Consider the following 72,089-nt stretch of genomic DNA (forward strand, 5'->3'; position numbering starts at 1 on the left):
TATAGCATCAACCTTGACTCAATGCTACAGAAGGCTGACAAGGCCATTGAGGAGAGAGAGGCTGGTCTGGGCTTCCCCTCCCCTGCCCTGCCCCTAGAGAGCCCTGCCGATAACATCAACAAGATGGTGTTTGGGCTTCTTGGGGACTGTCGTGAACGGGAAGAAGAAGGGTGCTGGACCTCCAGGTTTGAGCTCACAGCCGGCTGCAGGTCACAGCCGCCTGCATTGGACCCAGGGCGTCTCCAGAGACCCGCACAAAGGACCTGACTACAGAAATTGATGTGATGATGAAGAGCATGCTGGACTCCCGCGTGGCCACTGGCAAATCAGGCACTGGCGCCCCTCCAAAGTCCACAGGAAGATGCTCACTCCAGAGACCCTCCTGGGGATTGAGACCCCAGCTGCATGGGCAAAGACATGCTGGTGAATAAACCTGAGATCTATGAGCAGATGACCACAGGAGGTTGGTGGCACCTTCATTTTGGAGGATGGGCTCGTGTTGCCTGGAGTGTTAATAAGTGGAATGGTATCAAATACCATTCCATTGGCTCCGTTCCAGATGTTATTATGAGCCATCCTCCCCTCAGCAACCTCCACTGCTTTATGTACATCATTGTCCACCCAGTGAGAAGACCTCACCACTGAGGATTTTAGGCCAGGGATAGTGCTTTTTACATCAGGGTTCGTGCTATCCAGAATCCTTGGGACATCCCTACCCGACCCTAAACTTAACCATAACCTAACCTTAGTAACCCTAACCTTAAACAATTTTCAACTTCTATAGGGTGACATCAGTTGGACATCCAAAGAAATCTAAAGCGCAACGACCGATACAGCAGGGATTTTGTGGACAGGGTAGCAGCACCCTCATGTGGCTATCAAAGAACATGACTACAGAAAACATGACCCCAGTCGCGTCATACACTTATACAACATGATTGGTCGGTGGTGCAGGGGTAAACCCATATTTGATCATGTGACGTCGGTCGTATAAATACTTAAAACCTCGCCACATTAACTCAACCCTAGTTTTTTTTTGAGGGAAAATGTATCGTCTTCGCCAACAGTCTTTCTCCAGGATCGCTTTTAATTCCTTTTTCTCTACCGTGCCACGGGAAGATTGTCAATTTATGAGACAGTTTAATAAAAACTGGTCGTGTATCGGCTGATTTTTGCTCATATTTTCATACTTATCTGCACGAAAATGCCAAGGTCCAAGAAGAGGAGTTCCAGGGGTGAGTAAGTCGCTACAGACCGGGTTGTTTTGGCCTACTCTGGTGGTTTGAGTTTTATGCGTTGTAGGAGTTGTAGTTCTGTGCATTCTTACAGCGTGTTGAGCTCAACGACGGGTAATGTCTAACAGAACTACAAAACAGTGTGGCATCATTGCCCATGTTTGTCGTTGAAATCAGAGCTTCCAGACAAAGAACTCTCGCTTTCTCTTAAAACAATTTTAATTAACTTCAACATCATATATTGTTTGCGGACATTATTATATGAGTAGTGTGATTATATAAACGACCCCCGATACCGCGATTACAATATTAGAATTTTTTAGACTGACTTTTGAAACGAATTTGTTACCTAGCAACTAAGGTCAGTTGACCAGTGTTGCTCATATTTGTTAATTTTTAGCGAGTTCTCTTTGGCTCCCTTCCTGTAAAATGATAGGTTGTTTGAGGACACGAAGTTTAGTTGGAAGGACGCCACAACATTTGAGTGAGATTGACAGTCGATCAGGTCAAATAATGGGATGATTCGATTATGCTGAGCCGCAGGGCGGCAGGTAGCATAGTGAGCGTTGGACAAGTAACCGAAAGGTTGCAAGATCGAATCCCCGAGCTGACAAGGTAAGAATATGTCGTTCTGTCCCTGAACAAGGCCGTTATTAACCCACTGTTCCTGGCCGTCATTGAAAATAAGAATTTGTTTTTAACGGACTTGACTGCGGTGACCTCAACGGGCAAAAACGATGATGGGCGCTTCCCATCTCATGCTTTGAACAAGGCAGCATGGTGCATCGTCCGGAAACGTACATGTTTTTCCATAAAATACGTTTATATTGAACAAGTTTTCCCTGGGAAGGCAGATATTACGTTATCAAAAGCAATCACTTTTGAATGTGGGAACACCGAATCCTACTCAATTACTGCACGTGCTTAACGTTAATTACTGAACTTCGCCCTGGACTTTGAACGGGGCACCTGGCTCACCCACGGGAGGCAGCCCGGTTCCGAAATGAACGCTATCAACTTTCACCCGGTGTAAAACATGCTTGACCGGGACAGATTAATCGAATCACCCCATGGTTATATAACCGTCCCTGGACTAGCTAGCTAGATAACTAGTTATTCACATTACAGCAAGCTAGCTACGCCAGCTATGCTATAAAGCGGGATCGTGTTAGTCGACTAGCTATTTGGGTGGTGTCTGCCTCTTTCAGAATTGTTTGTTCGGTGCTGTGGTCTGAAAAGGAAGCAATGGATTGCCACGTGAACATGGTCACGTCTACACACTGCCCTCCCTCTCAGATGGGAACAGTCTTATCATAATAAGTTGCACCAGCTGGTGCAACTTATGTCACTGCCTGGCCAACTACCCACCCAAGGAGCTGTGCTGTTTGCACATTCAGCAGAAGACTAGGGGGCCCTTGACTTTGGGGGGAGAGAATAACAAGGGCATATCCCATAAGAGTAGCGATCTGGCTTTTGTTCTGTCAAGATATTGCATATAAAGTTTTGCGTTGTGATTGCATGGAAGTGTACTTAAACCCCCGGAGTAAAATGCACACATTGTACCATGACTTAATGTATGATTTTTTTTGGGGGGGGTGCGTGGGACATGTAATCGTTTCAGGGGGGCAGCATGGAGCTGTGCAGCCTTTCAGCGATGAGGATGCCTCCATCGAGACCCTCAGCCACTGCAGCAGCTTCAGTGATGCCATGAGTGTGGCAGAGGAAGGTATGTGATTGTATGTACACATGCTTGCCCGTGTCCCAGTCATAAAGTAAAAAAGGGCAAGTAAAAAAAAAAAAAAATCCACTTTTGCCATACAGCCCTTTTTATGTTGTGCTTTTAACTTAAATGGTTCAAAGAATACAATCTACAAAGGGAATAGCCTAGTACAAGTCTGTATTTCTCAGGGTGTATTGTATTCATCTTCATATGTGTAGGAGGGGAGGCAGGTGAGGAGACAGCCCAGGAGGATTTACAGTACAAGCTGAAGGTTTTCATTGACAGCATTGTGGATAAGAGGCAAGTCTAAACCACTGTGGGAAACTGATCTACCTGCTATTTCTGTTAGCTGTATCACTTTCAGATGACATGGAACCAGAGGCCTAGAACTGGGTCGACGAAACCTGAGATGCTATATAATGAACACAATGCAACAAGACGTCACCCTTTCCATTCACAGGTTGCTGTTGATAATTGAATGTGTAGCTGTTACATAAGCTACTGCAGACACTAGGCCTAAATCTTTACTGTTCTCCTACCTCGTTGACAGTGCCAAGACCAGACAGGGAGCCCTGGATGGGCTGAAGGCTGCCATGGCAACTAGGATCCTGTACGAGTTCATTTCAGACAGGAGGATGACCATCACTGACAGCATTGAGCGCTGTCTCAAGAAAGGTTAGCTACTACCACTACTACAGGCTTTCACTCTTTCACCAATTCATGCTTCATATTCACCGAATACCGATACAGACCCACATTGTATTGTTGTTTTAAGTGTTTGAGTCTTTAGTTCTGGTCCAGTAGTTACTATAACCCCTCAAAGTTACTGAGGTGGTAGCTGACTATAGGTACTCCTATATGTCATATCTTTAATTTGAGCCTAGAGTAAAGTCTTTGTCCTCAGGTCTGGATGGAAGCTAGTCATTCCGCTACCCAAGAGTGGTAAAGTAGACCTATTGGCTGGCTGCCAGCGCTTAGCAAATGTTTTTAAAAATCAAATACAATGCTACTTCTCTGTAATCAAATTAACAGACATTTAGAGAAGGGAACTCAACATGTACTGCACTGACACAATTGACTTATTGGTTGATAGAAATTCATATTAAGAAGATTGTGGGAACTGTACTGCTAGATTCTCTAATGTCAAACATGTAAAGTGTGGTGAACCGCAGGGCAGCTCTCTAGGCCCGCTACTCTTTTCTCGTTTTACCAATGACCTGGCATTAAACAAAGCACGTGTCCATGTGTGCTGACTCGACTACATCAACAACCACAGCTAATGAAGTCACTGAAACCTTAACAAAGTGTTGCAGTCTGTTTTGGAATACGTGGCCATTAATAATCTGGTCCTGACGATCGCTAAAACTGAGCATTGTATTTGGTACAAATCATTCCCTAAGTTCTAGACCTCAGCGGAATCTGGTTATGAATGGTGTGGCTGTTGAACAAGTTGAGACGACAAAATTACTTGGTGTTACCTTAGATTGTAAACTGTCATGGTCAAAACTTATTTTTTTGACACCACACTCCAAAGCAATTCCTGGAGGCTCTAGTTTTATTGTGGGGTCAAACTGTAGAACCCAAAATTGAATTTTATCAAACAAAACTGCTACATTTTTCTCTTCGGAACCTCAGGATGACAAACCAGAGCAAGAATACTGAATGTATCAAACCAGTTGCCGTGATGCGTGTTTTGTTGTTGCGCACTATCCTCAAACAATAGCATGGTATTATTTTGCTGTAAAGCTACTGTAAATTGGACACAGCAGTTCGATTAACAATTATTTAACCTTTCTGCCCATAAGACATGTCTACGTCCTGGAAAGTTGGCTGTTTACAATGTCATTCTAGTCACATTATCGCATATTGAGCAACAACTGTCCCGGTTTAGGGACACCGCATGCCAGTCTCTCTTGGCTATGAGTTGAGGAAAGACTGACTGCGTCACTTGTTTTTATAAGAAACATTCATGTGTTGGAAATTTCCAATTATTTGCAGAGTCAACTTAAACACACACTTACCCCACCAGATACGCCACCAAGGGTCTTTTCACAGTTCCCAGGTACAGAACAAATTCAAGGAAACGTACAGTATTATCCAGACCCATGGGTGCATGGAACATTCTTCCATCTTATATAGTGCAAGTGAACAGCAAACTTGGTTTCAAAAAGCAAATACAATGCCTGTCCCCGTGTGACCTAATTGTTGTGTATATACTGACATGCATGTTTAACTGATAGATGTTGTTAAAAACATTGTTTTTAAATGCATGTAAAGTCTTGTCTGTAATTTATTTGTCAGACTTCTGTAAGACTAGCTGTTGCTAATGGGGATCCTAATAAATCAAATCCCTCTCTCAGGTAAAGGACAGGAGCAGCGTGCAGCAGCCTCCTTGGCCTGTCTGCTGTGTATTCAGCTGGGCTCAGGCATTGAGAGCGAAGAGGTGTTCAAGACCCTCAAACCCATCTTCAAGAACATTTTGCTGGATGGAGCAGCCAACATCCAAGCCAGACAAGCTGTGAGTATCTGCCTGGACCCTGTCATTTAAAATAGGTTTGGTTTGTTAAACTCAGCGGAAAAAAAGGAAACGTCCTCTCACTGTCAACTGTTTATTTTCAGCAAACGTAACATGTGGAAATATTTGTATGAACATAAGATTCAACAACTGAGACACAAACTGAACAAGTTCCACGGGCATGTGACTCACGGAAATTGAATAATGTGTCCCTGAATGGGGGGGGGGGGTCAAAATCAAAAATAACAGTCAGTATCTGGTGTGGCCTCCGGCTGCATTAAGTACTGCAGTGCATCTCCTCCTCATGGACTGCACCAGATTTGCCAGTTCTTGCTGTGAGATGAATCCGACCATCACACCTGGTGAGACAAAACCACGACTCGTCAGTGAAGAGCACTTTGTGCCGGTCCTGTCTGGTCCAGCGACGGTGGGTTTGTGCCCATAGGCGACATTGTTGCTGGTGATGTCTGGTGAGGACTTGCCTTACAACAGGCCTACAAGCCCTCAGTCCAGCCTCTCTAAGCCTATTGCGGACAGTCTGAGCACAGATGGAGGGATTGTGTGTTCCTGGTCTAACTCAGGCAGTTGTTGCCATCCTGTACCTGTCCCGCAGGTGTGATGTTTGGATGTACCGATCCTGTGTAGGTGTTACATGTGGTCTGCCACTGCAAGGACGATCAGCTGTCCGTCCTGTCTCACAGTATGGACTTTGCAATTTATTGCCCTGGCCACAGCTGTAGTCCTCATGCCTTCTTGCAGCATGCCTAGGGCACATTCAAGCAGATAAGCAGGGACCCTGGGCATCTTTCTTTTGGTGTTTTTCAGAGTCACTAGAAAGGTCTCTTTAGTGTCCTAAGTTTTCATAACTGTGACCTTAATTGCCCACAGTCTGTAAGCTGTTAGTGTCTTAACCACCGTTCCACGGGTGCATGTTCATTGTTTATGGTTCATTGAACAAGCATGGGAAATGGTGTTTAAACCCTTGACAATGAAGATCTGCGAAGTTTTTGGGATGTTTACAAATTCTTTCAAAGACAGTGTCCTGAAGGGACGTTTCTTTTTTTTTGCTGAGTTTATAAGTGGCCTTTATTGTTGTACTGAAAGCCTTTGTTTCTTTTATAGTGCGCAACAAGTTTGGGCCTGTGCACGCTGGTGGCAGAAGATGACATCCTGGTATGTGGCTATGTTTGATGTTCCAATGTGACTCTCTATGCTTGATTGTATGTGGAACTACTTTGCCAAATTCTTCAGCAGCACAAAAGACATATGTCTCATTTATTCTGTTCAGCATTTTAAACAAGGTACAGAAACCAAGACCTCTCAAAATGACTGCGTAGTTCAATCTCACACCCTGGTTAAACAAAAACGATGAACCTCTTTCTCTCTGCGTCTACAGGATGTGTATGCCACCATGGAGAGCTTTGAGAGTTTGTTCATGCGTTCCTATGTGAAGGAGGATGGGAGTCGCCCCTCTCTCAACCCCCAGACCACCCTGCTCCACACCAATGCCCTCCTCTCCTGGGCCCTGCTGCTCACAATCTGCACATGCAGCCAGGTCAAAGCAGTCACACACAAGTATGTACTTAACTCGAACCTCTAAGTCTCTCTGGGACACAACTTTCAGCCTTATAGGTCTTTGGATGCTTCTGATCCAAGCAATGTATTGAATGTGTGTGTCTGATGTCCGTACCTGTCCAGTTGTCTTACCAGTGTAGGTGAAGGATAATATCACGGCGATGGGAAGCCTTACATTGAAAGTGTACTTGTTTTTGACTGAAATGTTTCTTTCAGGCACCTGCCCAAACTCCCCCGGTTGTTGGAGAATGATGACGTCAACATGAGGATAGCAGCGGGAGAGACCATCGCTCTGCTGTTTGAGCTGGCTAGGGACATGGACCCAGTAAGTGCTCGCCTGTTCTTTGGTCTGTGTGGCTCAGTTCCATTTAAATTCAGGAGGTTCTTGATTTCGTTTAGAAAGTTCTGTTCAAATCTGTCATTGGATATTCAATCCCATTGTACTAGGAAATGGGGGGGATTTCACTGTTCGAGTATCATGAGTTTGTTGGATATCCGGACATTCTAAATGTACAGTACCAGTCAAAAGTTTGGACCCACCTGCTCATTTAAGGCTTTTTTATTTTTACTACAGCCAGGTGTGTTGGGTCATTGTCCTGTTGAGGAAAAAAAAAGATTGTCCCACTAAGTGCAAAGCAGATGGGATGGCGTATCGCTGCAGAATGTGGTAGCCATGCTGGTTATGTGTGCCTTGAATTTGAAATAAATCAGACAGTGTCACCAGAAAAGCAACATCACACCTCCATTCTTCTCTTGGGAACCACACAAGTGGAGATTATCCGTTAACCGACTCTGTCTCAAAGACACGGCAGTTGGAACCAAAAATCTCAAATTTGGACTCATCAGACCAAAGGACCGATTTCCACCAGTCTAATGTCCATTGCTCGTGTTTCTTGACCCATGCAAGTGTCCGCTTATTGGTGTCCTTTAGTAGTGGTTTCTTTGCAGAAATTCGACCATGAAGGCCTCATTCATGCAGTCTCCTCTGAACAGTTGATGTGTCTGGTATTTGAACTCTGATGCATTTATTTGGGCTGAAATCTGAGGCTGGTAACTAATGAACTTATCCTTTGCAGCAGAGGTAACTCTGGGTCTTTCTTTCCTGTGGCGGTCCTCATGAGAGCCAGTTTCATAGCGCTTGCTGGTTTATACGACTGCACTTGAAGAAACTTTCAAATGTTCTACATTATTGACCATGTCTGTCGTTTCTCTTTGCTTATTTGAGCTGTTCTTGCCCTAGTATGGACTTGGTCTTTTACCAAATAGGGCTTCTGTATACCAAACCTACCTTGTCACAACACAACTGATTGGCTCAAATGCATTAAGGAAAGAAATTCCACAAATTAACTTTGAACAAGGCACACCTGTTAATTGAAATGCATTCCAGGTGACTACTTCCATGAAGCTGGTTGAGAGAATGCCAAGTGTGCGCAAAGCTGTCATCAAGTCAGGGTGGTTACTTTGAAGAAATATATTTATATTTTTTTGTTTTACTACATGATTCCATATGTCATTTCATAGTTTGTCTTCACTATTATTCTACAATGTAAAAAATAGTACAAATAAAGAAAAGTCCTTGAATGAGTAGGTGTCCAAACTATTGACTGGTGGTCTGTATATAAAATTGTGTGGGTATTTTTGTCCTGAGCACTGCTGTGGCAGTGCTGGTTAGATAGGAGCGAGCAGACGGCGGCAGAGATAGCTAGTCTTGGCTGTAGTGTCCCTAACTTGTAGCAGCCACAATGTTATTTATCCCCATATAGCCTTCCCTCAGCCTGTTTTGGCTGGAGTAGCCTTGAATAGCTAGCTAGGTTAATTGAGACAACATTTTGCGATTTCTCCCCAACACCCATTCAGATGAAATGACCTACCTGTTAGTTGCTCGTTGTAGCCTACTCCTTCTCATTTTGGTCACTTTTATGAATCTAACTTTATTCCATCTTGCATTAGTGAACTCTCTACATATGCTAAACATTGAGCTGCTTTGATTGGCCAACAAGCTACATGTGAAGGCTACATTATTATTTTTTAATGGGGGCACTTCGTAAACTGTATAAATGTGTTGTATAATTTCTTGTCATGGTATCCTTGTATGTAACAATGTCACATGGATATTTTAATGTAGATAACGCCTTTTCAGTTAAAATATACCTACAAGTAGTTTTTGCGCAAATGAATACTCAAGTTTTTGAATACTAATGTCTGTTTTGGATATTTGTATAGCTGTGCACATCCCCATCCTGTACTGAATTAAAATTGAATTTTACTGAAATGCAGTGCCAGCATAGCATGTTAATCTGTAAACACTTGAGTGGTGACTGACCCACGCTCTGTTGTGACGTTCTCAGGAGTTTGAGTATGACGACTGGGAGCCCCTGTGTGACAAGCTCAACTCTCTGGCCACCGACTGCAACAAGCACCGTGCCAAGACTGACAAGAGGAAGCAGAGGTCTGTGTTCAGGGACGTGCTCAAGGCTGTGGAGGTGAGTGGGCAGATTATACAATAGTAGATGAGCACTGTCTGGGGAATAGAATTTGTAAATCATGTGATGACTCACTGCTGAATCATGGTGGGAATTCTGTGTGCCTGTGTCGGCAGCTGGTTGCCATTGCCAACCTAATCTACCCTTCTCGTTATCAATAACGTTTACCCATTTTGTTGTCTTGTGAGAATCCAGGACAGTGTAGCCTTGCCTCATCTGATGTGTGTGTGTTAGGAGAGAGACTTTCAGACTGAGACGATCCGCTTCAGCACCGAGCGTATGACCATCGACAGCTGGGTGAGGAAGAGGACTTACGATGCGTTCAGGGAGTTTGTGGGCTCTGGCATGAACTACCACCTACAGGCCAATGAGTTTATTCGTGACGTGTTTGAACTGGGACCACCCATGCTGGTTGACGCGGCCACACTGAAATCCATGAAAATCTCCCGCTTCGAACGGGTAAGTATCCTTACTAGACTGCGTTCTTTTCTTCCTTTGATGGCGAATTTAACTCTACTAGTGTTTTGAAAAGGTCAAGTGTATTTTCTTTCAATTAACCCGATCAGTCTCGAGACACCAGCACAAATCGTCTTATCTGACTAATGTTCAACCCTTATATTTAGCCTCACACTGAAGTGTTTTACCACTTTATTTTCAGGACAACCAGGTCTACAAGTGCATCACAAAACAAGTTGACATAGTGTTGCGTTCATGAGTTTTTCACAAATGCCAATTTTGTAGATCAAACCATTTGGCCTCTACAGAGGTCTTTTTTGTAAAAAGACCCAGCCCTTTCGGGATCTGCCCATGTCTCAAACACCGCTCTAGCTCACCCCACCCCTCCGTTAATCACACAGACCAACGGATGCAGAAGAAATGGATGCATCCAATGGTACAACCCAGCAGTCAGTAGCTGACACGTACACTGTTTAATTAAAAGGGTCTAGAAGTGCAAATCATGTTGGTTGGTCTAATATGGTTAATTATTTGCCCTTAAAAAAAAAAAATAATTCAAATGGGTATACCAACGCAACAAAAGAACCTGTCTCTTATTGTGTTAACGTTGCGGTTTTCTTTTCCAGCATCTCTACAACGCGGCTGCGTTCAAGGCTCGGACAAAGGCCAGGAACAAGTTCCGAGACAAGAGGGTTGACGTCGGGGAGTTTTGATGGGTCCAACCTGCTCCTTTATTTACCCTTCTTGAATATCACTTACTATCCTTAATTTATCCAGTTGTCAAGTGTTTGGAATTTGTAAATATGAATTATCATGTCTGTCTCAAGTGATGCTCTATTTCCCATAGGCTTGCCGGTGTCTATGTAGGGAATAAAGTGAGATGTAGACTTTGTTGCTCTGTTTTAATGTTTGTGTACCATTTAACATTGAGTTCTAATATTTGAAAATGCACTAATTGGTTAACGTTTGCTATGGACTTCCCCTTGAACCCTGGTTTATTGTCTGGTATTTTGTTATACACAGATTACACCAAACATTAGGATACCTTAGTATTTAGTCACCCTCAGAACAGCCTCAATTCGTCGGGGCATGGACTACAAGTGTTCCACATGGATGCTGGCTCATGTTGACTCCAATGTTTACCACTGTCACTTTGGGTGGTGGACTATTCCTGATACAAATGGGGAAATGGTGTGTAAACCCTGTGGTGTTGACACAAACCGGTGCGCCTGGCCCATACTGCAATACCCTGTTCAAAGGCATTTAAATCTCTTGCCAGTTCATCTTCTGAATAGCACACATACCACAATCCACGTCTCAAGGCTTAAAAATGATTCTTTAACCCACCTCGTCCCCTTCATCTACACTGATGGAAGAGGCTCTAAGAAGTGATATGAATAAGGGCTCATAGCTTTCACCTGGTCAGTCTGTCATGTAAAGAGGGGGGGTGTTAATGTTTTGTACACTCAGTGTAGTTTAGTATGTCTATTGGATGTGAGAAACCCAAAATAAATACTAACTGAACAAGTCTCAACGTGTGTTTCTTGATCTTCAGTACATATCACCCAGTCAATCATTGTTATGATTAGTCCTAAAGCAGACCAGTTAGAGGATAAGACACATGTTAAGCTGAGGTGTGTCATAATGGGTTTATCTGACACAATGAGTAGAAGAGCCGAGACCAATTAGCAGACAACCAAATGGACTTCTGGCTAATTTAATCGATTCTCTCAGCTTTTCCTGGAAGCCGAGTTCACATTTGAGGAACTGCTTTACAGTTAGTTGCCTATGAAACGGTCACGTTGACATAACTACACAGCTGAACATGTTTTCCAGAGAACGTTGCTGTTTGTACATACGGCTGTAAAATGGGTCCTCCAGAGATATGCGCTTTAGTCCTTGTGTAAACTGAGTGGGGAAAAGACTGGGGAAGAAGATATGCAGCACACAGCATGCACACAGCATGATTAAGTAACTAGTAAAATAACCACGAGCTCCTGCTTCTCTGGAGTTTGGACCCCAAACACTGCCAACACCTATCGAATTTATATATATAAAAAATATTACTAGACACCTTAATAATAAAGCTATAAGTGATCACCTGCCTGTTTTGGTACAAAACTGGGGATGGGCCTGGAGAAATGGGCCACGCTTTATTTGGATAGCCCATCGTTTGGGTTAGATAGTTGAACTGTTACTGATCGTCTGTAGAGCATCAAGAGACAAGACTATCCAAATAAAGTGTTACCGGGAATGTAACCACTCTCAAATTCAGACAGCGGTGTGGATGCAGTGACTGACCATCAATGATAGCAAACGTATAGTTTTAACCATGTTTTGAGGCTATACAGTGTTTTACATTGTTTACAAATGGAGTAAAACAAGCTTATATTTTGGGTTCTGATGCAGTATGACATTTGAACTAAGCTCATCGTGTGTTTACGTTTTTTATTTTTCAGGAATCAGTGGCTATAAACTGGATGTAGCAACGAAGGATTCTAGCTTTAATGGGTAGTTCAACCAAATTGCAAAATGACATATTGCACCAATGCAATTGAACGGTACAAATATAAGCATTTTTGTGCTTCATGTCCAAATCAACCTTAAGAATAAAAATCTGTGAGTCAAGTTATTTATAGATGATTTGGAAGTGAAATGTGAACATGCTCTCATAGGTAGGATACAGTTGTTACACTACATGACCAAAATTATGTGGACGCCTGCTCGTAGAACATCTCAATCCAAAATCATGGGATTTTAATATGGAGTTGGTCCCCCTTTGCTGCTATAAAAGCCTCCACTCTTCTGGGAAGGCTTTCCGCTAGATGTTGGAACATTGCTGTGGGGACTTGCTTCCATTCAGCCTCGAGCATTAGTGAGGTCAGGCACTGATGTTGGGCGATTAGGCCTGGCTCGCAGTCGGCGTTCCAATTCATTCCAATGTTCGATGGGGTTGAAGTCAGAGCTTTGTGCAGGCCAATCAAGTTCTTCTACACCGATCTCGACAAACCATTTCTGTATGGACCTTGCTTTGTGTATGGGGGCATTGTCATGCTGAAACAGGAAATGGCCTTCAAACTGTTGCCACAAAGTTGGAAGCGCAGAATCGTCTAGAATGTCATTGTGTGCTGTAGCGTTAAGATTTCCCTTCACTGGAACTAACGGGCCTAGCCTGAACCATGAAGAACAGCCCCAGACTATTAATCCTCCTCCACCAAACTTTACAGTTGGTACTATTTTGCATTTGGGCAGGTAGCGTTCTCCTGGCATCCGCCAAACCCAGATTAATCCGTCGCACTGCCAGATGGTGAAGCATGATTCATCACTCCAGAGAACATTTTTCCACTTCTCCAGAGTCTAATGGCAGTGAGCTTTACATCACTCCAGCCGACGATTGTCATTGCGCATGGTGATCTTATGCTTGTGTGCGGCTGCTCGGCAATGGTAACCCATTTCATGAAGCTCCCGACGAACAGTTCTTGTGCTGACGATGCTTCCAGAGACAGTTTGGAACTCGGTAGTGAGTGATTTTTAAGCGGTAGGCGCTTCAGTACTCGGCAGTCCCGTTCTGTGAGCTTGTGTGGCCTACTACTTCGCGGCTGAGCCGTTGTTGCTCCTAGACTTTTCCACATCACAATAACAGCTCTGTTGACCGGGGCAGCTCTAGCAAGGCAGACATTTGACGACCTGACTTGTTGGAAAGGTGACATCCTATGACGGTGCCGCGTTGAAAGTCACTGAGCTCTTCAGTAAGGCCATTCTACTGCCAGTGTTTGTCTATGCAGATGTGTGGCTGAAATAGCTGAATCCACTAATTTGAAGGGGTGTCCACATACCTTGTATATATAGTGTACCATTGACTGTCATACCTTGTCCATAGACTTGGTAAACTATCCCTTTAGTCTACCAAAGCCTTGAACTTTAGGCTATGAAAACGGTACACCAAGTTAGGAACAAATATTCAGATGCATCTTTCATGCCTAGGGTTTCCACTTACATTGGCAACGGAATGGTCTCCATCTAAAGTTCTGGCGGGTAGTAGGCCTATTCGGAAACTTGATCCTCTGCTCTGTCTCCCGAGACAAATTTAGTCGGGATAAATGGATCCTCATGCAAAGAAGGACACCGACACACACACAATGCTGTGATAATAACACTGTATCCGCCTGGGTTATTGAGGTAACAACCACACAAGTTTATTGTGATCCAGCTTGGAAATCCTGTATCTTTCGGGCTTTGTTTTTCTCCTGCAAACTGGTAAGTACAGTGATAGCTTAGCTAAGTGATTAGCAAAGTATCTTTGTTGTCAAACCAGCTTAGCTAATGATCAACACTTTCTGTTGATTTTGTTTAGACGACAGTACTTGCTAGTGTAGCGTGGTTCGTTCTGCGTTGTGTGATTTAAGTAGGACACTGCCACAACTGGTCTGCTGTTTGGATTTTTTTATTTTCCCTGCACACGAAGAGACAACACACAATATTTTAGCCCTTGGCGCAGTCACAGCTCTCAGGCACCTCGCTAGCCGAAGGTCAGGCAAAAGAGAGCGCCAAAAATAAATAACAGGTGCTTCGTGCACACATTCAGTGCACAACAGCACACCACACAATACAAGTAAAATGACATACAACATAATTCGGACAAAATAAAAGACATACCTGCACACGAAGAGACAACACACAATATTTTTGCCCTTGGCGCAGTCACAGCTCTCAGGCACCTGCGCGAGCACATGGACACTCACTCAAACACCGTCCCAAGTACTCACAAGTTACAATAGATACCCTAGTTAGCGAGCTCGGTGAAACTTGTTAACATAAATCTTTATATTGTCCACATTGTAACAAAACTAATGGTTGCATAACAGCACATTGTGTAACATTACCACGGTTTTATATTGAACAATTGCGGAGCCAAGGACAACATAACTCGCTAGCCGAAGGTCGTGCAAAAGGGAAAAATAAGGGGGTACGGAAATACAGATAACCCGCGATGGACCAAACCAAAATATACAAAACCTTTACAATCATGTGTATGTACAATATAGATATGAAAAAGTGTTTGTACACCAAAAAATAACATTAGCTATGCAGCTGTAATAAAATTTAAAAAACACACTGAAATATTATTATTATCAAATTATTAACATCCCCTCTTGACCTGGCCTATTCGAACTGGTCCTTGTGTGCAACTTGGTGCATAATCTAGAGGAACAGCATCACACTGCTACACTAGCCTGGCCCCAAATCACTACTGTGTGCTCTGGAGAACTCACTCCGCAGTCTATTGTTATCATGATATATAATGTATGTATAACAATGATACTCAGAGGAATTGAATAAATCACATACAGATCTTGGACCAGACTACTGTACGTGTCACTTTATAAGGCACTTGGAACCAGAGACCGATAGACCTACAGTATCAGTGTTAATGGGGGTGAAGGCTGCGTGCTAATGGACATGGACTGACCCTTTAATGTGTGAATTCCGATATGTGAGACCCTTCTGGTATGGCAAATAGCATTCTCTAAAACCCTCCGAGCTGTCATTTATCAGGGACCCAGGGGAAAAGACAAGGGCACAGCTGTCTGTCTGTCTGTCAGTCAGACGAATCGGGAGTGACGGAGGGATATAGGGGATGGCAGTGCCAGACAGTGTCATTCCTCCCTCCATGGCCCTAACACTGTCATTCCTCCCTCCATGGCCCTGACCGGGTGGACCTGCTGAGGGTCATGCCCCACATACAGTGGGGCAAAAAAGTATTTAGTCAGCCACCAATTGTGCAAGTTCTCCCACTTAAAAAGATGAGAGAGGCCTGTAATTTTCATCATAGGTACACTTCAACTATGACAGACAAAATGAGAAAAAAAAATCCAGAAAATCACATTGTAGGATTTTTTATTAATTAATTTGCAAATTATGGTGGAAAATAAGTATTTGGTCACCTACAAACAAGCAAGATTTCTGGCTCTCACAGACCTGTAACTTCTTCTTTAAGAGGCTCCTCTGTCCTCCACTTGTTACCTGTATTAATGGCACCTGTTTGAACTTGTTATCAGTATAAAAGACACCTGTCCACAACCTCAAACAGTCACACTCCAAACTCCACTATGGCCAAGACCAAAGAGCTGTCAAAGGACACCAGAAACAAAATTGTAGACCTGCACCAGGCTGGGAAGACTGAATCTGCAATAGGTAAGCAGCTTATTTTGAAGAAATCAACTGTGGGAGCAATTATTAGGAAATGGAAGACATACAAGACCACTGATAATCTCCCTCGATCTGGGGCTCCACGCAAGATCTCACCCCGTGGGGTCAAAATGATCACAAGAACGGTGAGCAAAAATCCCAGAACCACACGGGGGGACCTAGTGAATGACAGAGAGCTGGGACCAAAGTAACAAAGCCTACCATCAGTAACACACTACGCCGCCAGGGACTCAAATCCTGCAGTGCCAGACGTGTCCCCCTGCTTAAGCCAGTACATGTCCAGGCCCGTCTGAAGTTTGCTAGAGAGCATTTGGATAATCCAGAAGAAGATTGGGAGAATGTCATATGGTCAGATGAAACCAAAATATAACTTTTTGGTAAAAACTCAACTCGTCGTGTTTGGAGGACAAAGAATGCTGAGTTGCATCCAAAGAACACCATACCTACTGTGAAGTATGGGGGTGGAAACATCATGCTTTGGGGCTGTTTTTCTGCAAAGGGACCAGGACGACTGATCCGTGTAAAGGAAAGAATGAATGGGGCCATGTATCGTGAGATTTTGAGTGAAAACCTCCTTCCATCAGCAAGGGCATTGAAGATGAAACGTGGCTGGGTCTTTCAGCATGACAATGATCCCAAACACACTACCCGGGCAACGAAGGAGTGGCTTCGTAAGAAGCATTTCAAGGTCCTGGAGTGGCCTAGCCAGTCTCCAGATCTCAACCCCATAGAAAATCTTTGGAGGGAGTTGAAAGTCCGTGTTGCCCAGCAACAGCCCCGAAACATCACTGCTCTAGAGGAGATCTGCATGGAGGAATGGGCCAAAATACCAGCAACAGTGTGTGAAAACCTTGTGAAGACTTACAGAAAACGTTTGACCTCTGTCATTGCCAACAAAGGGTATATAACAAAGTATTGAGATAAACTTTTGTTATTGACCAAATACTTATTTTCCACCATAATTTGCAAATTAATTAATAAAAAATCCTACAATGTGATTTTCTGGATTTTTTTTTCTCATTTTGTCTGTCATAGTTGAAGTGTACCTATGATGAAAATTACAGGCCTCTCTCATCTTTTTATGTGGGAGAACTTGCACAATTTGTGGCTGACTAAATACTTTTTTGCCCCACTGTACCTCCCCAGGGGGTCCATGCCCTGGCCCCATTTCTCAGGGACCACTGGGACACCCATTACCAAAGCTAGGCTTTTAGACTCACTTCAAAAACAGACTGTTAGCCTCTTAATTTGGACTATTTTTGGATTCAACTCATTTTGAAGTCCATTTGTTTTGAAAGTATCTGGTTTATGGAAGGGGTTCAGGTTTAAGGCATGGAATTGGCGCTCTCTGGTTAAGTTTGTGATAACACTCCATTGAGAGAGACTTTCCTGTCTTCAAGATGGCCCTAACATCAGAGACGATGACAGAGATATGTCTAGACCTGGACTGCTTCGACGAGGAGAGGAAACTGTACTCGGCAGAATCACTGAACGACCTCCACAAGATGAACGTGTGCTCCGACCCCACGGACCTGCTGAAACTCACAGGTTGGTGTCTTGTTTATTAGTGACTTGTCTTATTCATTCCCACATCATATGCATGCAGACTGTAGGTCAGTCAGTCCACAGACACTATTCTCTTGAGGCTGTGTGGAATCTTACAATATATACGCTCTTTATCTATCTGTGGGTTATTCAGTCCGAGATACAAAGAAGAAGGAGTGTTCCTCGGAGGGTACAAATTCCATCAGGCTATTGAATGCATTCTCTGACCTCACCTCACTTTTGTCTAGACTCAATAGCTGTCCTTGTTTCACTGAATGACTTAGCACTTTCTCTTCACTAAACCTCTCTAGGATTACCAATATGTGCTTTCCATGGTGAACGACAATATTGTCTAGACCTTTTGAGAGCTTGAAGGTCTGAACAGCATAGAATAGCTCTTAGTGATGAGTAGTTATGCTCCAGTCTCCGGTCATGTTAGAGTTAGTCCCCCCAGGGTAATAGAGGCATCCAGCCTATCGAAGCCTAAGAACAGGTGTGACCATGTCCGCGCACGCACGCACGCATGCACACTTCCAGATGGATGCTAACCACTTTCATGCTAACCACTTTCATCTCCATAGCATTTATCCCCCCACCCCACACACACACTCACACTGTCCCCCCCACCAGCCCTCCACCCCTGTATACAGTTGGCCCTGGAGCCAGCCAGCTCTGCTGCCTATCACAATAAAAGAATTGTCACAGAACGCCTCACTCCTCATGTTTTCTTCTCAGGGGCTCACTGTTGTGTTTGTTGCTGTGTTGACAAAATGGCAGCTCCCGCTGATGGATGTAAATACACTGGGAGATGCATGCATTGCTTTCACAGTGTCCAGGTGACTCCTAGCATATACAGTATATCTAATCTGAACCTCTCCATGGTGGCGAGTGTTGGGTGCCTATAAATCAGATGCAGCAAACTAGTCTTCAGAGGTACTGTAAGAGCAAGAAAAAAACTGCTGAACTGAGTGCTGGCTGGCTGCAGTGGTGGCACGGCTGTCCATGTCTCTAGGGAGACTGGGAGCCTGGGAGAGCGGCCACCTGTTAGTGTGTCACCTCCGCTGGGGTATAATTAGCCAGCTCTGGCCTCGAGGCTCTCTGCCTTAGTGACAAGGCACAAAGGAAGTGTGGGGCTATGGTTGTGTCAGAGAAACATTCACTGAGAGGTGCAGGTACACGTATAGGCTCACATTGAAGTGTTTTTACGGACCTGGTTTCAAGATGGTGAATGTCAATCTTCTTTTACAGAAGGAAATATGATGGAAGGAGGAAATTATGTATTGAGACTGAGCATGCACAAATATGGTGAAGGAATGAAGGAAGAGTTTATAATTTTCTTTCCTCATCAACAAGAAACCAGACAGACAGATAGATAGATAGATAGATAGATACACAAACACACACACACACACACACACACACACACACACATACATACATACAGTGAGGGAAAAAAGTATTTGATCCCCTGCTGATTTTGTACGTTTGCCCACTGACAAAGAAATTATCAGTCTATAATTTTAATGGTAGGTTTATTTGAACAGTGAGAGACAGAATAACAACAAAAATATCCAGAAAAATGCATGTCAAAAATTTTATAAATTGATTTGCATTTTAATGAGGGAAATAAGTATTTGACCCCTTCTCAATCAAAAAGATTTCTGGCTCCCAGGTGTCTTTCATACAGGTAACGAACGGAGATTAGGAGCACACTCTTAAAGGGAGTGCTCCTAATCTCAGTTTCTTACCTGTATAAAAGATACCTGTCCACAGAAGCAATCAATCAATCAGATTCCAAACTCTCCACCATGGCCAAGACAAAAGAGCTCTCCAAGGATGTCAGGGACAAGATTGTAGACCTACACAAGGCTGGAATGGGCTACAAGACCATCGCCAAGCAGCTTGGTGAGAAGGTGACAACAGTTTCTGTGATTATTCGCAAATGGAAGAAACACAAAAGAACTGTCAATCTCCCTCAGCCTGGGGCTCCATGCAAGATCTCACCTCGTGGAGTTGCAATGATCATGAGAACGGTGAGGAATCAGCCCAGAACTACACAGGAGGATCTTGTCAATGATCTCAAGGCAGCTGGGACCATAGTCATCAAGAAAACAATTGGTAACACACTATGCCGTGAAGGACTGAAATCCTGCAGCGCCCGCAAGGTCCCCCTGCTCAAGAAAGCACATATACATGCCCGTCTGAAGTTTGCCAATGAACATCTGAATGATTCAGAGGACAACTGGGTGAACGTGTTGTGGTCAGATGAGACCAAAATGGAGTTCTTTGGCATCAACCCAACTTGCCGTGTTTGGAGGAGGAGGAATGCTGCCTATGACCCCAAGAAACCATCCCCACCGTCAAACATGGAGGTGGAAACATTATGCTTTGGGGGTGTTTTTCTGCTAAAGGGACAGGACAACTTCACCGCATCAAAGGGACGATGGACGGGGCCATGTACCGTCAAATCTTGGGTGAAAACCTCCTTCCCTCAGCCAGGGTATTGAAAATGGGTCGTCGATGGGTATTCCAGCATGACAATGACCCAAAACACACGGCCAAGGCAACAAAGGAGTGGCTCAAGAAGAAGCACATTAAGGTCCTGGAGTGGCCTAGCCAGTCTCCAGACCTTAATCCCATAGAAAATCTGTGGAGGGAGCTGAAGGTTCGAGTTGCCAAACGTCAGCCTCGAAACCTTAATGACTTGAAGAAGATCTGCAAAGAGGAGTGGGACAAAATCCCTCCTGAGATGTGTGCAAACCTGGTGGCCAACTACAAGAAACGTCTGACCTCTGTGATTGCCAACAAGGGTTTTGCCACCAAGTACTAAGTCATGTTTTGCAGAGGGGTCAAATACTTATTTCCCTCATTAAAATGCAAATCAATTCATAACATTTTTGACATGCGTTTTTCTGGATTTTTTTGTTGATATTCTGTCTCTCACTGTTCAAATAAACCTACCATTAAAATTATAGACTGATCATTTCTTTGTCAGTGGGCAAATGTACAAAATCAGCAGGGGATCAAATACTTTTTTCCCTCACTGTACATACATACATACATACATACATACATACATACATACATACATACATACATACATATTTATTCACATACAGTACCAGTCAAAAGTTTGGACACATCTACTCATTCAAGGGTTTTTCTTTATATTTTCTACATTGTAGAATAATAGTGAAGACATCAAAACTATGAAATAACACATATGGAATCATGTAGTAACCAAAAAAAGTGTTAGAAAAAAATCTAGTAGCCACCTCTTTCCTTGGTCACAGCTCTGCACACTCTTGGCATTCTCTCAACCAGCTTCATGAGGTTGTCACCTGGAATGCATTTCAATTAACAGGGGTGCCTTGTTAAAAATTAATTTGTGGAATTTCTTTCCTTCTTAATGCATTTGAGCCAATCAGTTGTGTTGTGACAAGGTAGGGGTGGTATACAGAAGATAGCCCTATTTGGTAAAAGACCAAGTCCGTATTATGGCAAGAACAGCTCAAATAAGCAAAGAGAAACGTTTAGGAGGTTAGTCAATTCGGAACATTTCTAGAACTTTGAAAGTTTCTTCAAGTGCAGTTGCAAGAACCATCAAGCGCTATGATGAAACTGGCTCTCATGAGGACCGTCACAGAAAAGGAAGACCCAGAGTTACCTCTGCTGCAGAGGATAAGTTCATTAGAGTTACCAGCCTCAGAAATTGCAGCCCAAATAAATGCTTCACAGAGTTCAAGTAACAGACACATCTCAACATCAACTGTTCAGATGAGACTGCATGAATCAGGCCTTCATGGTCGAATTATTGCAAAGAAACCACTACTACAGGACACAAATAAGAAGACGAGACTTGCTTGGGCCAAGAAACATGAGCAATGGATATTAGACCTGTGGATATCTATACTTTTGTCTTATGAGTCCAAATTTGTGATGTTTGGTTCCAACCGCCGTGTCTTTGTGCGATGCAGAGTAGGTGAATGGATGACCTCTGCCTGTGTGGTTCCCACCGTGACGCATGGAGGAGGAGGTGTGATGGTGTGGGGGTGCTTTGCTGGTGACACTGTCTGTGATTTATTTAGAATTCAAGGAACACTTAACCAGCATGGCTACCAAAGCATTCTGCAGCGATATGCCATCCCATTTGGTTTGCGCTTATTGGGACTATCATTTGTTTTTCAACAGGAAAATGACCCAACACACTTCCAGGCTGTGTATGGGCTATTTGACCAAGAAGGAGAGTGATGGAGTGCTGCATCAGATGACCTGGCCTCCATAATCACCTGACCTTAACCCAATTGAGATGGTTTGGGATGAGTTGGACCGCAGAGTGAAGGAAAAGCAGCCAACAAGAGCTCAGGATATGTGGGAACTCCTTGAAGAATGTTGGAAAAGCATTCCACATGAAGCTGGATGAGAGAATGCCAAGTCTGCAAAGCTGTCATCAAGGCAAAGGGTGGCTACTTTGAAGAATTTATCATCTAAAATATATGTTCATGTGTTATTTCATAGTTTTGATGTCTTCACTATTATTCTACAATGTAGAACATAATAAAAATAAAGAACAACCCTTTAATGAGTAGGTGTGTCCAAACTTTTGACTGGTACTGTATGTGCAAAATGTACTGTTGTATGTACTCATATATTCATATTATGTACTCTGATTATTAATATGTGCATATCAATAATCCCCCATGATGAGGGGCATGCATTTATTTTGATCAACGACAGAGATCTGACAGAATCCAGGAAATAAAATGTCACTCACATGGTTTATCTGGAATCAGTTGTACCAGATTGAGTTTTAAATGCTCCTGTCATGATGGCCAGGTATATGAATTGTATCTTCTTTTATAATATCATGGCTTATTTTCTATGGTAGTGTGATTGGTCTGGATAGATATTGATTGAAGAGTTCTGGATAGATATAGTAGTAGGCCCTGACTGTCCTCTCCTCGGGTTGATTTCAGAACAGCCAATGAGCTCTCAGACCACACCCACTGCTGGAGAAAGAAGAGGGAAGAATGCCAACAGCAATGACCAGTGTGGTGATACTGATGGTATGGTTAGTTTACAAAGCAAGTTAGGATAACAAACGTTGCTGGTTAGGATCATTAACGTGGCAGCTTAGGTAAATTAAAGTAGCAGGTTAGGAGAATGAGGTTATGCTTTAGGAAAAGGGTTAGGGAAAGACTTAGCTTCAATGCTCCCCAACGCGACCACTAGATGGATCTGTAGGCCACCCCCATCTAGTCACAACGTTAGAATTTAAACAATCCATCTGTGGCGACAAATCATCAGTATCATAACATGGGCAGCAGGTTAGGGCAGCAAAAGCATACAAATATATTCAGGGGCGTCATGCACCCATTATTGTAGAGGAGGCACATGGAGGGGGGTTCGCTGAATTTAGCATTTTTCAAACACCTGAAACATAATTTTCCTGCAATCTAGAGCCATAATTATTATGCCTAATTATATGTTTCAAAAAATATGTCTATGACACCTCTGAATGTATTCCTACTAATTTACCAGGGATCAATCAAAGTACTATCAAAAGACATAGATAAGGCTCCTTGACACACACAAAATATGTTCTAAAATAGCCAGAGGCAGCGTCTCCATCTACCTCTACAAACAAAACATGAAGCTCAACGATAACCCTTCGAAGAAAAGGTTCAAGTATTTATTAATCTCCCAGACTGCCTGGGTGGTGTGATGCAGCTGGTAATTGTACACAGTGCTGTTGGCATCGAAGAGGAGCGCATCAAGACTCTACACACCAGTGATGTAGAGGAGGGCAGTAAAACATCACACACTCACCCTCGACCCAGACTGTTCCTCATTCTCTTCATCCTCCTGACTTTGGCTCTGCTGCTGATCCTGGTGCTGTCTGCCTACGCTGTCTTTCTCATGGGTAACCTAGCAATATCCTACATACATTATTTCAAATGCTATAGGCCTACATCACTCAAGAAACCCAAACCCCACCTGCTTTATGCTATGCAAATATTATGCTATGCAACATATTGATACCCCTATTCATTCATTCAAGCAATCATTCAATCATCTCTATCTTTCCATGTTGTGTCCTCAGTTGAGACAACATCTAGGATGGGCGAGTTAGCAGGCCTTAGTGAGGTGGATAGGACTTACCTGGAGGAGATGAGACAGTGGAAGACTCTCCTTCAACAGTACCTGGACCTCAGCCAGAACCACTGCTCATAGTGAGGTACCGCTTCTCTCCAGTCTTCCTCTCAACGCTCACAAGAGAGTGTGGCTCATAATACACTTTACACAGACAGAACGCATGTTGAAACAGCATGCTTGCCAAAGAGAGAGGGTCGGTCGCTCATCGTCAGCCTCCTAAGCAGTTCTTAGAAAGGATTTAGACGTAAGTCTTTTGTCTTGGTGCGGTCGGCTGCGCTTGATGCAGGGCCGACTTGAACGGAGCACTTACCTCAAAAGAGGCCGTATGGGTTAATGGCACAATTTATTTCTTGATGATATGGCTCTGTGACTGTCCCTCTCCTCTCCTCCTCCTTTCCCGTATCATATAGGTTATGTTATGATAGGTTATGTGAGGAGAGAATGATACAGTGGATTATTTAGAGCCTGTTTTAATCAAATAAATGATTATGAAGGGGCTGAAGGGATACTGTACTGCTGTAGAATCTAAATTTATAATAGGTGGTATTTGAATGCGTTGCATTATTTTAAACAGTTTAGAATTGTGTATTCATGTCTTCATCTTTATAATTTTTTAAAAACATTTACATTTTCTGAGAGTATGTCTGAGTAATGTCAAGCAGACTGTAGTTTTTATTTTCCACCAGCAGGTGGCAGTTATTTACCACTAAACTGAATGGAATGGCAGGTCTTTATGCACTATACTGTACAAACAGAGAGCCTTGGGAATATCACATTGGTGCTTCTTTCACTTCTGAAACTACTCCACTGTGGATAGGGAGCACCCCCCTATCCACATTGATGGGACCGCAGTGGAGAAGGTGGACAACTTAAAGTTCCTCAGCGTACACATCACTGACAAACTGAAATGGTCCACCCACACAGATAGTGTGGTGAAGAAGGAGTAACAGTGCCTCTTCAACCTCAGGGGACTGAGTAAATGGGTATTTGCACCTAAAACCCTCACAGACTTTTACAGATGCACAATTGAGAGCATCCTGTCGGGCTGTATCACCACCTGGTATGGCAACTGCACCGGCCGCAACTACAGGGCTCTCCAGAGGGTGGTGCGGTCTGCCCAACGCATCTCCTGGGGCAAACTACTTGCCCTCCAGGACACCTACAGCACCCGATGTCACAGGAAGGCCAAAAAGATCATCAAGGACAACAACTACCCGAGACACTGCCTGGTCACCCCGCTATCATCCAGAAGGCGAGGTCAGTACAGGTGCATCAAAGCTGGGACCGTGAGACTGAAAAACAGCTTCTATCTCAAGGCCATCAGACTGTTAAATAGCCATCACTAGCACCGTAGAGGCTGCTGCCCTATAGACATAGACTTGAAATCACTGGCCACTTTAATAATTGGAACACTTAACATTTAATAATGTTTACATATGTTGCATTACTCATGTCATATGTATATACCTTATTATAATCTATTCTACTATATTTTAGTCTATGCCGCTCCGACATTGCTCATCCAAATATTTATATATTCTTAATTCCATTCCTTTACTTTAAATTTGTGTGTATTGTGTTTAATGTTGTGAAATAGTTAGAAATTACTTGTTAGATATTACTGCACTGTTGGAGCTAGAAACACAAGCATTTCGCTACACCCGCAATAACATCTGCTAAACATGTGTATGTGACCAATAAAATTTGATTTGATTTATCTCATTTGCCTTTCTGTAAACATTCAACAGACGCAGATCTACTGCACTGAATTTGTGAAAACAATGTTTGTTTGCCATAAGAAAATATATGCATTTTTGTTTTAATCTGATGATAGTTTGTTGAATGAATCCACTTTGTAAAACAGCAACCCATCAGTCTACACATTATTGTATGTCATTGGGTGTCCAGACATAATATTTTCTGGGCCTGAGTCAAGTGGTACGCATTTGTCATGCTGGGCACAGATGCATTGTAGCTCCTACTCTGTGCGGCAGTGTGACTTAGATGTTCACCCAGCAAAGCATGTACACACACACACACACACACACACACACACACACACACACACACACACACACACACACACACACACACACACACACACACACACACACACACACACACACACACACACACACACACACACACACACACACACACACACACACACACACACTCCCCTCCCCTCTCTCCTATGATGGCCAGTGACACACACAGGCCCCCCGTTGAGGCTGACAACTGTTTGTGTGTATCTGCCAGATACAGGAGGCCAGGGTGCATTGGAAGACACCTGTGAGTGAGCAGCACGAGCCAACTAGCGCTCTGGCAGTGGAGCCAACGCCTCAGCGGGAACCCGACTTCATCTCCTCTTTAGAAACATAGCCTAGGAGCCCAAAACACAGCCACCCTGACAGGAAGAGAGAGATACAGGGGCCAATACTGAAGTTTACCTATATCATGTGCTGAACACCCTTTCATTCCCTTAATATGCTGGTGAGTGAGACTATTCTGTACCCTTTCGTAGCCTTCTTACACTGGTTAATAAAAACATTATTATACTACCTCTTGCCTTGGGTTTCCTTATAGAATGGAGATGTCAGTATCTCAATAGGACTAACCTGGATACACGATAAAGGACGTACAGTATATAAACCCACATGGAAAAGAATAATCAAAGTCAAATAAGAATCTTGTACGGCTGATTATATGTCAGTGGTGTATTTGTATACGTGTTACCTTAAACGCCTATGTGGCAACAGGATTGAATACTGTATACGCTTTGTGACATCTGCTGATGTAAAACGGCCTTTATAAATACATTTGATTTGAGTTGAATACAGGACTGTGGTGATTTTCCTTCATAGATATGGTGTGTGAGACCTGAGAAGACGTAGCTTACATGTCTCTTCTATGGTTTTAATACAACACATGCAACATCAACAGTAAGTCAGCTATTACAAGAATCTTCTATAAATATTGCATATGTATTTGCTGCAGGTAGAAAATAAGAATCTTGTTCAATTCTTCTTTATGTTTTCTGTATTGGACTTGTGCTATCAGTGTAAACTGCAGCTTGTAAATGTTCATTGTATATTCTGGTCCCAACTATACAGACTGTAATGCCATGTCTACTTATAGCTGGATCTTCATTATTAATTCACGAGGTCATCCATTTATCTGTCAATCATGGGATGGAAGTGGTCGCCCCTGAATCATGCATTTTATAGCACAAATTAAGTGTGTGTGTGTGTGTGTGTGTGTGTGTGTGTGTGTGTGTGTGTGTGTGTGTGTGTGTGTGTGTGTGTGTGTGTGTGTGTGTGTGTGTGTGTGTGTGTGTGTGTGTGTGTGTGTGTGTGTGTGTGCGCGCACATGTGTGTGCTTAGTCTAACCTGAGTGCATTAAACAGCTGGCTCTCATACAATACCTGAATACAGAGGAGTGGGGCATGTACTAGCTGTCATATGATTAACATGCCCGCACACACACACTCCTCACACACACAGAAGCTTGCCTTTGCCGGGGAGGTTGTTGCCAAGCGGCTCAGAGGGAGAGAGCAAGCTGATTGGCTCATTCCCATGACTGGAGAATCCCCCACCAGTCAGACGGTCTTCTCTCTCCTCTAAAACAGGAACCTTTTAACTCGTTTTCCCATCTCCCCCACCAACCACTGGTTCTCTCGTTACACTCCCCATCAGCCCACACAGCCCGTCCTCTTTTAATTAGGTTTGTTTCAAAGGAGCTGTTTTTATATCAGCGCTACAGTACAGTAGCCAAGGTGAGGGACACTCATTTTCATCTGACAGATCTATCCTCGGGATCGTAATTACACAAATGAGGAGTGTATCATTATGCCAAGATCACAGAACAGTGTGGATGGAAGCGTTGTGCTTTCTGTAAAAGGAGGGATTTTTTTTTTTACATTCTGCGATCTTTACTTGATAAAAGGACATGAAGGTTAGCTGTGTGAGGCAGAAATAGATAACTGTGTATTAACACGAGAGGATCGTAGAACACAGACAAATCTATGTAGACATGTAGAGTAGACAGTTACTTCACAGAGCTTCCTTGTCCGTGGCTTCTGGTTGCTGATAACACTGAGGACTGAGATGTCTTGCCTTGGGGCTGGTGCTGGTGCTGGTGCTGGTGCTGGTGTGTGTGTGTGTGTGTGTGTGTGTGTGTGTGTGTGTGTGTGTGTGTGTGTGTGTGTGTGTGTGTGTGTGTGTGTGTGTGTGTGTGTGTGTGTGTGTGTGTGTGTGTGTGTGTGTGTGTGTGTGTGTGTGTGTGTGTGTGTGTGTGTATGCATGCGAGTGTGTGGCCGGTCTGCACATTTGCGCGTGAGTTTGTGCGCGTCCGTGTGTACATATCCATGTGTGTGTGTGTGTGCGCTTGCGTCTCTCGGCAAGAGTGTAAGAGTGTGCCAGTGAATTAAACAAGGTCATCAAGTGCCAGGCTGGCAGCAATGATTTCCTCTAAAGGAATACTCCCATACAGTATTGCAGCCGCCTGAACACCCCTCTACAATAGATAAGGTTATCTAAGGCGCAATTACCGTCAGTTAGCCATCCGCCACCCGCCATATATCCTTCAACTCATTTTAATATGCATTCAGGGTTCAAATGCATTCCATCATATTTCTTTACAAGGGCAGTAAATACATCGCCATTATTTATGGCGGCCGCTTCACTTTCCATCAGCACTGTCACTGCTTTCCCGTTTACTGTAACATTTTGTTCTCCTCTCTAACAGGAAACAACGGTCAACGACGGTCATTTACCGTCAGTAGCTGCATAGTCACCCTATCCCTGGTCTGCCTCTGCATTGATGAAGGATGTTCTGGTCTGCCTCTGTACTGATGAAGGATGTTCTGTTCTGCCTCTGTACTGCTGAAGGATGTTCTGGTCTGCCTCTGTATTGCTGAAGGATGTTCTGGTCTGCCTCTGTACTGCTGAACGATGTTCTGGTCTGCCTCTGTACTGCTGAACGATGTTCTGGTCTGCCTCTGTATTGCTGAAGGATGTTCTGGTCTGTCTCTGTATTGCTGAAGGATGTTCTGGTCTGCCTCTGTACTGCTGAAGGATGTTCTGGTCTGCCTCTGTACTGCTGAACGATGTTCTGGTCTGCCTCTGTACTGCTGAACGATGTTCTGGTCTGCCTCTGTATTGCTGAAGGATGTTCTGGCCTGTCTCTGTACTGCTGAAGGATGTTCTGGTCTGCCTCTGTACTGCTGAAGGATGTTCTGGTCTGCCTCTGTACTGATGAAGGATGTTCTGGTCTGCCTCTGTACTGCTGAAGGATGTTCTGGTCTGCCTCTGTACTGCTGAACGATGTTGTGGTCTGACTTCGAGTCTCTCCCTGAAGCACACTCACAGACTACTGCTCAGCTCCAGGATCTGCCCACATGTATCTTTTTGAACCGTGATATTCAGATGATGTGACTGGCATTTGAATTCTCTGCTTTCCCCAGTTATTGCACACAAAAGAGAAAGCAGATGACTAGCTAGACCAGGAAAAGGCACAGCACAGCTGATAGACATGTAACAAATGAAAATCTCATAGATAATCCAGAGGAAGAAATGAGAAGAGTCATCAAAATGGTAATCACATTCCAGACGAACGCTCTGGTTTCATGCATTCAATATCCCTCAGCTGATGCATTATGTTATCCCCTCACCTGAGGGAATGAGTATGTGTGTGTGTGTGTGTCTATGTCTGTCTGTCTCTGTGTGTATGAGTGCTTGTGTACATGCCTGTGTGTACATATCTGTGTGTGCGTCTGTGATATGATTTGATTTGATTGTGAAGAATGGCCCTTCAGATGCAAATTCAGATGACAAGAACATCATTACAGTCCAATGGTCTCTGGGAATGATATCAGACAGGCTAATTTGAGCCTTCTCTCTCTCTCTCTCTCTCTCTCTCTCTCTCTCTCTCTCTCTCTCTCTCTCTCTCTCTCTCTCTCTCTCTCTCTCTCTCTCTCTCTCTCTCTCTCTCTCTCTCTCTCTCTCTCTCTCTCTCTCTCTCTCTCTCTCTCTCTCTCTCTCTCTCTCTGTGGTTGATAAGTCGCTTCTTCCTGCGCTGTCAAAATACCCAAGAGAAGTGATCTTCACTGCTCTGTGGAGAAAATGAGTACAATGATATAACATTAACTAACTAAATATTTCAGGTGCCAAGAACTAAAATCATAGAAAGAATTATAATTAGCCTACCTGGTAATCAGTGGCTTACTCCTTCAGCTGTACAAATCACTTCCTCTCTCAACTAGTCAAGCAGTCGCTATAACAACTATCCACCAGGGAAAGAATAATGCATAATATCTTCCAAAACTACACTCTCAAGTTGCATCCGCCCGGCCTACAGAGAACACCTGTCTTTGACAAAAATCACAAACACCCTCGCACTCAAATATGAAAGCAAGTGCTTGACTGCTTGCAATTCAAATGATAGATTTCCATTTTGACAGCATGTCAAAGGGATGAATACAAGCCCGTTGAATATTCAGAGTCAAAGCGGGTGTCACTGAAAACCCATGGAGTGGGATCGCTATCCTTTTATCTATTAACCTTTGGTCTGCTGGCCGTTCACAGCTCTCCTCCTCGCCTGGTTATTGATGTCTTCTAATTAGTCTTTTGCTTCAGTTAGATCCCCTACCTTGTAATTCATCGGCTGAGCTCTTTTGCCCTTTAGAAATTGCAAAATCATTTCTTCTCATTTGGTGATTTACAGTTATTGCACGGTGATGCGCTCCCGAGGTAATTTGATGCTGAAAATGAGCACGGACAGGAAGAGAGTTCAAACCGGTAACTCACGCCTCCTCCTTCTCCTCCTCCCCTAACTCACCATATTGGTGTCCCTCCCTGACAACAGATTAGTAATGGGGAGTTCATATGAAGGGAGACTTGTTTGGATCTCAAGGTTGTTGCCCCTTAATGTGTGATTAGATCTCTAAAGAGATGCATGATGGGTTACAGATGGAGACAGGTATCTGTTGGACATACCCCAATCTGATGAGTCCCCTTCAGACTTTAGATACAGTGTGTCATCCCACCGTGGCCGTAACTCACCCTGGATCAGTGGTGAAACCAAGGGGGACCATTATATCTGATTCATTGTGGATACACTGTGGTTTCTCTGATATTTCCATTTCACACTGTCCTCTACAGCATTGTTACAGCAGCTATGGTGAATGCTATGGTAAATGCGTAACCAGGTCAGTTCAGCTCGGCATGGTTTGGCTCAGTTTGGCATTGTGAATCATACAGTACGTTATCCAACGAGGGTCATAATTTATCCTGGATCAGTGGTGAGACCAGTCGATCCATTAGAGGGGCTGTGAAGGGTTAACCGTGCTACTGGTTCCTGGTCAGTTGCTATGCATACAGTCATCATAGGTGAGCTTAATGCTCAGATGCTCCCCATCTTCCTCTCAACACAACACTAAATCCATCTGTTTTAGATAGTAAGCTATACAACTATGGACAGATTGACTTTTTATAGCAGGTTAGGAGAACTTACGCAGCAGGTTAATAGAAATGAACATAGCACGTAAGGAGAATTAGATTAAGGGTTAGCTAAAATGCAAAAATTCTCCACAACGCGACTGAAACGTGCAACTTTTTTACCGTAGCTTTATACCACAACCAATATACCACAACCAATGTCGTGGAAAATCATTTCAAATACAACGCTTATCAGAACTTGTAAATTCAAACATGCTCTTTATTACAACTGTACAGCCAACTGGCATGTCCCCGCGGAACCCACCCCGCGGAACACACATCTCCCAGAAGTCCATTTCCTATATTTATACACACATAGTATTATGTCCATCCCCTATGAAGTCATTCACCACCATCTGCCTTCAATCAGTTTATAATGGTGGCCGGACCCTCTATCCCAGTGTGTCAACAGACCCCATGCCCCTTCCCTTCACCACTAAATCAATGCACTCTTTGTTCTAGTCTCCCCTATCCTTAGTGTGTCCAATTGCCTTTAAGCGCCTCTCTGTCTGACATGTATGTTTGTAATGGAATGGTCAGACCATATGTCTAGTGTCCAATTGCCTTTAAGCGCCCATGTGTCTGGTCAGTCCGTCAGCACAATGGAGAAAACAAGAGGGCCAGAACGTCCCCTAGTATATCTCCATTACCACAGTCTCATGATCAACGTGAACATGTGGCTCGCTACTTTAATGTTCAGCTGTCTTATGTTACTACTACAATCCCCCCTCTGGGGCTATTAAGCCACATAAATGATACAAATAAGACTTTGGGATAGTAAATGAAAAAACCTATGATAAACAAGAAAATACAAAAAATAAAAACAAAGTGAAGCATATAAACCAACTAGACCAAACATCTCCAATATTCATAAGAGTAAAAGATCCAATCAGAAACATTAAAGAAAACCTAACTAAACCAAACATTTCAACAACATCCTCCCTTGCAGACACCTACCAACCTTTGTGAAATGATTAAAGACATGGTCCATAGACACTTGTAACCGGAATACCCTCTGTTACCTAACATGTGTTTGTAAAATGATCCTAATTTTAGAAGGCAAAACTAATTGAAAGGAAAAGAAAATATATATATGTTCATCGATATATATCAAAAAATTCAAAGAAACATACAAAGAACCCAAAGCATCAGGCCAAATAAAAATGCTAAAACCCCATTATCTAGGAGCACAGTCCTCATCCTTACAAATAAGACAATCTCCTCTTTAACACTTGGCACAGAAAAAAGGTTCTGGGTGATGGTTATGACCATCCTCATGAATTTTTGTACACCACTTGCAATAGTGACGCAAATGACACTTTTTGTGGACATGTATAAGTAAACATATATCTGAACTGGGTAATTGAACATATACATGGAAATCATCCTTACGAAAATCGTGACACGCATGACCAACCCCCCAATCACTTCATAGAGACAGTTAGGGTTACCAAAGGGGCAGTCAAGAGGTCCTCCAACCGCATTGCAAGGCTTTCCATACTTATTGGTATAATTGCCTGGGCTTCCCGGTACAAGATCAATCACCACAGGAGAGTCATCTCTCATTACAGACATCTGTTTAACTGTTGTCTGAACCACAATTAACTTTACCAGGGGTATAACACAACAAACTGCAATACCCAGAGTCAATAACCCTCCTTCCAACACGATGGCCATCCTAGCAAACATGGCTCCCCACTTTCCTAACGCTAGGTCTAACCAATCCCATACAAGGGAGTCTAAACCAGCATTAGCCTTTACTTCTGCTCATAATCCTTTGAGTTTGTCCATAGCAATATTGGGAATAAAGGTGCAACAGTCATCCCCAAACATGACACAAACTCCACCCTTCTCCGCTAAGAGCCAATGGAGAGCCTGTCTATTTCGCCAAGTCATTTTACTGGTAGCCTGTACCTGTTCCCCCAACGCCGTTGGAGCCGAATCAGTATAGTTAATGAACATCTGTTGGTTATAATATATATAATTAATCCACTCTAAATTTTTATTTGGTGTTATCCACAAAAACATAGATTCAAATCCTGATTTAACTTCATCTCTTGCCTTGAACTCTCGAGGTACACCTCTAGGCTGGCCAATTGCATCAAGGTATACCTCAGGGTCTTCCTCATACTTCCTTTTAACTCTAGAATTAACATAGTCATCGTGGGGTGATTTAATAATGGTAACCTGTTGAATTGCTCTTACTAAGACACAAAGACCAATCCATTCATTAGGCAATACATTCAACAATTTGTTTTTTCCACACATCCAGAAATTATCCGCAATACCTCTGTCTTGATTCTTTAGCATAGTGAGAGACGGTGCAACCTGAGTTATGTGACCACACAACCCTTTTCTATTCATAATCAACCCTTTACCATTTCTTTTACAAACTCCCACATTCTCTAACACCCAAATAGTATCACTTCTACTGTGGTGTTTCCTACATCAATTCCTTCGGTGTGGTGTCTGTAAAAACATTCATATTTTCCTTCAACCACGGTACCTCTGTCTAATTGAGGTACAGTTAATTCAGTTCTAATGTTATAGGCATCACAATCATTGTCTCCCAACATGGTCTTATTCAACATAGTTTTACCCCTAGTGCTTACCCAGAGCAATCCTATATTCTATGTCACACAAGGGAATAGAATACTTTCTATTGGTACAATGGTCCTTTTTCCAACTTACACAGTTTTTAAATGATGACAGTTCAGAAACTATTAAAAGATCAGACAAATGTGATTTTCTACACAAAATACAATTGTCCATTCTGTGTTTGTTTGCCATATACTTAGCCCATTTGTACCACTCGTTCTTCACTACTTCTTCTCGTGTGCTGTCCTTGAGTGGCTCTAATATATCTAATTCTGTCGCTTTTTCAATGTTCTTATCTTGAGGTAGATCATTAGAGTTTATCAGAAAGTTCCAAATGTCAGTAAAAAACTCTCCTGACTCTGATGTCTCAGGATGCTTTGTGGGTACAGTGAACTGCTTGGTAAGGGAGGTCGATGTCATCTTAGTGGTAGCTACTGTGGTCGTCACAGCAACCGCCACCCTTGTTGTTGTCACAGGTTCTTCCTGTTCAGGTGCAGGGGTAGGATCAATCTTAATGACCATGGTGCTACTCCCTTTGGTCACTGTTGTTCTTGCTATTTCAACTATTAATTCTTCACCTTCAACTGGTTCAATCTGATACATGATGAGCACCCTCTCGTCTGTTTCTTTGATTAATGTCAGGTCACATCCTTTCGGATCCCAAACGACTTGTCCCTTTGTTTGGTGATGTGTCCATCCACAGAGTGCCATCTCTGGTAAGGATTTGATCCTTATGATTGAGATAGACTTCAGTTCTCCAGCTTCTGTTATAAGTGGAGGTGGAACAGAGATTCTAACCTTGTCAGTCTTTTTAGATTGTTCGGCTGATTCCTTTCTTCTCTTCCTGCTTCCACCATACCTCTTGATTGTGCATTAGTCTGTTGGTTCTATACTAGCATTCACTGTTACTTCTGTTATGTCAATGTCATTATTCTTTTGTTGTTCTAACTTCAATTGTCTGTAAAGGAGACCATTCAAAAGTTTGAAAGTCAATTGTGGGGAAATCCCCATTTTCTTCAGCTTGCGGGACTTTTCCTCCTCTTTCTTCACCTGAGGCTCCCTCCTCAGGCCGGACTTAACTTCCATCTGGAAGGTTTCAATTTTTAGGGAAAAGATGTTCTCATTCTGTGCCTTGTGAGGCCTCTCCTCCTCTTCTGGGTGCATTAGTCGGTGCACTTGTCGTATTTTGGCCTTCACTTGATTTGCTGTTTTCTTGGCTCCTCCCTGGCGTCTCAATCGTTTCCGCTGCTCCTGCTCCCTCCGGGCTCCCTCCTGGTGAATCAGCATCCTCTGTGTCCTCATCTCTATGTGGTTGTATCCTTTTCTCTGTTGGGACTCAGCTGCAGTGGTTCAGATGGTACCACGTCTGGCTTCCTTTCACTTTGACGGCCGTTCTTGTTGCTTTGGCCACCTCATAGGGTCCTTCTCTTCTTGGTTGATCCCACTTCCTCCGGAACACTCGAACGTGGACTAGATCTCCTGGTATCACTGGAAGAGGTCCTTCTGGTCCCCTTGGATCATCAGACGCGGAACCTCTCGTCCTGGTTCAGGTTTCTGCCTTCTTTCTGTGAGGCATTCATACTTAGAGACATATGGCCTCTGTTCTATGATTACACCATACATCCTCTTACTTCCATCACTCATCACACAACAAACTGACATTCCAGCTGAAGCTGGCGAACCCCTCTCCTTCTGTTTTCCTAGACATAAGACTTGGAAAACAACAGACAAAACATAACAGCATTGACAATGTTATGTGTTATGCATAAATATATTCATGCAAACTGAAATCTGAGACCATGACAATTCCCACTCTCTCTTTACCTGTCTATGCCTCCAGGATACTTTTCTGCTGGACTCCACAAAAATAAAAGCCCTAAAAAGCTTCCTCATGCTTCCACCCAGTCTTCCCCTTTCGGCCCCAGATTCTGAGAGGTGTTCCCAAATCATGTCAATTTTTACTTAGTTTCCCATCTGCTCCATTTCAACTGATAATCATGTGCATAACCTACAATTAACATTATCTCTTCTTGAATTAATTCAACACTGTTTATGCTTTCATATCAATCCCTTTAACATGTTTGTTTAGAGTATAATATCCTATCATCTATTCTTTTTCACATGATGTATTAAAAAATGAAACAAGTAACCCCCAAACTCAACCCAGTATGTCTATAGTGGAATCTAGTTTCTCTCTCTCCCTTTCTGATTCCACGTCCTCTGTCATGGTGTTTTCAAGCTCACCCTTTATTCAGCTGGACCTCACTTCTCGTGAGACTTATGTACCCACCAAAGAGAAACATGAAGAACTTTACCACTGCAGTGTTGTAAGAAGTATACCACCAGCCTGGTGTATCTCGATGTACACTCAGTCTCCAGAATGCAGCCCAAGCCCTTCCATTTCTGGCTGTTTTTTTTCCTGAGGACATACACACTAACACATGGGTTATTCCCTGACAACAGACTTCCTTCTTATAGCAAGATCACTAAATCTTAATTTTTAATAACAGCCCTATGTAACCATTCTGCCTCAAATACCTGGCCTCCTGCCACAGAAATATTCATAATGATAGTCAAATGATTGTCCCTACAGCAACTGCTGTAAAATAACATATAATCATTCAAGCGTCTTCCAGTTGGATTAATATCCAATCCTAACAAAACTAAGTCATAAGTTTCTTAAACTTTTGCTCTAATGTTCAAAATGCCACCACTTATTCTTTTTACCAAATCTTTAGATATGTGAATTGTTCTATTTACTTTTGAATTGTCCCTATATTTTACACAGCCAGCTGTCTTTCCTTTTCTGTGAATTATCTCTATTTTTATACATAGTTTCTAGAAATAACACCCCTTCACTACCATTACCTTCTTTTATGAGTCCCCTAACCCATAACTGCCATTGTTTGATACATACTTAAAACATCCTTAAGTCAATTTATATATCATTTATATCAGTATCAGTCCCTCCACAGGAACATATACACAACCTTATGTTCCTCAAAACAAAAATAAATTGACCAAACGAGAAAAAGCGAAAAAAAAAAAAAAAAAAAAAAAATTATAATAATTACACATTTGCAATAAATTACCACTATTTGTAATGTAATTAAACCTGGAGAAAACGTCCATCCGTGTCATTCTATGCCCAAGTTATTGTTGGTCTCTTTCTTCTTCATCATTGGGTATCATCGCACAACAGAATACCTTTTTATTCCATTATTTTATAAAAGTTTTATCATTACAATTCCAATGACATTATAAAACAAAATAAACAAAAAACCTTATCTAATCTTCTGTAAGTTGTCAACCTCCTTGTCTCAGGAGTATTTTCCAGAGCTTCCCTAGGCCAATTAAATTTAAACAGTTCTATATCTAAATAACTAAACAGTTCTTTTTTAAATACATTTTCCAACCCAATATTCAGGATAACAATCCTTAGTGTTTACTTTAACTCAAATTTGACCTTATCTATTCAATACACATCATCCCTCCAATAATTAACATTTATACTAAACACTTTTATTACCAGTATTATCTATTTTCCCAATAGCCTTTTTGTCTCAGTTTTTCTCTCATGAGTGGCCTGGTAATAAAAGTTCAATACCCCAATTCCTTTAATTCATAATTCACCCTGGCCCATATCATTTCAACATGTCTATTATTTGATACAGTTCACAGGTCATCAGACACAGTTGTCCCTCACTATTCAGTCGATTAGGGTGGGTATGAGCTCCACACCCACTAGTGGTGATATTCTCTCCCATGCCTTAAAGCATTCTGACGTCACCTTTCATGACAACTCCCTTATTCTACTGGTGATCTCTCAGATGAATTACAGATGATGTATTTATCAACAAAACCCTCACAGAAACCCACACTCCAATAAACCCTGTGGAGTAACTTACATCACTTTTTATATGCAGAATGAACAAAGCACATTTGTGTATTTACCCAAAGACCATAACCCCAAGGAATTGATAATTTTACCTATGAACACATGTTATAGCAAAAAACAAAAATAAAAAATAAACCTATCTGAATAACTTATTCAATTTAAGGCTACAACTCTTCATAATTTTCCCAGGGACATAATAGATTTTCAAAGTAATAATACATTTTGAATACAGTCTTGTGTCTTTTAATCATTTTATAATTAAATCCCACCTGTTCCAACAATTTCTAGTAAAAGGTGATCAGTCTTTCACAGGAAATTCTTAGGATTCAGGGCATTTTGACACCATTAATATGTTTCCACTCCCCTGTCTTTAGGAACAACTTAAATACATTTTTCAAAAAACAATTCCATCATTCTGCATACCCAAATTGAAACTGAAGTGGAAAAAGCCCTTCCAATAAATCTACTAATGCATATTCATTCCCAGTACATGGTGCACTTACTAGTAAACCATAGCCAATAGCACACAGGGACTGGACACACTTATCCAGAACTCCAATGTTGTAGCCTTATACAGATATTTTTATAGCAGCTGACTTTAACTAACTGCTTTCCACAGTAATACAGTCTCCAATGATATTTTGACCAGAGAAGATTAAACCCTTTTTTTTTTCTGGAAAAGAAAGTATACATATCGTTAATTTCACAACGTCAGCTTTTAATCTGCAAATAGTTTTTATTCCATAAACGTCTTAACATTTTTCAGAGAATGACCTTTACCTTTATTTATTTATTTTGTCTCTACTTTCTTACCTCTTCTCCATATTCTTATTGTTTGATCCTATGGTCAATTTACTAGTGAGTCAAGCCACCCCTGTTCTCCTTTTTATCCTGGCCACTCGATTTTGCACCGCTGTCTACCCTTCAGGCTATTTTTTAGACCGTAGCTTCTGTAGACACAGAGTGTCTGACGGCCTGTTTTTTCCTCTTTCTTTGTTTCACCGTACGCGAATTCTTAATGTGTCCTGGATTCCACTATTTATCTTAACCAACCTAGATTCATTTTTAAACTTTATAGTATAATTTCAATTTATTGGCGCTCCTACTTTCTGTTTTGTTTCACACTTTTCTGTCCGTATTTATACTATTCGGTTAACGCCTTTTTAAGTATTTGTATTTATTATTTGTTTTGACACCTTTTTGTTATTCTTACCGCGGTCTTTTACCATTTTATCACATCAGTGTTTTTATCCTTGCTTATAACTTATTGTACTTCGATGTTTCTTAACTTCTTTCCCTCTGCCTAATAGCAGTTAACGGCACCCTTCATCAACTCTACTCTGTCACAGGAGAGCTGCGCGCTCCCTTTTCTGGACGTTCTGCCTACACACACACAACTTGTCTTTCCTTCCTAATGTTCTATTTTTACACAGATCCACACATTTCTTACAACATTTTCATTCATCCTTTTTATTTTTCATCTGTTCATTCAATCCCTTTGTTTTTACCTCAAAACAACTTAGTCTGTCTTTATTGACTTAATTCACTTCCACCTACATAAGCCTAGACTGCTAAGATTTCTACAATATGACGAGACTACTGTCTAATCGGATCAGCTTGTCTTCATATCCTATTCACCCCCCCAATACTGATCTTTTCTTCTATTATTAGAGTAGTATTGTGGCGTGACCTACTGAATTACAAAACCCTGTTAGCTAGACAGAGCGGTTTTTTTATTCGCAGGATTTCTTTTGCATTTGAACGCCGCACAATCGGGCTAACGTTCTTCCTGCCTTCTAAATATTCATCCGTTCAGTCCCCCGTTCTGGGGCGGTAACCATGAAATATTTATTTAACTACTAAATATTCACCAACAGACCCTTCTGCCGTGACGTGAATAACCCACCCAAGCAGACCTCTTTAAAAATGTTCCTTTTTTAAAGAGCGGTATCGTGGCTTCCTAACTACTTATTTATGCAGTTCTCTATTACTTTTAGAGCCATTATTCATAAGTAACCTGTCCAAGCATTCCTTCTACTAATTTTATTGAAGAGGTATCACAGGATTTTCTACCTACATTATCTGTTTTGACCGTATGAGCTGTCCCTTATTATAACCAGCCATCTCAGCCAGATGCGCAAACAACCGCATCATTTAAGCTACACATTCGAACGGTCTGATCTGAACGAGCGCATGCATGCTCACTCTACATCTAACACAAGCAAAGTTCACAGCACCTATTCACTCAGTCTCTATACATGCGCATACATTTATATTTAATACAATTCCCCAAATTACACATACATGCAAATTCATTGAATTTAAAAGTTCTTTTGTATTTACTGGTTTCATTTTAGGAAATTTGAAAGAGAGACTTACGTGGCGCCCCTCTCGCTGAGACAGTATCTCTGAAGCAATCTTACACAAACATTTCAACTATTGTAAGAACTTGCTTACCTTCCTATAGTTGGGCGGCCACCCTTGTTTGTCAGATTGTCCAAAGAAACTATCTCCAGCCCTGAACGCCATTCCTCAGTCCCTGTCCCTCCTGGCAAGCTCGCCAAATATGTCGTGGAAAATCATTTCAAATACAACGCTTATCAGAACTTGTAAATTCAAACATGCTCTTTATTACAACTGTACAGCCAACTGGCATGTCCCCGCGGAACCCACCCCGCGGAACACACATCTCCCAGAAGTCCATTTCCTATATTTATACACACATAGTATTATGTCCATCCCCTATGAAGTCATTCACCACCATCTGCCTTCAATCAGTTTATAATGGTGGCCGGACCCTCTATCCCAGTGTGTCAACAGACCCCATGCCCCTTCCCTTCACCACTAAATCAATGCACTCTTTGTTCTAGTCTCCCCTATCCTTAGTGTGTCCAATTGCCTTTAAGCGCCTCTCTGTCTGACATGTATGTTTGTAATGGAATGGTCAGACCATATGTCTAGTGTCCAATTGCCTTTAAGCGCCCATGTGTCTGGTCAGTCCGTCAGCACAATGGAGAAAACAAGAGGGCCAGAACGTCCCCTAGTATATCTCCATTACCACAGTCTCATGATCAACGTGAACATGTGGCTCGCTACTTTAATGTTCAGCTGTCTTATGTTACTACTACACCAACAGCAACATTCACAACCAATCCCATCCCTGCAGTCACTGACACCACCACTACCACTACCATCAACACCACCATCACCACCACCACTACCATCACCACCATCTCAATCACCACCACGGCCACCACCACTACCACTACCATCACCACCACCATCACCACCACCACCAAAACAACTACCATCACCACCTATACCACTAACACTACCATCACCACCACCATCACAATCACCACAACCACCACTACCACCACCACCACCACTACAACTACCACCACCACCATCACCACCACCACCAAAACAACTACCATCACCACCTATACCAATAACACTACCATCACCACCACCATCACAATCACAATCACCACAACCATCACCACCACTACAACTACCACCACCACCATCACCACCACCACAACCACCATTGCCACCACCATCAACACCACCACCACCACTACCACCATCCCCACCACCACCACCCCCACCACCACTACCATCACCACCACCACAACTACCACCACCACCACCACTACAACTACCATCACCACCTCTACCACTACCATCACCACCACTATCCCAATCACTACAACCACCACCACCACCACTACCACCATCACCACTACCACCACCAACATCACCACCACCACTACCACCACCACTACCTCCACCACCATTGCCACCACCATTGCCACTACAACTACCATCACCACCTCTACCACTACCATCACCACCACTATCCCAATCACCACAACCAACACCACCACTACCATCACTACCACTACCATCACCACCACCACCACTACCATCACCACCATCATCACAATAACCACCACCACTACCATCACCACACCTACCATCACCACCACCACTATCACATTTTTTTACATTACATTTTAGTCATTTAGCAGACGCTCTTATCCAGAGCGACTTACAGTAGAGTGCATACATTTTATTAATTTTTATTTATTTATTTTTTTACATACTGAGACAAGGATATCCCTACCGGCCAAACCCTCCCTACCGGCCAAACCCTCCCTAACCCGGACGACGCTATGCCAATTGTGCGTCGCCCCACGGATCTCCCGGTTGCGGCCGGCTGCGACAGAGCCTGGGCGCGACAGAGCCTGGGCGCGAACCCAGCCCAGCCTGGGCGCGAACCCAGAGACTCTGGCAGCTAGCACTGCGATGCAGTGCCCTAGACCACTGCGCCACCCTAGACCACTGCGCCACCCGGGAGACCATCACTATCACTACCATCACCAACACCACTACCATCACCACCAACACTACCATCACCACCATAACCATCACCACCACCACCACTACCACCATCACCACCACTACCATCATCACCACCAGCACTACCATCACCACCAACACTACCATCACCACCATCACCACCACTATCACCATCACCACCACTACCACCACCACTACCATCAGCATCCCCACCACTACCATCACCACCACCACCACCACTAAAACTACCACCACCACCACCACCACCACCACCACCAGCATCACCACCACTACCATCACCATCACCACCACCACCACTACAACTACCACCACCATCACCACCACCACTACCACTACCATCACCACCACTACCATCACCACCACCACTACCATCACCACCACCACCACCATCACCACCACTACCATCACCACCACCACTACCATCACCACCACCACCACCATCACCACCACTACCACCACCACCAACACCACCACTACCACCATCACCACCACCACTACCACCACCAACATCACCACCACCACTACCATCACCATCACCACCACTACCTCCACCACCAGTGCCACCACCACCAACACCACCACTACCATCACTACCACTACCATCACCACCACCACCACTACCATCACCACAATAACCAACACCACCACCACCACCACCATCACCACTACCATCACCACACCTACCACTACCATCACCACCACCACTATCACTATCACTACCATCACCAACACCACCACCACCATCACCACCACCACTACCATCACCACCAACACTACCATCACCACCATCACCACCATAACCATCACCACCACCACCACTACCACTACCACCATCACCACCACCACCACTACCACTACCACTACCATCAGCATCACCACCACTACCATCACCACCACCACCACCACTAAAACTACCACCACCACCACCACCACCACCACCAGCATCACCACCACTACCATCACCATCACCACCACCACCACTACAACTACCACCACCATCACCACCACCACTACCACTACCATCACCACCACTACCATCACCACCACCACTACCATCACCACCACCACCACCACCACCACCATCACCACCAGCATCACCACCACTACCATCACCACCACCATCACCACCATCACCACCAGCATCACCACCACTACCATCACCACCACTACAACTACCACCACCATCACCACCACCACAACCATTACCACCACTACCATCACTACCACTACCATCACCACCACTACCACCATCATCACCACCACTACCATCACCACCAACACAACCATCACAATAACCAACACCACCATCACCACCACTACCATCACCACTACCATCACCCCCACTACCACTACCATTACAACCACCACTACCATTACCATCACCACTACCATCACCACCACCACCACCACCACTACCATCACCACCAACACAACCATCACAATAACCAACATCACCACCACTACCACTACCATCACTACCACCACCACCATCACTACCATCACCATCACCACCATCACAATCCCCACCACCACCACCATCACCACCACCACCACTATCATCACCACCACTATCATCACCACCATTACCACCAACACCACCACTACCACCACCACCATCACCACTACCACCACTACTACTACCCTCACCACTACCACCACCACTACCACCATCACCACTGCTACCACCACTACCACCACCACTACCATCATCACCACTACCACCACCACTACCATCATCACCACTACCATCACCACTACCATCATCTCCACTACCACCACCACTACCATTACCACTACCATCATCACCCCCATCACCACCACAATCACCACCACCATAGTTAACTACACCATATATCATAGTGCCCAACAGCACAGCCAGACACACATAAGCACAAACCTACACATCTCGACCCCCTGACCCCGTCCTTGGTTGATAGAGTGAGGGAAAGTGTGTGTGTGTGGTGGTGGTGGTGGTGGGGAAGGGGGGGAAGACTGAGAGAGAGGAGGATGAAAGCAAAGTGTAGAAAGCGATAGTAGATGGAGAGAAGAGCACCATCTGCTATAGTATTCCTGATTACTTAACTGGTGAATTAGGCACAATCAGCCTTGATCCACTTTAATCGTGTTAACTCCTGATAGGCCCTGCGGGATCTGTGGGATGGAAGTTCACTTCCAGCATCTGCTGTGGGGCTGTGACTCTTGATTCACCAAAGTCGTTACATGGAAGGAAGGTCTCCACTTTGATTACCTTGACTGTCCACAGGTATATGATTGAAGGGGTAGGAGGAAAGACTAGTAAAATACAGACATCAGATGACCCAATGGGCACAGACGTCAATTCAATGTCTATTCTACATTGGTTCAACGTCATTTCATTGAAATTTCATTCAACCAGTGGGGAGTGAGGATTCTTCTGAGAAGTATCTAATCTAATTGATGTTTTGTATACATCAACATTGTATTTGTATATTGATCTAATCACAGTATAGCATCCATTAACAAAAAACAGTCTCATCTCGTCTTGGCTCAAGAAATCTGCCGCTATAAACCAGACCCAGCTGGTGTGTGTATTGGACAGTGCACCACCAGGGCTATTTTCTCCATCAATATCCGCTCATCTAATAAATGCACCAGATTGAGAAATAAAATTGAGTTTCATTTCCAGCCTGCGGCGGGCCATATTGAAACCTATTGATTGCCTGTGATTGCGTTTCTCACTCCAGGCCAGGCACGGCCTCCCTGTTTGTAGTGCGACGATGTGATAGGCTGTCTCCCATCCAACAACCCCCCCCCCCCAATGGTACAGCGAACAGACACAGAGAACACAACTCAGCCCGACCGCCGAACGCACTGGCACTTAACCTTGAAACCCTATTCAGAGTGCCTCTATGAATAATTATCCTGAGAGAGGGAGGGAGAGAGGGAGAGAAAGGGAGGGAGCGATAGAGGGGGAGAGAAAGAAGGAGGGGATAAAGGAAAGGAGGAGGAGCGATAGTGTGGGAGAGATGGAGAGAGGGAAAATTAGAGAGCGAGAGAAACAAAGGGAGGAAGAAAGAGGAGAGAGAACGGGATGTAGAGAAAGACAGCGAGAGAGGTAGAGAATGGGTAATAATAGAACCACACAGATTGTGAGGGGAGGTAGAGGTGGAGGGGAAGGCATGGAGAGGAGAGGAGTAGAGGGGGGAAGCCAGAAAGGTCACCAGGCAAAAATGATAAAGTCATCTATATTAGTTTTTCTCTGCTGCTGTACAGAAGGCTGGCTTTCATCCAGAAGACTAGCTATTAGTACCTGTAGTAGTCAAAGTAACAGCAATTCTCAGGTCATTATGTGTAAAAATAACTAATTGTAGGCCTCTCCAGACCCAGCAGGTTCATATGAAGGCTGAAAACAAACAAGTGTTTGAATTGTTTCAACAAGACGTAAAGTAACTGCAAGATGCTACAGAAAAGTGCTGTGTCCACATTATAATGGCCTTAGCTCTGCTTCAGATATGACAATCCGGGCCTATAGCTGTAATCATTAAAGGCGTTAGTGGTGGTGGTGGAGGTGGCATCGGGCCAGTAGTGGCTGAGGCTTGCTGGAGACGACACCCTGCAGAGCCATTTGTGAAAGCCAATAAAGTTCCTGAAGGTCAGGGACACTGCTAGTCCTGGAGGGCCCCTGTCCTTCCCTCCTCTGCTCCTCTCCTTTCCTCCTCCGCCTCTACTCTCAGCTCAGCCCGAACCACTGATGCAACAAATAAGAAATCCCCTCCCTGTGGCACAGAGCAGCTCCGAAGACCCTAAGAGTGGCAAGAGGCCCCTTCACTCAGAGAAACTCTGAGAGGGAGAGTGTGACTACAGGACTCAGATTTTATTTCCAGTTTTACCATTGTATCCACAAGGGCTACAAGGTGAGAGCCAGAACAATATTGACAAACAAGATATTTGGTTTAAAGCAGGAAAAGTGCAGACAGTAGGGGAGCGATGGGGGCCCAAAAAGTTCTGCCGCAAACAATGTAATCATTCTATAGCATTTTTTGGGATAGACTAAATTAAAATATCTCACACTGCGAGGTGCTTGGTTTGTAACACCGTCTGGCCTTTTTAAGTGAAAGCAATTTAGTTCTCGATATTAGCCATGGCTGGGCTCTCCGGCACCTCTCTTCTACAGAGTGGCTGGTTTTCAGATCAAGACGGGGTGACCTGTTAGGGCAGCTGAACCCCTCCCTTACAATCCCATCTCTCAAGATCCTTCAGATGTGCCTGTGCATATCTCTGGCTGATTGGCTGTGACTTCTTTAAGCGGGTGGAGGGCTTAGTCCGACATTGTCGAGAATGTCGATGCAGGTCAATCAGTCTGTTGTCATCTGGCTGAGGGGGTCCAATGATCTCCCAGCCAATCAGCGGTATTGTACATGTGGTGCATATGCAAATAGACAGGGCTGATTTTGGGTCCTTAATTGGCTTAAAATCACCAGAATGTTGTTTGGCAGGCTACAGTGTCCCATAGCTTCATTGATTGCTTTCAGTATGGCTATCTTAAAGAGGTGAAATGTGGAACTGTGACCCAAGCCCGATGTTGGTTTGCCTCTTGTATCGAACCAAACACACCTGTTCTGCAGAATCAGTGTGGGTATACGTTTTTGGCTTGGCCGCCTGCTTTGCTGATTAGAATGAAAAAGGTCACAAGCGAAATTTGCCTGAGCGCTTAATTCATCAAATCAGAGCGACAATAAATCCAGCTGCTTTTAATGGTGGAGAAATGCAGCAACGCAGTCTATCCAGAAGAGCTCTCCATCATCCTGTCTTGAAGCTCTATTAGGGGGGGTGCACAGTGTTTCCCAACATATAAATCAACTCAATAATATCACTGGAATATGGTTGCTGACCACACTCACCACAGGGGCTAGGCTGGGCTGCTGGGGGGATCCCTTCGGTCTTCAAACATGGTTGAAACACACACACACACACACACACACACACACACACACACACACACACACACACACACACACACACACACACACACACACACACACACACACACACACACACACACACACACACACACACACACACACACACACACACACACACACACACAGTCTTTCTCATACTATTGATCAACAGTCCATCAATTTTAATGATCTATATGCATAGTCTGCAAATTGTTTCTTGTGACAGTCTGTGAAATCAGTCAGTAGTCCATGGTCAAACATGTCAACTCTGTAGCCTCATGTTTGCTGAAGCCCATACATGTAAGGTGGCTGAAAGTAACATTGCTGTAGTGATGGCAGCCATGGAACCAGTCCTGGTGCAGAGTAGACAGGGAACAACTGTGGCTGGATACTGTAGCAGGAAGGGATACCAAGCTGATCATAGGTGATACGTCTTGGAGTGTGTCTCTCTCTTTGTGGCAGCTGGTAGGCTGGTTCCTCAGGTTCAGCAGCATCAGTTACTGAAGGAAAGGCACTTGGTGGACGATCATCAGGCAAATTTTCAGCAGGCAAGTTCATCTCCTCAGCAGGCAGGTCTTTAACTGTTGTCTCCTCCAGCCTAACAACCTCTCTCTGCTCTTCGGTTAGGTGATTTAAACCTACTGGTGGATCCCACTGTTCAGTAGCAGTACATGGGGTTCGAACGCTGGTGTGATTCACTGTGGCTGGGGTGACAGTTTTTTCAAAGACTTGGGCAGGTAACACAGTCATAATGGTTTGTACTGTACCGATTATTGTGCGTCCTAGCAGGGCAATGTTGTGGTCAGTGGGGTTAGAGACATCAAGCCTGATAACTGGAAAAACACCTTTCCTGACTCTGACTAGTGTGTCAAAGAACTCAAGGTCGTCTGGCCACTGCGTGTTCAGGTCTGGCTGGAAAAGCATTGTCATGTCCTCTTTGAAAGACTGGGAAGCTACACGGCACTCAATCTGAATGCTACTGTGTTTTGGGATAGCAACCTTCTCTTTCTTGGTTTTCACTGCGTATTCATCTGTCTGTTCTGCGCTAACAGCCTGTATAAAAGCTCTCACCTTGTTTCTTTTGAGGCTTGGGAAAGCTGTTTTTACTGTACTGTATCGTTTAGTCTTTTTGGTCATTGTCAGGATGTGCTCGATAACATTGAAACCTATGATGGGATGAGATAGGTGACAGCCTTTCATTACCAGCACTGGGATGATCAGTTCCTTCGTTTCGTCAGTTTCAGAGGCTAGCTGAAAAGTTGTTTCAATCCATCCCAGGTACGGCATTTCAGTCCCATTTGCTGCAGTCAACCTGAGATCAGCAGGTGAGTCCAGGATTTCTGAAACATCTCTCAGCCTTGCGTTTGGGAGAGATTCCTCTTTCCATCGTTCATCAATGACCGATACCTGAGAGCCTGTGTCCCATAGAGCTTGGAGGTGGTGGCGATTCAGGTGACACTCAATAAGGCACTGTCTGCTGACTAGCGAGGTGACCTTACGGGGGTGGGTGGCAACCTTGAGCTAGGGATGGTAAGGAGTGGGCATTTTCCTTTGTGCAGGAAAACCTTTCACTGGTAGAGTCAATTTTCAGGTGAGTGCATTTTTCCTTATGTTTAATCCAATGTTGGTTTTGACATACTTTGGAACAGTACAGTGTCTCTTTACATGATGAATATTGTTTCAGGTTCTCAAATTAATCTTCTCTGGTACAATTTGCACATTTCTGGGACTTTTTGGTAGCTACGGTTAACACTCGTCCCTCGGCGGTAACCATTTCCCGTTTAAAGGGGCCTCCCTTGATGGTCTGACTCCCCGGATTTTACATCCAGCTTGAAAATGGTCTCCACTCCCACATTGGAAGCAGTGTGTGCAGCGTGCATCTGTTCTGGCCTGCTGGCAGACAAAACACCTCATTGGAGCTTGAGCAGAGCGGTTGGCATACCGGTTAGGTGCATATTGATGCTGCGCAGGGTCAGGTGCTTGGGACTGACTGTAGTTGCTGTAATACTGCTGCTGGGAAACAGGTGGCTGGGGGTCCCTATCTGGCCTCCTAACTGGAGGTGGGGCATAGGCACAAGGCGGTGACTGAAACATAGGCTGCTGTAATGTCTCCTTAATCTGAGCAATCTCTGCACTGAGACCTTTTAGAGAAGCTACACCTGTCTTAAGTTCAGCTAACTCTGTTAACCTTTACAGCCCCAGCATTCCGCTAGCGGAACTCCTCCCACATTCCACTGAAAAGGCAGAGCGCGAAATTCAATTATTTTTTTTTTTAAATATTTAACTTTCACACATTAACAAGTCCAATACAGCTAATGAAAGATACACATCTTGTGAATCCAGCCAACATGTCCGATTTTTTAAATGTTTTACAGGGAAAACACAATATACACTGCTCAAAAAAATAAAGGGAACACTTAAACAACACAATGTAACTCCAAGTCAATCACACTTCTGTGAAATCAAACTGTCCCCTTAGGAAGCAACACTGATTGACAATACATTTCACATGCTGTTGTGCAAATGGAATAGACAAAAGGTGGAAATTATAGGCAATTAGCAAGACACCCCCAAAAAAGGAGTGATTCTGCAGGTGGTGACCACAGACCACTTCTCAGTTCCTATGCTTCCTGGCTGATGTTTTGGTCACTTTTGAATGCTGGCGGTGCTCTCACTCTAGTGGTAGCATGAGACGGAGTCTACAACCCACACAAGTGGCTCAGGTAGTGCAGTTCATCCAGGATGGCACATCAATGCGAGCTGTGGCAAAAAGGTTTGCTGTGTCTGTCAGCGTAGTGTCCAGAGCATGGAGGCGCTACCAGGAGACAGGCCAGTACATCAGGAGACGTGGAGGAGGCCGTAGGAGGGCAACAACCCAGCAGCAGGACCGCTACCTCCGCCTTTGTGCAAGGAGGTGCACTGCCAGAGCCCTGCAAAATGACCTCCAGCAGGCCACAAATGTGCATGTGTCAGCATATGGTCTCACAAGGGGTCTGAGGATCTCATCTCGGTAAAATTTGGGTACGATTTTCCCCCAAAGTGAAAACAGCGCCCTCTGGTCCTCATCAGGTTAACAGTTCTGCGGGTATCTTAGCTTTGGCTTCCTTCACAGGACACTTTGCGGATGGTGTATCTTCTAACTGGACTACACTTACAGTTGTAGCAGGCGGTGGGGCATTAAACCGCTTTTTGTTTCGTCTTTCTATCTCATTAGCACAAGCAATGTTAAGCTTCTCTAGCAAAACCTCATCTGATGTTTCGCTATCTAGCAGGAGAGGCTGCATGTCTATCCTGATACTGTCACTCTGGAGACCTGTAAGGACTGTGTGTAAACACATGCGCTGGACTAGAGCAGGGTCATACTTAAATATCATATAATATAATTTTCATGAAATCACAAGTCCAATACAGCAAATGAAAGATAAACATCTTGTGAATCCAGCCATCATTTCCGATTTTTAAAATGTTTTACAGCGAAAACACAATATGTATTTCTATTAGCTAACCACAATAGCCAAACACACAACCGCATATTTTCACCATGTTTCCACCGCATAGGTAGCTTTCACAAAACCGACAAAATAGAGATAAAATTTGTCACTAACCAAGAAACAACTTCATCAGATGACAGTCTTATAACACGTTATACAATACATTTATGTTTTGTTCGAAAATGTGCATATTTGAGGTATAAATCATAGTTTTACATTGCAGCCACAATCACAAATAGCACCAAAGCAGCCAGAATAATTAGAGAGCAACGTGAAATACATAAATACTCATCATAAAACATTTATGAAAAATACATGGTGTACAGCAAATGAAAGATAAACATCTTGTGAATCCAGCCAATATTTAAGATTTTTTAAATGTTTTACAGCGAAAACACAATATATATTTCTATTAGCTCACTACAGTAGCCAAACACACAACGCAATTTACTCCCCGCAAAAAATAGCTTGCACAAAACCGACAAAATAGAGATAAAATTAATCACTAACCTTGAACAAATTCATCAGATGACAGTCTTATAACATCATGTTATACAATACAATTATGTTTTGTTCGAAAATGTGCATATTTAGAGCTACAAATCCTGATTATACATTGTGAATACGTAGCATCGATTCACCAGAATCTCCGGAGATATTTTGGGCACTCACCTAATCTGACCAAAGAACTCTACATAAACTTTACATAAAAATACTTGTTGTATGGCAAATGAAAGATACACTGGTTCTTAATGCAACCGCTGTGTTAGATTTTTATAACATACAGCTTGCGTTATTGCGAGACAGCGCTCACCAAAACGGCGGAGAATAGGACTCAAAATTTTACACAGAAATACGAAATAACATCATAAATGTTTTCTTACTTTTGATGTTCTTCCATCAGAATGTTGTACAAGGAGTCCTTGGTCCAGAATAAATCGTTGTTTGGTTTTAGAATGTCCATTTCTTCTGTCGAATTCGCGCCACAATGCTAGCCAAGGTTGCTAACATTCCCATCCTCTCTTGACGCAAAGAACGGAAAACTCCAAAAGTCCCAATAAACTTTGAATAAACTGATAAAACTCGGTTGAAAAAACCTACTTTATGATGTTATTATCATATGTATCAAATAAAATCAGAGCCGGAGATATTCGCCGTGTAAACCGAACGCTTTTCAGAACACAATGTCGAGCTCCGCCGCGCGCCTGAGAAGACAAAGAAAATTCCGGACCTGTCACTCCAAAAGCTCTTGTTCGGCCTCAGATCAAGCTAGACACCCCATTCCACCTTCCACTGCCTGTTGACATCTAGTGGAAGGCGTATGAAGTGCATGCATATCGATAAATAAAAGCCAGTTGAATAGGCAGGCCCTGAAACAGAGCCTCGTTTTCAGATTTTTCACTTCCTATATGGAAGTTTGCTGCAAAATGAGTTCTGTTTTACTCACAGATATAATTCAAACAGTTTTAGAAACTTGAGAGTGTTTTCTATCCAATAGTAATAATAATATGCATATTGTATGATCTAGAAAAGAGTACGAGGCCGTTTCATTTGGGCACGATTTTTTCCAAAGTGAAAACAGCGCCCCCCTATTGACAAGATTAAGCCCTGATTCTGACTCCTGGGATGCAAACAGTACTTTCTGCCTCAAATCTAAGACACGCATCAGGAAGCTTTGAGGGGTCTCCTTGCTATGCTGTGCTTCTGAAGCTAGCTGTTTGTAAAGCTCTGTTGCACTCTTCTTTTGGAAGTGGGAATGCAGGATACATCTAAGTGTGGGAAGAGTTAGCTGGGGTTTACCTTCCAAGTAGCTGCGTAGCTATGAGCCTGGAGAAATAGCCCTGACTACTGCGTCTACTATTTCTACCTCAGGATAGCCTCTGTTAAGTCCATTCTCGATCTGATGGGCAAGGCTGGAAAAAATCATTTTATCTTTCTGGCCCTCTTCACCTATCTGACCAGAAATTTTAAACTCTTTGCGCCAGTATGAGCTGGGCTGTGCATTGGGTGAGAGCGGCACGCTCCCCTGAAGATTGCCGTGGGGTTGGGGCTGACGCAGAGAATCACTGGCTTTGGCTGCAGTAATCTGCTCAGATCCCACCCCTTGTTGTGGGGTTACAGTTCTCAGTTCCTCTATTCTGTGATGTGTTCCGGCTGTTTCAATATCATGGTCAGTTTGCCCTGTTTTGTTATCTATGCCACTTATCATCTCTGTCATTGTGTCTTTAAGTAGCAACAATTCTGACATGCGCCATCTTCTAACTCTGCAACTTCCTCTCTTTCAAGGAACATCATAATGTGAGTCATCAATGATATGCGCGATTTGTCTTGAACATCTCTTCTCTGTTCGCCTGATATGTCAAGGAAATCACATATCTCTAGTAACTTGTCTTTAGTCAGGGTGTACAATTCTCCTACTACCTCTTCCTGTAGTTCTTCCAAAGCGGTTGTCATGTTGACAGAACAGGAGGAACTTTTACTGTGCAGGAGTTGACTCTGAATTAGATGGTCCTTACTGTCTCTGATGGTCGATCAATGGCCTCAGTTGACACGTACTTAACCATCAACTTCCAGCTCCCCTCGAACAGCAACACTTTCCTCACTGCAGCCTGCCTGAGTTGTTATGTGGGGATTTAGCTGGCTCGGAATTCAGCGACCAGGATGTGGAAACTGGACATCTGAGCAGCAATCTCAGCGGAGCCTCCAAAAATGTTACGCCCCTGAAAAAGGGGAGAAATGATCACGAGAGTGGTACGGTATTGTTTACTCATTGAAACTTTTAGTGCAATGAGAAAAGACCGCAATTTCTCCGGGAACTTGAGTGGAGACCAGAGCAATCGATCTCAGGCTCATAGATTAAGAGCATTTAGTAGATCACAGATTAACACTTTTACCCACGACAAAATAAAGTAATCAACATAACGTTTACACATTCCTCTCACAATTCGTACCCTTTGTACGCTTGATGGATTTTAACACAATTATATGAATGTTATCAATCTCTATCAACTAATACTGAATGCATGATCTTTTTAACCTTAGATGTTTTAAGATCCTCACCTACTATGAACTTACTAATACTTTTTAATGTATAACAGGCTATGAGTATTTCCTTTAACCTGTCACACTGGCAACACGCATCAGACCTCCAGTGCGCCTCCACAGTCCAGTATGTCCTGTGCCTCCTCTCCGCACTCGCCCTGAGATGCGTGTCATCAGCTCGGTACCACCAGTTCCGGCACCACGCATCAGGCCTCCAGTACGCTTCCACAGTCCAGTACGGCCTGTGCCTCTTCTCCGCACTCGCCCTGAGGTGCGTGTCCTCAGCCCGGTATCACCAGTTCCGGCACCACGCATCAGGCCTCCAGTGCGCTTTCACAGTCCAGTACAGCCTGTGCGTCTTCCCCGCACTCGCCCTGAGGTGCATGTCCTCAGCCCGGTAACACCAGTTCCGGCACCACGCATCAGGCTTCCAGTGCGCCTCCACAGTCCAGAGCTTCCGGCGACAGTTCCCAGTCCAGAGCTTCCGGTGACAGTACCCAGTCCAGAGCTTCCGGCGACAGTACCCAGTCCAGAGCTTCCGGCGACAGTTCCCAGTCCAGAGCTTCCGGCGACAGTACCCAGTCCAGAGCTTCCGGCGACAGTACCCAGTCCAGAGCTTCCGGCGACAGTTCCCAGTCCAAAGCTTCCGGCAACATTTCACAGTCCGGAACCTCCAACGACGGGCCACAGTCCGGAACCTCCTACGACGGGCCACAGTCCGGAACCTCCAACGACGGGCCACAGTCCGGAACCTCCAACGACGGGCCACCGTTCGGAACCTCCAACGACGGGCCACAGTCCGGGACCGCCAACGACGGGCCACAGTCCGGAACCTCCAGCGACGGTCCCCAGCCCGGGGTTTCCAGCGACGGTCCCCAGTCCGGGGTTTCCAGCGACGGTCCCCAGTCCGGGGCCTCCGGCGATGATCCGCGGTCCAGAGCCTCCGGAGATGATCCACGGTCCGATTCTACAAAGGCGGAGGGATCAGCGTAAGGAGGGGGGGCTGCGTCCAGAACCGGAGCCGCCACCGAAGGTGGATGCCCACCCGGACCCTCCCCTATAGGTTCAGGTTTGCGGCCGGGAGTCCGCACATTTGGGGGGGGTACTGTCACGCTCTGACCTTAGATATCTCTGTTTTCTTTATATTTTGGTTAGATCAGGGTGTGACGAGGCGAGGGTGGGTATGCTACTTTTTGTATTATCTAAGGTTTTTGTATGTCTAGGGGTTTTGTAGGTCTAGGTTCCAGGACAATCCTCCTGGAATATAAAGAGGAAAAGCAACTCCAGGTGGAGTACAAACATGATTAATGTTATTGATGGTAATGAATGGTGTGGTGTGGATGATGTTGGACGCAGTAATAGCTCACACTGGTTGGATCTCTTTCTGGGTCATACGTTTTAACCCCCAGACTCACATATCGTTCATAGCCGATACTCTCATGGAGGCCATATTGAAAGTCACACTCGGCGTTCAGTATTCTGTACAGTGGCTGAGGATGTGTGTCTGAAGCATACACTAGGGGCCTCTAAATCCATGTTTAACTGATAATAAGGCTGGTGACAAGGACAGCCTACTGACTATGGTCTCCCTCTGGTCACACTGGAATAAGATAAGGAGGTTAAACTACCACTGTGTGACTAGGGGAAATGGCAGCACTGGGGATAGTTGTCTGTAGCCTACATAATATATTCGCTAAGACAAAACAGGATCTCACCTATAAAGTAAACTTCTTTGACAATCTTAAATCAAATGGCAATTCGGTAAATTAACATTCACATTGGTGCATTTAACATAAACACAACTATTAACATGAAATCTAACGGATTATGAGGACACACTTTATTTAGATAGTCCATCTGTAGATAAAACATATATTTTTTTAACTTTGTTGAACTAGGCTAGTCACTTAGAAACAAATTCTCATTTACAATGACGGCCTACCGGGGAACAGTGGGTTAAACTGCCTTGTTCAGGGGCAGAACAACAAATATTTACCGTGTCAGCTCAGGGATTTGTACCAGCAACCTTTTGGTTACTGACCCAACAGTCCAACCACTAGGCTACCTGCCGCCCCTGTAGATCCTCTACAGATGGTCATACTATCAGCAAGCTATCTGTTGATAAGCAACTGCTTGCTAAGGTTACGGTTAGGGTTGGGTTTAAGGGTTGGGTTTAAGGGTTGGGTTAGGGTAAGGGATAAGTTTAGAACCCGGATAAGGTTAGGGCTATGGTTAGGGTTGGTAGATAGTTATTTGAAATGTTACTGATAGTCCTTAAAGAATCTACAGATGGACTAACAAAATAAATGTTACAGATTATGATTATTATAAGGGGTTCAATACAAATCCTTCTATACAGGATTGAAAACTGTTTTGACACTTAAAGAAATCCTTATGTCCAGAAAGTGGCCTTTCGGTATTTAATTAGCAGCTTTCCATTGCTCCTCCATCACCCTGAGAGAGAGTTGGTTTAATTAGATCACTGACAGCTTAAGTTAGTCAGCCTCTTAATTCTCTGTAATGCTGCACACAGCACACACATCAGTAATGCTAATGTGACAGGGACCACACATATAATGCTGAGTGGGATGCTGGGACACACACACACACACACACACACACACACACACACACACACACACACACACACACACACACACACACACACACACACACACACACACACACACACACACACACACACACACACACACACACACACACACACACACACACACACACACACACACACACACACACACACACAGGTCAAAATGCAGGCATTCTTGCACACAGACACATGCACATGCACAAACATGCAAGGACGGATGCATGCACACACTCCCGCAAATCGATAAAACAAACACACTGTGGTCATATGCGGTCATTCGAGGTTAACTCTTGGTTGTGTTATCAACTAATGAGAGTCATTCCATGTTGAGGAGATATGTCTTGACAGTTGAATAGAGGGCTACAGCGCATCAAATGTTTCCTTTAATTCATATTGTCATCAAATGTATATGTTTGCCTACGGAGGGTGTTGATAATGTCATGTGCAACACAAGAAGGTCTTAGAGATGATAAGGGACAGAACAAACTTTACTGGGGGGGAGGGGCTGGTCCAACTCAAGGCGCCATTAAAAAAATGCATCCCCCTCCCCTAAAAAATATTTTCACATGATCCTAAAATAAATTGAACACCCTCCCTACCCATAGAATGAACTCATAATGTTTACAACCACAAATAGCAAAAAGTGTAGAGACCCTGTGTTTAGAAATGTGGATGCCGGCTTTGCCACTTCAGCATGCTTTTGTTGCACAGTCGATGCCACACAGGTTCACCTACCACCAAACACAAGCTCACTCTCCCTACCTGTTTCATTACACTATGATCAGAGCTGGCTGAAGCCAATGATCAGTTAGGGGGAAATCAGATTTACAAAATTGTTATGACATATTTATAATTGTAAAAAATACATGCAACAAATTTTCCACCAACTGGTTTCTGTGCCACACAACCAATAAACTAAGCATACCGACTTCGGGCACTTCAATATCATGGTTGGTGTATACAATGACATTGGATACAGACACATTACAGAGATAGAGACTAAAAATAGCTCAACCTCCAGATGAGTATAAGTGAGAAGTTTAAGTGCAATTTTTACAAGCTTGTTTGACTCATAGCTTATTCTTTAGATGTTTGGGGCTGCTGGTGAACCATGATGTGCCTCCACCAAACTTTACAGTTGGCACTATGCATTGGGGCAGGTAGCGTTCTTCTGGCATCCGCCAAAACCAGATTCGTCCACCACTCCCGCCGACGCTTGGCATTGCGCATGATGATCTTAGGCTTGTGTATGGCTGTTCGGCCATGGAAACCCATTTAATGAAGCTCCCAATGAACAGTTATTGTGCTAACGTTGCTTCTAGAGGCAGTTTGCAACTCGGTAGTGAGTGTTGCAACCGAGGACAGACAATGTTTAAGCGCTACGTGCTTTAGCAATCGGCAGTCCTATTCTATAAGCTTGTGTGGCCTACCACTTCGTGGCCTAGCCATTGTTGCTCCTAGATGTTTTCCACTTCACAATAACAGCACTTACAGTTGACTGGGGCAACTCTAGCAGGGCAGAAATTTGACAAACTGACATGTTGGAAAGGTGGCATCTTATGACGGTGCCGCGTTGAAAGTCACTGAGCTCTTCAGTAAGGCCATTCTACTGCCAATGTTTGTCTATGGAGATTGCATAGCTGTGTGCTCGATTTTATACACCTGTCAGCAACGGGTGTGGCTGAAATAGCCGAATGCACTAATTTGAAGGGGTGTCCATATACTTTTGTATATATAGTGTATAAAGCCAATATATAGGAAGAGAAGCTTTGGCCAAACCCCAGAGAGATGTGCCAGTGGATTGCTACAGCACTGACATGCATTTCTTCATGTCAGATGGCTACAGCGTCTGCTATACAGATATAGACGTACAGAAAGAGGGCAATTCGTTATAACACTAGATTATATGAGTATGATATGAGTCTTCCTCACCTATATTTCAACTGTTGGAGTCGGTTGGAGCGCCGGGGCGCACTGCCTTCATGTCAAAGGCTTGCAGTAACTAAAGCTTAATAATAGCCACACCATACCAAACCTTCACAAACTTTTCGAAACTTTATTTTATATCAAAAGTAATTCAAGCCATTTTTGTAGGGAAAATACGAGCAGAAAAGAAAGTGCTAAATCCTCTCTGCTAGTTTGTTGCCAATCGATGGAAAGCTTTTCACAGTGGTGAGACCTCAGAATACAAAAGGCCCTTGGGTAATATAGTGGGTCCCTGATGTCACAACTTCAATCTGTCAGTGTGTGGTAAACATATTTGACAAGTCAATAAAGACAATATACCAACAGGCAATCTCTGCATGTGGCTCACAAGGACCTGCCTTTTGTTTCGTCGTGATTCTCAAAAACTCTAAAGACGGTCCATTTACACCTGACACTGGATTTAATGTGTTCCTGATAAATTCACGTGTTTGAAAACATTGTACCCATTTTAGTAGTGTAAATATGAGAGAGGTGTTTGCCCCTTGCCTCTTACCTACTGCTCTGCCTTTCAACCTCCACTAGAGATGATGGAGTAAAGTACATGTGATCATGTTAGTTAGGGGTTGTCTATCTCTAATCCTGCCAAATCAAAAGCTCCTCTCATAACTGACTGTTTTGAAGTGTCCCATTTCCCAAAGACATAAATACGTGTACTTAATAAAGAGACACCCCATGCCTCTTTGAATACATTCAATCAGTCAATGTACTTATATTAAAAACGAAATACTATGTTTTAAGTGAGAAGTAGGCATTGGTCTGAAGACAAAAAAGTCAGGAAATTCACATGACCACCACATTGCGTACTTCACCCATGCTCTACCAAGGTTTTACAGCACACAGCTTTGACCTACTACAGTAGCTATGTTGGTCTCTGCTTTGGATTCAAACATTCTAAAACAGTCTAGCTTGAAGTACCTTAAACTAGTTAATTTGTACCCATTAACTAAAGACATGAAAATGTGCTTTAAAGTTTACTGAAGAAAGGCCTAAAACTACGTTTACCTATAAACAATAGTGAGTTATTACAAAATATGTTTTCATTGGATATAGTACAGTTTGTAAATGTATATATTATACAGTGCATTCGGAAAGTATTCAGAGCCCTTGACTTTTTCCACATTTTGTTACTTTACAGCCTAAATTGTTGTTTTTTCCTTCATCAATCTACACACAATACCCCATAATGTCAAAGCAAAAAAACTATATTTTGGCATTTTTTCAAATGTATTAACAATACAAAACTGAAATATCACATTTACATAAGTATTCAGACCCTTTACTTCAGGCCTGGGCAATTATTTTCCATGGAGGGCCACATTAGAATATATTTTTGCCATCGTGGGCCAGAATCATATTACAGGATTATACAACATGTGTATGACTGTGTTGACAGATATATACAGTGGGGAGAACAAGTATTTGACACACTGCCGATTTTGCAGGTTTTCCTACTTACAAAGCATGTAGAGGTCTGTAATTTTTATCATAGGTACACTTCAACTGTGAGAGACGGAAACAAAAATCCAGAAAATCACATTGTATGATTTCTAAGTAATTAATTTGCATTTTATTGCATGCCATAAGTATTTGATCACCTACCAACCAGTAAGAATTCCCGCTCTCACAGACCTGTTAGTTTTTCTTTAAGAAGCCCTCCTGTTCTCCACTCATTACCTGTATTAACTGCACCTGTTTGAACTCGTTACCTGTATAAAAGACACCTGTCCACACACTCAATCAAACAGACTCCAACCTCTCAACAATGGCCAAGACCAGAGAGCTGTGTAAGGACATCTACAAAATTGTAGACCTGCACAAGTCTGGGATGGGCTACAGGACAATAGGCAAGCAGCTTGGTGAGAAGGCAACAACTTTTGGCGCAATTATTAGAAAATGGAAGAAGTTCAAGATGACGGTCAATCACCCTCGGTCTGGGGCTCCATGCAAGATCTCACCTCGTGGGGCATCAATGATCATGAGGAAGGTGAGGGATCAGCCCAGAACTACACGGCAGGACCTGGTCAATGACCTGAAGAGAGCTGGGACCACAGTCTCAAAGAAAACCATTAGTAACACACTACGCCGTCATGGATTAAAATCCTGCAGCGCACGCAAGGTCCCCCTGCTCAAGCCAGCGCATGTCCAGGCCCGTCTGAAGTTTGCCAATGACCATCTGGATGATCCAGAGGAGGAATGGGAGAAGGTCATGTGGTCTGATGAGACAAAAAAATTGCTTTTTGGTCTAAACTCCACTCGCCGTGTTTGGAGGAAGAAGAAGGATGAGTACAACCCCAAGAACACCATCCCAACCGTGAAGCATGGAGGTGGAAACATCATTCTTTGGGGATGCTTTTCTGCAAAGGGGACAGGACGACTGCACCGTATTGAGGGGAGGATGGATGGGGCCATGTATCGCAAGATCTTGGCCAACAACCTCCTTCCCTCAGTAAGAGCATTGAAGATGGGTCGTGGCTGGGTCTTCCAGCATGACAACGACCCGAAACACACAGCCAGGGCAACTAAGGAGTGGCTCCGTAAGAGGCATCTCAAGGTCCTGGAGTGGCCTAGCCAGTCTCCAGACCTGAACCCAATAGAAAATCTTTGGAGGGAGCTGAAAGTCCGTATTGCCCAGCGACAGCCCCGAAACCTGAAGGATCTGGAGGTCTGTATGGAGGAGTGGGCCAAAATCCCTGCTGCAGTGTGTGCAAACCTGGTCAAGAACTACAGGAAATGTGTGATCTCTGTAATTGCAAACAAAGGTTTCTGTACCAAATATTAAGTTCTGCTTTTTTGATGTATCAAATACTTATGTCATGCAATAAAATGCAAATTAATTACTTAAGAATCATACAATGTGATTTTCTGGATTTTACTCTGGAAATTACAGACCTCTACATGCTTTGTAAGTAGGAAAACCTGAAAAATCGGCAGTGTATCAAATACTTCTTCTCCCCACTGTATATATACTTTAAATCACGACCAGATATGCTACTTATTTAACTTTTTTTAACATACAAAGAAATAAACCACATCCATGTTCTCCTTTTGGGTAGGTATTTTCATTATTAAACAGAACTCTTGTTAACGGGTATGTACAAAAACAAAAGAAAGAGTGAAAGCTCAACATTACATTTAAACTACTCAATCAGTGTGAGGAGTGAAGACTGATGAGCATGGACTAGAGCAGTGAAGTCAGGTATAGTTTCTGACGTCGCTATGCGCAGGATTTCTGAGAGATGCATAGAACCTCGTCAGTGTCATCGTTTTGAATAGTTCTCCAATCGCTGCATCGGACTGAAGATGGATAAGCTCAAGTTGCAGGTCAATGAGAACGTTATCCACATTGAAGGTGAAAGGAGAGGAAACCAACTGTATGTAATTTTCAAACATTTTGAAATCCTGTAAACGACAAGAAATCTCACCGTTCAAAGCACGCAGCAGCGATGTTTAATTCTCCCGCTGGTCATCTGATAGGGAACAGACTAGTAGTGTCGGAAAGTGTGTGAGATTGTTGTCTTCTACTTGACGGGTCAGGAGGGGTAATTTTTCCTTGAAGGCTTTGACAAGGCTGTACATCTGATGTGCAAAAAGGCCCTTCCCTTGTAATTTGGAATTCAGTTCATTCATGAGGGCCATGATGTCCACGGTGAAGGCAAAATCAGCCAACCATTCTTTATCTTGCAGTTGAGGGAAATCGACATATTTTCCTTTCATTTGCAAAAACTCAGCAATCTCCGACTTCAAGTCCCACACCCTTTTAAATACCTTCCCCAAACTCAGCCATCCCACGTTTGTGTGGTAGGGGAGATCTGCATTACCCGACTCTGTCTCTTCCAACAGTGAGACAAACTGCCTATGTGTCACGCCTGCTCCCGCTCTCCCTCTCTGGCACTCGAGGGCGCCAGACTGTCTATCATTGCGCACACCTGTCACCATCGTTATGCGCATCTGCGCTTCATTGGACTCACCTGGACTCCATCACTATGTTGATTGCCCCTCCTATATCTGTCTGGTTCTTTGGTTAGATCCCTGTGTCAGCATTAATGTCGTTGTGGGTTCCTGTCCAGACGCTGTCCTTTTACATGTCACTGATTAATTACATGTTCTCTCCCCATACCTACTTCTTGTCGCCGGAGTCTGTCCTTACACTGTGGTTTGAAGATTTTTCTCTTATGAAGTTTACCACTTTAGTGACTGTATCCACACCATGGCTCATTTTCAGAACACATTTACAGAGCACCTCCTGATGAATAATGCAATGCAGGAAAATCATTTTCTGATTTGGGTTCATTTCAGGTACTTGATCTTGTCAAGTCTGGGCAACCATCAGTGGTCACACTGGATAACTTTTCAAAACCCAGTCCCAGCTTTGCCACACACTTATTAACCTCCTCCAATAAATCTTTCCCTGTGGTGGTGTTCTTCATTGATTGCACTGAAGCAAGCTCCTCTGTAATTTCAGTCTGGGGTTATGATCTCGTAAGAATATCAACAACTGCGCCGTGTCACATGCATCACTGCTCTCATCCAGGGCCAAGGAGAAATAGGTGAAATCCTTTACCTTGTCTTTCAACTGTTGTTTCATATTCTCTGCGATGTCCTCAACACGCCGTGTCACTATTCGTCTTGACAGGGAAACATTTTCAAACAGAGTCAATTAAACATTATTTTATGAATTCGCCCTCAGCGAATGGCTTGCTATGTTTAGCAATTTTGTGGGACAGTACATAGCTAGCTCTCACAATTCCGTCGTTTGCTGAATGCAGTTTTGTTAAAAGTCCTTGCTGCTTTTGTAACTGAGAAAGCAACTCTTTCGATGCACTTGGTCTCTGCTCAGAAGACATATTCCTATATTTCTCTGCATACTTCGTCTGGAAGTGTCGGAACAAGTTGTAGTCTTTCAAGACAGCGATGCTCTCTTTACACACTAAGCACACAGCTTTCCTTGATACCTCAACAACAAAAAAATGTCGATGTCCACTCTTGCTGGAACACCCTACATTCATTGTCTACTTTCCTTTTAAATCTTTGAACACTCATTTTTGCGCAATTTCTAACTACCTACTATTTGTAACTGTGATGTGTGTGTCAGCCTGTCAGTCAATGTCTGTCCTCGTGCAGTTGTTATTTATACGTGCCTTCAAAATAAATGTCCCACAAGCATTACACATAGATGAGTATTCATTGGGCCTTTAATTTGAATAACCAATAAATTTTTCAAAACTTTACTATTGCAAATTCTTTATGTGATCTGAGCATGATTCCGCGGAAAGTATTCAATCAGGTCGCTGGCCGCATACGGCCCCCGGGCCGGCCATTGCCCAGGCCTGGTCTATGGGGAGTAGTTCAATATAAGTCTCTGGTTGTCCACCAGAGGTCACAATGCACAATGTCCTTCTTAGATGTAGGCTTTTTTTTGTCTTGGAGTGTTCTTAAAATGGATACTTCAGGTGTCCAACACAGTGGTGAGAGTGATCTGTTCTTCCCTCTCGTCTTTGGTCAAATTGTCCTAGACTAATTTACATACCCAGTTGCAGACTGTGAATATTTGGTCTAGTCTTTACCTTCTTCACTCGTCGAAAATTTCAGAGGGTCTTACCATTTTCTGATCTTGTAGTTTTAACCATTTAAACGTGTGGACCACGTCCTCACGTTCTCTGGTCTGCATTTAAATTCTCAGTGAGTCCATTTAATTTTTCCATATTCCATCTCTCATCATTCCCAACATTCTTTATGTTAGAAATATCGCTTCAATGTCCATAGTTTGATGTTGAAGTTTTGGCTGCAAATTTTCTCCATAAGACACAAAGACCTTCCGATCACCCAAACTAGGCCCCAAAAAGAATCGTCTGCTGCCTATGGTTTGCGGTCGACGTGAGGTGTTATAAAAACCTCACATCCATCCCTCTCTCCCTCTGTGGGAGAGATAGAGCTCTGTAGAGCTGATCCACTGTAACCTGATCTTTTGGATCCTCACAGGAGTCATGACACCCAAGAAGTTCTGGAAAACTGTTAAAGACCTGGAGAATAAACCCTCCTCCTCACAGCTGCCCATGTCCCTTAAAGTTGATGATGTGATTATACCTGACAAGAAGCACATACGTAGCTGAGCTTTTTAATCACCACTGCATTAAGTCAGGATTCCTATTTGACTCAGCAATGCCTCCTTGCCCGTCCAACATTTCCTCATCTCCCACCCCTTCTAATGCGACTAGCCCTGATGCTCCTCCCTCTTTTTCTCCTGCCCTACTACAAAGTTTCTCCCTGCAGGTGGTCCGTCCGAGGTGCTAAAGGACCTCCTTAAACTTGATCACAAAAAAACATCTGGGTCAGATGGTTTAGACCCTTTCTTCTTTAAAGTTGCTGCCCCTATAATCGTCAAGCCTATCTCTGACCTTTTTAACTTGTCTCTCCTCTCTGTGGAGGTTGCCATTACTTGGAAGGCAGCCACAGTTCGTCCTTTATTTCAAGGGGGAGATCAAGCTGATCCTAACTGTTATAGGCCTATTTATATTTTGCCCTGTGTCACGTTCGTCATAAGGAGTAGACCAAGATGCAGCGTGGTATGTTTCCATCCTTTATTTTGGAATTGAAAACTTCAAACAACAAAACAACAAAACGAACAAACGAAACGTGAAGCTATAATAATGCTCACAGGCAACTATAATTAGACAAGATCCCACAAAGCACAAATGGGGAAATGGCTGCCTAAATATGATCCCCAATCAGAGACAACGATAAACAGCTGCCTCTGATTGGGAATCATACCAAGCCAACATAGATATATAATTACCTAGATGACCCACCCTAGTCACACCCTGACCTAACCAACATAGAGAATAACAGGCTCTCTATGGTCAGGGCGTGACAGTACCCCCCCCCAAAGGTGCGGACTCCGACCGCAAAACCTGACTCAATAGTGGAGGGTCCGGGTGGGCATCTACCATCGGGGGCGGCTCCGGTGCGGGGCGCGTCGCCGGATGCTCCAGACCGTCGCTGGAGGCTCTGGACCGCAGACTGTTGCTGGAGGCTCTGGACCGCAGACTGTCGCAGGAGGCTCTGGACCGCAGACCGTCTCAGGAGGTTCCGGATCGTGGACCGTCTCAGGAGGTTCTGGACCGTGGACCGTTTCAGGAGGTTCCGGACCGTGGACCGTCTCAGGAGGTTCCGGACTGTGGACCATCGTAAGATTACGTTATAATACTTTTATTGCATCAAATGGTTCTTTTATGCAACAGAATAGAGGGTTCTTATAACTCTCTATTGTGTCTGTGTGAACTTAAAGTGGGCCTCTGGGAGATAACACTGACAGGAGATGTACGATGTCTTCGGGGATACTGCATTCCAGAGCATGAGTTAATGTTTCTGTATTGGGGTACCAGGGGGAGATGGCTCCAATATGGAGTTGGGGGGCCAGACACTGGTCTGTACACAATGAGAACTGTTTTTACAGCAGATACTCTCTGCTGTGAATTATAAGTATCTTTCATACAAATCTTAACCTTGTGACCCATCCCATACATCTGCTGTGTGTCATGTAGACTGAAGGAGGATGGACTTTGCTATAAAATGCTGTGGCTCAAACCAGCTGGTTGAGTCCTCAGTGATCACCTCCAGGGGTGATTACCGACCGGCTCCATTACTGCAGTAATTAAATAATAAACTTTGATTGTTTTGAAGAAATCTAAAAGTCTCTCCTTTTGATTACAATAATTACAGTAGTCATCTCATACAAGTACTTGGGAGTATGGCTAGACGGTACACTGTCCTTCTCTCAGCACATATCAAAGCTGCAGGCTAAAGTTAAATCTAGACTTGGTTTCCTCTATCGTAATCACTTCTCTTTCACCCCAGCTTCCAGACTAACCCTGATTCAGATGACCATCCTACCCATGCTAGGTTACGGAGACGTAATTTATAGATCGGCAGGTAAGGGTGCTCTCGAGCGGCTAGATGTGCTTTACCATTCGGCCATCAGATTTGCCACCAATAGGACACGTCACTGCACTCTATAATCTTCTGTAAACTGGTAATCTATGTATACCCATCGCAAGACCCACTGGTTGATGCTTTATATAAAACCCTATCTGGCCTCACCCCCCCATCTGAGATATCCTCCACATACAACACCCGTTTTGCCAGTCACATTCTGTTAACTTCTTCTGGCTGCAAGCCCGACGTCGGTACACTTATGACAACAGCCAGCTCAAGTGCAGGGCGCGAAATTCAAAATATATTTTTTCGAAATATTTAACTTTCACACATTAACAAGTCCAATACAGCAATTGAAAGATAAACATCTTGTGAATCCAGCCAACATGTCCGATTTTTAAAATGTTTTACAGCGAAAACACCACGTATATTTATGTTAGCTCACCACCAAATACAAAAAAGGACAGACATTTTTCACAGCACAGGTAGCATGCACAAAACCAACCTAACTAACCAAGAACCAACCAAACTAACCAAGAAACAACTTCATCAGATGACAGTCTTATAACATGTTATTCAATAAATCTATGTTTTGTTCGAAAAATGTGCATATTTGAGCTATAAATCAGTTTTACATTGCAGCTACCATCACAGCTACCGTCAGAAATAGCACCGAAGCAGCCAGAGTAATTACAGACACCAACGTCAAATACCTAAATACTCATCATAAAACATTTCTGAAAAATACATGGTGTACAGCAAATGAAAGACAGGCATCTTGTGATTCCAGCCAATATTTCCGATTTATTAAGTGTTTTACAGCGAAAACACAATATAGCATTATATTAGCTTACCACAATAGCCAGAAACACAAGCCATTTACCAGCAGCGAAAGTTAGCGATCGTAACAAACCAGCAAAAGATATATAATTTTTGACTAACCTTGATAAGCTTCATCAGATGACAGTCCTATAACATCAGGTTATACATACACTTATGTTTTGTTCGAAAATGTGCATATTTAGAGCTGAAATCAGTGGTTATACATTGTGCTAACATAGCATCTTTTTCCCACAACGTCCGGATATTTTTCTGACACTCACATATTCTGACCAAATAACTATTCATAAACATTACTAAAAAATACATGTTGTATAGGAAATGATAGATACACTAGTTCTTAATGCAATCGCAGTGTTAGAATTCTAAAAATAACTTCATTACGACATCCAGCTTAGTTATAGCGAGAGAGTGCCCAAAATCTGGGCGCAAACTACTAGTACAACATGTTCGACAGATATATGAAATAGCATCATAAAATGGGTCCTACTTTTGATGATCTTCCATCAGAATGTTGTACAAGGGGTCCTTTGTCCAGAACAATTGTTGTTTGGATTTAGAATGTCCTCTTCTCCAGTCAATTAGCACGGAAAGCTAGCAAAGTGGCGCGAAGCTCTCCTTCCTGAACATACGCAGACAAAGCAACACGCCTAACGTCCCGAAAAAAATTCAATAATCTAATAAAACTATATTGAAAAAACATACTTTACGATGATATTGTCACATGTATCAAATAAAATCAAAGCCGGAGATATTAGTCGTCTATAACGACACCTTTACAGAAGGCAATACCAGGTCACTTCTCGCGCATTCCAGGAAACAGGAAATTGGGGTCACGTCATGCCAAGAGCTTTTATTCGACCCCAGATCAAGTAATACACTCAATCTTTTCTCTCACTCCCTGTTGACATCTAGTGGAAGGTGTATGAAGTGCATGTATACTGATAAATATGAAGGCCATTTATAGGCAGGCCCTAGAACAGAGCATCGATTTCAGAATTTCCACTTCCTGTTAGGAAGTTTGCTGCAAAATGAGTTCTGTTTTACTCACAGATATAATTCAAACGCTTTTAGAAACTAGAGAGTGTTTTCTATCCAATAGTAATAATAATATGCATATTGTACGAGCAAGAATTTCAAACGAGGCCGTTTGAAATGGGCACCTTTTTCCAAGTTACTCAATACTGCCCCTGCAGCCATAAGAAGTAGGTCCCCAGAGCACATATATCCCTGGGTCGCTCGTCTTTTCAGTTTGCTAATAACTGGAACGAGCTGACACAAACACTCAAACTGGACAGTTTTATCTCAATCTCTTCATTCAAAGACTCAATCATGGACACTCTTACTGACAGCTTGGTATTTGACTAGGATCCCCATTAGCTGTTGCAAAAGCAGCAGCTACTCTTCCTGGGTTCCACACAAAACATGAAACATAATACAGAATGACATAATACAGGACATCATTAGACAAGAACAGCAACTACATATATTTTAAAAAAAGGCACACGTAGCTTAGTTGTAGCTGCTTTGTGTGATGTATTTGCCCTTTGTGCTGTTGTCTGTGCCCAATAATGTTTGAGAGCTGGGCCCGGTTTCCCATGAGCATTTTAAGGCTAAGTTAACCGTTAGAATTTTTGTTGGAGCATCGTTAAATATCTGAGCTGTTTACCAAAACCATCCTTATCAAAGTTACACTTGAAAACGCTCGTAAACTGTCGTGGAAAATTTCAAGATTATGTTATAATGCTTGTATTGCATTATAATGGTTGTTTTATTCGACAGAATATAATATTCTGTTAACTATTGTGTGTGTGTGTTCTACTGAGGATGGGCCTCTATGAGATAACACTGACAGAGGAGATTTACGATGTCTTTGGGTGATAAAACCTAAAGAGCATTCCAGAGAACATGAGCTAATGGTTCTGTTCTATGCCGTACCAGGGAGAGACGGTTTCTGTTTGGAGTAGGAGGGTCTTTACAATAAAAACTGTTGTCACAGCTGTAACTGTCTGCTATGTTTTAGATATCTTTCATACAAATCTTAACCTTTGTGAACTGCTCCTAAGATCTGTGGTTCGTCATGTAAGTTGAGAGGGGTGTATCTTGGCTATAAAAGATCTTTGTACTTTTCTGTTGGTACTTTTTTTCAATGGTTCATTAGAGATAGCATATCATTGAAAGTCAAAAAGGCTATTACAAAGCTCTTATTAAAGATGTAGTTTAAGTATAACTCTGACTGGTGTGTGAAGTTTGTAACTCTCCTCATTTGGTAATGCAGAAATATGTCACCACAAAACTAACGCCTGCCTCAGACTTCTTGTAGAATAGCTAAGTGCTTTGTTAGATGCTTCTTTGACATCCCGTGTCACTTTATATACAGAAGATCTCTGCTAAACATAGAATCACTTGGGTTATTTACATTTACATTTAAGTCATTTAGCAGACGCTCTTATCCAGAGCGACTTACAAGTTGGTGCATTCACCTTATGATATCCAGTGGAACAACCACTTTACAATAGTGCATCTAACTCTTTTAAGGGGGGCGGGGGTTAGAAGGATTACTTTATCCTATCCTAGGTATTCCTTAAAGAGGTGGTGTTTCAGGTGTTTCCGGAAGGTGGTGATTGACTCCGCTGACCTGGCGTCGTGGGGGAGTTTGTTCCACCATTGGGGTGCCAGAGCAGCGAACAGTTTTGACTGGGCTGAGCGGGAGCTGTACTTCCTCAGAGGTAGGGAGGCGAGCAGGCCAGAGGTGGATGAACGCAGTGCCCTTGTTTGGGTGTAGGGCCTGATCAGAGCCTGAAGGTACGGAGGTGCCGTTCCCCTCACAGCTCCGTAGGCAAGCACCATGGTCTTGTAGCGGATGCGAGCTTCAACTGGAAGCCAGTGGAGAGAGCGGAGGAGCGGGGTGACGTGAGAGAACTTGGGAAGGTTGAACACCAGACGGGCTGCGGCGTTCTGGATGAGTTGTATGGGTTTAATGGCACAGGCAGGGAGCCCAGCCAACAGCGAGTTGCAGTAATCCAGACGGGAGATGACAAGTGCCTGGATTAGGACCTGCGCCGCTTCCTGTGTGAGGCAGGGTCGTACTCTGCGAATGTTGTAGAGCATGAACCTACAGGAACGGGTCACCGCCTTGATGTTAGTTGAGAACGACAGCGTGTTGTCCAGGATCACGCCAAGGTTCTTAGCACTCTGGGAGGAGGACACAATGGAGTTGTCAACCGTGATGGCGAGATCATGGAACGGGCAGTCCTTCCCCGGGAGGAAGAGCAGCTCCGTCTTGCCGAGGTTCAGCTTGAGGTGGTGATCCGTCATCCACACTGATATGTCTGCCAGACATGCAGAGATGCGATTCGCCACCTGGTTATCAGAAGGGGGAAAGGAGAAGATTAATTGTGTGTCGTCTGCATAGCAATGATAGGAGAGACCATGTGAGGATATGACAGAGCCAAGTGACTTGGTGTATAGCGAGAATAGGAGAGGGCCTAGAACAGAGCCCTGGGGGACACCAGTGGTGAGAGCACGTGGTGCGGAGACAGATTCTCGCCACGCCACCTGGTAGGAGCGACCTGTCAGGTAGGACGCAATCCAAGCGTGGGCCGCGCCGGAGATGCCCAACTCGGAGAGGGTGGAGAGGAGGATCTGATGGTTCACTGTATCAAAGGCAGCCGATAGGTCTAGAAGGATACGAGCAGAGGAGAGAGAGTTAGCTTTAGCAGTGCGGAGCGGAGCGCCTCCGTGACACAGAGAAGAGCAGTCTCAGTTGAATGACTAGTCTTGAAACCTGACTGATTTGGATCAAGAAGGTCATTCTGAGAGAGATAGCAGGAGAGCTGGCCAAGGACGGCACGTTCAAGAGTTTTGGAGAGAAAAGAAAGAAGGGATACTGGTCTGTAGTTGTTGACATCGGAGGGATCGAGTGTAGGTTTTTTCAGCAGGGGTGCAACTCTCGCTCTCTTGAAGGCGGAAGGGACTTAGCCAGCGGTCAAGGATGAGTTGATGAGCGAGGTGAGGTAAGGGAGAAGGTCTCCGGAAATGGCCTGGAGAAGAGAGGAGGGGATAGGGTCAAGCGGGCAGGTTGTTGGGCGGCCGGCCGTCACAAGACGCGAGATTTCATCTGGAGAGAGAGGGGAGAAAGAGGTCAAAGCACAGGGTAGGGCAGTGTGAGCAGAACCAGCGGTGTCGTTTGACTTAGCAAACGAGGATCGGATGTCGTCGACCTTCTTTTCAAAATGGTTGACGAAGTCATCCGCAGAGAGGGAGGAGGAGGGGGGAGGGGGAGGAGGATTCAGGAGGGAGGAGAAGGTGGCAAAGAGCTTCCTAGGGTTAGAGGCAGATGCTTGGAATTTAGAGTGGTAGAAAGTGGCTTTAGCAGCAGAGACAGAAGAGGAGAATGTAGAGAGGAGGGAGTGAAAGGATGCCAGGTCCGCAGGGAGGCGAGTTTTCCTCCATTTCCGCTCGGCTGCCCGGAGCCCAGTTCCTGTTATCCATCTCTCTGTGAATGTGTTAACTTCAGAACAAAGTTGACTACAAATACAAAGTTGCCAATGTCTTTGCAAGTGATACAAATAAGCAACGTATAAAAGATGCTTCAAATTAAAACCTAAATGACTGCATTAAAATATAAACAGTAAGCTATAGACATATTTCAATCATATTGAAATATACAGTATTTCATGTTCTATTTTGCTACTTGCAGGCTACTGTCTGTAGGCTACTGTCTGATGTGTAGCCTAATGTGCGCAATGATATGCCAAATTGGTGATTAGAATAAGCCGCCTCAATATTTGCAGCCGTAGGTGGTAAAATCTCTCTAGTAGCTGATCCGTCGTCAGTATTGTGAAATAATTCCAATGTTAAAGAAAGATTTGAATGGAGAAAGCTATTCTGAGAGCAGCATTTACTTTCTTTCGATTCTATCAGTATTGACACATGCGACAACAACGCACTTAGAGACCGTTACCTTTGCAT

At 43.7% G+C, this 72,089-nt stretch overlaps 2 protein-coding genes across 3 annotated transcripts; both read left to right on the forward strand.

Moving 5' to 3' along the window:
• The first annotated feature begins 1,026 nt into the window (after positions 1-1,026).
• LOC139566057 (interferon-related developmental regulator 1-like) lies at positions 1,027-11,513 on the forward strand. The gene is made up of 11 exons (XM_071386911.1): positions 1,027-1,235; positions 2,857-2,961; positions 3,174-3,255; positions 3,506-3,630; positions 5,316-5,473; positions 6,593-6,643; positions 6,867-7,045; positions 7,262-7,370; positions 9,394-9,528; positions 9,763-9,987; positions 10,611-11,513. Exons 1-11 carry the CDS (start codon positions 1,205-1,207, stop codon positions 10,695-10,697), a joined length of 1,287 nt encoding a protein of 428 aa, XP_071243012.1. The 5' UTR covers positions 1,027-1,204; the 3' UTR covers positions 10,698-11,513.
• A 2,535-nt stretch (positions 11,514-14,048) lies between these two features.
• LOC139565807 (uncharacterized) lies at positions 14,049-26,456 on the forward strand. 2 transcript variants are annotated; one of them, XM_071386388.1, is made up of 6 exons: positions 14,049-14,241; positions 17,595-17,742; positions 22,716-22,805; positions 23,447-23,662; positions 23,843-23,977; positions 26,155-26,456. In XM_071386388.1, exons 1-5 carry the CDS (start codon positions 14,095-14,097, stop codon positions 23,971-23,973), a joined length of 732 nt encoding a protein of 243 aa, XP_071242489.1. In that variant the 5' UTR covers positions 14,049-14,094; the 3' UTR covers positions 23,974-23,977; positions 26,155-26,456. The 2 variants fall into 2 exon arrangements, 1 of the variants encoding a protein (XP_071242489.1); XR_011672978.1 differs by lacking the exons at positions 22,716-22,805; positions 23,447-23,662; positions 23,843-23,977 and having other exon boundaries at positions 14,051-14,241.
• Positions 26,457-72,089: the final 45,633 nt, after the last annotated feature.

The sequence above is a fragment of the Salvelinus alpinus genome, chromosome 37, assembly GCF_045679555.1.
Source record: "Salvelinus alpinus chromosome 37, SLU_Salpinus.1, whole genome shotgun sequence".
Taxonomy (NCBI): domain Eukaryota; kingdom Metazoa; phylum Chordata; class Actinopteri; order Salmoniformes; family Salmonidae; genus Salvelinus; species Salvelinus alpinus.

Coding starts and splice junctions, on each gene's coding strand:
- LOC139566057 (XM_071386911.1), top strand. CDS start 1,205: ATGCCAAGGTCCAAGAAGAGGAGTTCCAGGG. Junction 2,962..3,173: donor CATGAGTGTGGCAGAGGAAG/GTATGTGATTGT, acceptor TCATATGTGTAG/GAGGGGAGGCAGGTGAGGAG. Junction 3,631..5,315: donor TGAGCGCTGTCTCAAGAAAG/GTTAGCTACTAC, acceptor TCCCTCTCTCAG/GTAAAGGACAGGAGCAGCGT.
- LOC139565807 (XM_071386388.1), top strand. CDS start 14,095: ATGCAAAGAAGGACACCGACACACACACAATGCTGTGATAATAACACT. Junction 14,242..17,594: donor TGTTTTTCTCCTGCAAACTG/GTAAGTACAGTG, acceptor CCTGTCTTCAAG/ATGGCCCTAACATCAGAGAC. Junction 23,663..23,842: donor CTACGCTGTCTTTCTCATGG/GTAACCTAGCAA, acceptor TTGTGTCCTCAG/TTGAGACAACATCTAGGATG.